Consider the following 72,089-nt stretch of genomic DNA (forward strand, 5'->3'; position numbering starts at 1 on the left):
CAGGACACCCGCAGAGATCTAGTGACGTCAGAGAGGGGGCGCTACCCAATATTAGGCAGGGGTTTTAATGTTATGGCTGATCTGTAGGATATAGTATGTAGATACGGACATGTCGGGATCTTCTTTATGTTTTGCATTTGCTGTATCTAGGCCACGGCCGCAGGATCCGTCCATCTGGGCTTAGCGCCTGTGACACATACATGGGTGAGGGGTGCCTGGGGGTCTTGTCATCCAGCACCGTGTGACATATCTATGTACATATGTCTAATGACATGAACACATGCTGTGCGGCACACAAGACGCGGATATCTGCAGCAGAAGTCGCCGAGGTCAACCGTCTATTCCTCTGGTGCTCTGAGCGGTGTCATAGTATTAACACCACTGAGTGCGGGGGAAGGGGGGGTGAAGACCCCATCAGGCGGGTCACAGGGTCTCCGAGTGCCTTGTACAGCTCACTCACATATCACAGACCCCCGCACAGATATCAGGTACTGAGGGACAATCACTAAGGGGTAGCATTCAGTCTTTGCATGCAAAGTTCTGCTACAGGTTTTCTCATGTCAGGTGTCACTGATATACTTGCATTATATTCATGAGCCAGTATGAATAGAGTTGTGTGTCAGTTCTAGACGCAGTAACATGGCAGGCGTTCTGTGTATATCCGGCCAGTCTTATGTCGGATCATCCGGGCAGATAACAAACATATATGTGCTTTAGGCTAAGATTAAATGGAGACGACCAAATGTCGCTGTGTGACTAATGTCAGTGTAAGGAGTCGCACCGAGACCGGAGGGGGCTGCAACTGTCACTGCTAGTCGCCAAAAACCAACAGTGCACAATGCTTGCGACTAGAAGTCACAGTTGCAGCCCCCTCAGGTCTCCTGCGAGTCCTTACACTTATATTAGTGGAGGGGTCTCAGGGCAACGTCTGTTGACCTTCTACTGCTCACAGCTGGGGATCTGTTACATTGTATTCTGTATGAACAATCCTCTGTAAGTGAAACACATCAGCAGCAACAATGTCTGTTGTCATGTCAAGTTGCTATAATGTATCAGTCTGGGCTGTTTAGCTCATAGAGGATTGTGTAGACTGGATACAACTGTAACAAACCCTCAGCTGTGAGAAGTATTAGGCCAGCCTCCATTAGGCCAGCCTCTGTTAGGTCAGCCTCCATTAGGCCAGCCTCTGTTAGGTCAATCTTTGTTAGATCAGCCTCCATTAGGTCAGTCTCTGTTAGGCCAGCCTTCGTTAGGTCAGCCTCTGTTGGGTCAGTCTCTGTTAGGCCAGCCTCCGTTAGGCCAGCCTCCATTAGGTCAGCCTTCATTAGGCCAACCTCCGTTAGGCCAGCCTCCGTTAGATCAGCCTCCATTAGGCCAGCCTCTGTTAGGTCAATATCTGTTAGATCAGCCTCCATTAGGTCAGCCTCCATTAGGTCAGTCTCTGTTAGGCCAGCCTCCGTTAGGTCAGCCTCCATTAGGCCAGCCTCCGTTAGGCCAGCTTCCGTTAGGTCAGTCTCCGTTAGATCAGCCTCCATTAGGCCAGCCTCTGTTAGGTCAATCTCTGTTAGATCAGCCTCCATTAGGTCAGTCTCTGTTAGGCCAGCCTCTGTTAGGTCAGCTTCCGTTAGATCAGCCTCCATTAGGTCAGCCTCCGTTAGGTCAGGCTCCATGAAGATGTTTTAGGGTGCTTCCTCTTTAAGTGTATTATGCGCGGGCCCCCAGCAGCAGCGGGCATGGCTACACCGCGGCAGTGGCATGGTTTGTATTCCGCTCTGTGACTCCCGGCACATTCCAGCTTCTTTCTTCCGCTCATAACCTTGGATTTCTCTCATTTCGCTATTTTTTTTGTTCCCACTTGATGTTTCGAGACCTTCGTCATAAAATACCACCGTTAACCCCTGCCGTGCCGGCGCGCTGCTACAAGTCCCAGCAGATTCCCGTAGAAAGCGATGGCTGACGTGTCATAAGGAATTGTAGAGTCGGCAGCGTCTCTGCCCCCGGCGATGTGGCCTGTGACATTAAGGTCACCCGGCTGATGATACCGCCGTAAATTGGAAGCAGATCGCCGGGCGCCATCCATTCCGTGTGGCAGCTGTGATAAAGAGAACCCCAAGTAGGGATAAATAATAACTTCATTACACAGTTTATCTGCGCCGCTGCTTTCCTGCGGGCACCGACGCCATTTAGTGGGAGACATCGGGCATGTTCCGGAGCGAAGGCGACTCTAAATCATCCGCAGTTTCTGAAGTTTATTTTATTGCTTGTGTTTTGTTGTTGGCGCAAGAGAAGCAGAACCTGTTGCCCGGTGCCAGGGGGGCACTTGTCTCTACCACGGCCCCTTCATTATCGCTAATGGGACAGCTCTACACAAAGTGTGGCCCTGGGCAAAATTAAAGGTGGGACCTCAAATATAGGGGGGGTACAGAGCACTGTGGTGCAGATCTCCAGTGCCCTGGCGGTCCCCGGGTCGTATGAGGTCAGGCGCACATGTCCCAAGACAAAACATATATCTGTATAGTTATATAAAAATATTGCTATCCGGGGCAAATATTACCGCCATACAGTGTATGCCCCCTATAAACTGCACCCAGTAATAGTGCTGGTCAGGCGCTTGTGTCCTGTGATGTCAGCAGTGATGTCATCTCACCCCCTGCCCCAGCGCAGTGATGTCAGAGCAGCTTCTTGGCTGCAAGATCAAACTGACCTAAAGAGGATGCAAATACAGTTTTAAGTGCTACACCCCTGAGGTCGGGGGCCCTAGACAACTGCCTAGTGACTTCCCCCCAGTGTGGCCCTGTCCAGGCTCCCTACGGTGCAATATACTCAAATAAAGGGTGCGGGGGTGACCCAAGGTGGCGCCTCCTTCTATACTTCCCATAGGTTGTCTGTATATATATCTATATATATAGTTTGCTACAATTGTATCCAGTTGTAATCTAAACACATCTGCGGCACAAATCTCTGCTGTACAGGTAGTTTGTTACAATGTATCAGTGCAGGTAATGGATCATTCTAGTGTCTGGGCCGTGTAGTCCACAGGGGACCTGTTATATCTCAGTAAATATCCCAATCAAACAGAAGTGCGGAGTTCCTCTCGGAGCAGACACGTCAGGCCGAAGCCTCAGAGATTTGGCGGGTTCTCTGCGGTTAACAACTCGATGTCCCAGAGAAGGAAATAATGCAAATTATTTATGGTTTCCAGAAGAGCTTCCAGTCATTCAGTGAATTATGCAGCGGTGGCGTCCGCGATCCGGCCGATGAGAGGCTCAAAACTATTATTATTTATAAAGCTGCAATACACCGCGCGGTGCCGTATAGCGAAAGCGTAATCCGCCTATAGCACACAGTATAGCCAGTGCAGGAGCCGTCATATAAACCCTATATAGACCGGTCTAATGTATCTGGACTATAGGGAGAGTTATCAGGAGCAAACAAGGCGCCGACATCCAGAGTGATCAACCCTATAGATACCATTAATCGTAATATGAAGGGGAGCTACACCCAGGAAATTATGTGACCCCCCCTCCCCAAATAGCTCCTGGACAAAATGGCTGAGCGGGAACAAGACTGAATACACATCCACTCCGAGCGACTGCTCCGCTCCATCACCATCACCCGGCATGTCACACTGGAGGCCGAACGCCGAGGAGAAAACCATCACTGTCACCTTAGAGGAGAGCGAAGCTTATCATAGACCCCGCGTGCGGCCATGTCTGAGCCTTAAAGGGATGATCCAGTCTTATCTCCAAACAGCTCAGAAACTGCATAGAAGGAGGTCTGAAAACGTTACAATACACTATAAAAACACACTATAGAAGAAATGTATCAGTATTAGGGGAGTTCACATGGAGTAACGTGCCGCGTGATGTGACATGTATACGGCGTGTGAGACTTTGAGCGCCGTATATGCTCCCATTGATTTCAAAGAGAGCCGGGATCGTATACGCGGCGCTATTCTGTGGCCGTGATTTTGCAGTAGTTATATACTTGTACTGAGGGGCAGTATTATATTAATTATATTCTTATACATAGGAGGTAGTATTATAGTAGTTATATTCTTGTACATAGGAGGTAGTATTATAGTAGTTATATTCTTGTACATAGGAGGTAGTATTATAGTAGTTATATTCTTGTACATAGGAGTAGTATTATAGTAGTTATATTCTTGTACATAGGAGGTAGTATTATAGTAGTTATATTCTTGTACATAGGAGCAGTATTATAGTAGTTATATTCTTGTACATAGGAGTAGTATTATAGTAGTTATATTCTTGTACATAGGAGCAGTATTATAGTAGTTATATTCTTGTATATAGGAGTAGTATTATAGTAGTTATATTCTTGTACATAGGAGTAGTATTATAGTAGTTATATTCTTGTACATAGGAGGTAGTATTATAGTAGTTATATTCTTGTACATAGGAGCAGTATTATAGTAGTTATATTCTTGTACATAGGAGTAGTATTATAGTAGTTATATTCTTGTACATAGGAGCAGTATTATAGTAGTTATATTCTTGTATATAGGAGGTAGTATTATAGTAGTTATATTCTTGTACATAGGAGTAGTATTATAGTAGTTATATTCTTGTACATAGAGGGTAGTATTATAGTAGTTATATTCTTGTACATAGGAGTAGTATTATAGTAGTTATATTCTTGTACATAGGGGCAGTATTATAGTAGTTATATTCTTGTACATAGGAGCAGTATTATAGTAGTTATATTCTTGTACATAGGAGGTAGTATTATAGTAGTTATATTCTTGTACATAGGAGGTAGTATTATAGTAGTTATATTCTTGTACATAGGAGTAGTATTATAGTAGTTATATTCTTGTACATAGGAGTAGTATTATAGTAGTTATATTCTTGTACATAGGAGCAGTATTATAGTAGTTATATTCTTGTACATAGGAGCAGTATTATAGTAGTTATATTCTTGTACATAGGAGCAGTATTATAGTAGTTATATTCTTGTACATAGGAGCAGTATTATAGTAGTTATATTCTTGTACATAGGAGGTAGTATTATAGTAGTTATATTCTTGTACATAGGAGTAGTATTATAGTAGTTATATTCTTGTACATAGGAGGTAGTATTATAGTAGTTATATTCTTGTACATAGGAGTAGTATTATAGTAGTTATATTCTTGTACATAGGGGTAGTATTATAGTACTTATATTCTTGTACATAGGGGTAGTATTATAGTAGTTATATTCTTGTACATAGGAGTAGTATTATAGTAGTTATATTCTTGTACATAGGAGCAGTATTATAGTAGTTATATTCTTGTACATAGGAGCAGTATTATAGTAGTTATATTCTTGTACATAGGAGTAGTATTATAGTAGTTATATTCTTGTACATAAGAGCAGTATTATAGTAGTTATATTCTTGTACATAGGAGGTAGTATTATAGTAGTTATATTCTTGTACATAGGAGTAGTATTATAGTAGTTATATTCTTGTACATAGGAGTAGTATTATAGTAGTTATATTCTTGTACATAGGAGTAGTATTATAGTAGTTATATTCTTGTACATAAGAGCAGTATTATAGTAGTTATATTCTTGTACATAGGAGTAGTATTATAGTAGTTATATTCTTGTACATAAGAGCAGTATTATAGTAGTTATATTCTTGTACATAGGAGTAGTATTATAGTAGTTACATTCTTGTACATAGGGGTAGTATTATAGTAGTTATATTCTTGTACATAGGAGTAGTATTATAGTAGTTATATTCTTGTACATAGGAGCAGTATTATAGTAGTTATATTCTTGTACATAGGAGGTAGTATTATAGTAGTTATATTCTTGTACATAGGAGTAGTATTATAGTAGTTATATTCTTGTACATAGGAGTAGTATTATAGTAGTTATATTCTTGTACATAAGAGCAGTATTATAGTAGTTATATTCTTGTACATAGGAGTAGTATTATAGTAGTTACATTCTTGTACATAGGGGTAGTATTATAGTAGTTATATTCTTGTACATAGGAGTAGTATTATAGTAGTTATATTCTTGTACATAGGAGCAGTATTATAGTAGTTATATTCTTGTATATAGGAGGTAGTATTATAGTAGTTATATTCTTGTACATAGGAGCAGTATTATAGTAGTTATATTCTTGTACATAGGGGTAGTATTATAGTACTTATATTCTTGTACATAGGAGTAGTATTATAGTAGTTATATTCTTGTACATAGGGGTAGTATTATAGTACTTATATTCTTGTACATAGGAGGTAGTATTATAGTAGTTATATTCTTGTACATAGGAGTAGTATTATAGTAGTTATATTCTTGTACATAGGAGGTAGTATTATAGTAGTTATATTCTTGTACATAGGAGTAGTATTATAGTAGTTATATTCTTGTACATAGGAGTAGTATTATAGTAGTTATATTCTTGTACATAGGAGTAGTATTATAGTAGTTATATTCTTGTACATAGGAGTAGTATTATAGTAGTTATATTCTTGTACATAGGAGTAGTATTATAGTAGTTATATTCTTGTATATAGGAGGTAGTATTATAGTAGTTATATTCTTGTACATAGGAGTAGTATTATAGTAGTTATATTCTTGTACATAGGGGTAGTATTATAGTACTTATATTCTTGTACATAGGGGTAGTATTATAGTAGTTATATTCTTGTACATAGGAGCAGTATTATAGTAGTTATATTCTTGTATATAGGAGGTAGTATTATAGTAGTTATATTCTTGTACATAGGAGCAGTATTATAGTAGTTATATTCTTGTACATAGGGGTAGTATTATAGTACTTATATTCTTGTACATAGGGGTAGTATTATAGTAGTTATATTCTTGTACATAGGAGTAGTATTATAGTAGTTATATTCTTGTACATAGGAGTAGTATTATAGTAGTTATATTCTTGTACATAGGAGCAGTATTATAGTAGTTATATTCTTGTACATAGGAGCAGTATTATAGTAGTTATATTCTTGTACATAGGAGGTAGTATTATAGTAGTTATATACTTGTAGTGAGGGGCAGTATTATATTAGTTATATACTTGTACTGAGGGGCGGTATTATATAGATATATATATCCCAGTAATATATATATATGATCTTGTCCCTCTTTTCTCACGTCTTCTATTGGATTACTTCTGGAACCTTACGGGTTCTTGTAATATAATAGACTGAGATTTCGCTTCTTGCTCAGATTGAATTTCCGGCATTACTGGAGTTTCTCAGAAAACAAAGCTTTTATTTGGAAGGTGACAATCCCCTAAATCATAGAGATTTCTATGGAAACATTTGACAGTTTCTTTCGCTTGCAGCGACACATGGAGCAGGACAGTGATGGATCCTCGTGTGTGCGCGCGTTGCGTTTCCATGATATAACGCTGAGCTGTAGCAGAACATATCAGGAAATTCTAATGATCCAAACCCATGAGATATATCCTGGGATCATTGCTGGGGCTTTGTGGTCTCCTCTGCCCCCGAGTTACGAGAAGTGTCACGTAGATCATCTTGCCTTTGTCTTGCAGACATATTACGTTATTGGTTTGACCATCTATGTAGCGGTGAAGGCGAACATGAGCAGCTGTGATAGGGAACCATTGCTCTGCGCGGTGTAAATCAATGTGAACTCATCCCCGCCGGCCCCCTGGGACCCCAAGGGTTAGAAGAAGACGTGTGATGGAGCCATGTGACTTGTACAGGAGATTGTCCTCTAGACCTGCAGATTGTAAGATGGAACTTGGAATATCTTGAAGTCATTAACCTCTTCTCTCCTGGATCATCGCTGCTATATCCTGCACTTTATCTATATACTGAGCCTTGTCTATTACCCTCGGTAACTGGACACTGAAAATTTGGGATTGTACTAATATTAATGTAAAACAGTAAGCGAAAATTTGCCCTAATAATAGACTCTAAGCATTACTATTGCATTGATGGAAGGTCATGAGCTATAAGTAAAACCGCCATATAGTGCACAAGATCTGCCTATTATACTTAATATTACAATGTAATAACTATATCATACTGTGCCTAAATAATACCTCCATAATGTGCCCAAATATTATAGAAAACTCAACTAATACTTCCATACTGTGCCAACATAATACTGCCAAACAAGCCCAAGTAATAGTTCACCGTGTGGATCAAGCAACACCTATGCAGTGCCCAAAAAATTTTACTATGCCCAAATAGTATCAATAGTATGTCACACAATGCAGTGCCCAAATAATTCCACCGCACAGTGCCCAAAAAGTACTTATAGTACATAACACCATACAATACTTAAATTAGACCACTACATGGTGCACAGTCACACAATACAACCAATAGTACCATGCTCTGGCTACATGTTGTAGGATTACCGTAAAGAATAAACCCTCCAAATATGACATTGAGTTATACATAGAATTGTACCATACAGTATCCAAACAACACCGCCATACAGTGCCCAAGTGACAGCAAATACACAAGCCATACCTGAATAATGTGGACATAGAAGTGTATGGAGAAGGGAAGGAGCGGAGGGGAAGAGTGACTGCTGCATCTAGTAGTAAGTTTTCTATCTGATTGCATGTGCTTTATTCACATGAGTACAGGGCAGTATTCCTCTGTAATGGGTATATGGCGATACATGTGAGGGTGTGAGTGATAGTTATGGGGCAGAATCTCCTGGCCCCGGTCAGTTTTATAAATCCCTCCACGCCCCCATATTGGTGTCATCCTTACGATTCCAGCATGGCTGAGCGCAACGTACCGCCGCGTCTGCAGCCATTCACCGCTAATGTTATTCCATAATACATACAGAACGAGGAAAACCGCCACCCGCTGCTGAGGTTGTAATATCCGCAGTCACAGGTCAGACCGTCCTCAGATCTCATCACTAACCCAGAGGAGCCCGGCACAGATTAACCCCGTCACTGCTGGAGGCCATATAGGCACAAAACTCCAATGAGAGGGAATGTAATTGTGAATCTATTAGTTGTTTTGTAATCCAAATATCCTAAGCGACGTTTCGGCCGCATTCAGGGCCTTCATCAGGATGATTGTAATAGCTGTGGCCCGGACACTTCACCCTCTGCCGCTCCTTGGGCGTATTCCTTCGACTTCTCATCTCCGTTGTTTAGAATACAATATATTACAGTAAATATAGAAGATTTTGGAGATGATGTACCCCCCTTATCTCTGCTTATTAACCCGTTCACCGCTGGATTCCCTTTGGTACAATCTCTCGATAAAGCCTGAGATTTCTGCCATTGCTCATCCTGTATAGAGCGGCGCAGTGCTTACAGACCCCGCTCAGCCCATTATCTCCATGTGCCACAGATTGTAGTGAATTACAGAGCAGGATTATTAATGCCGCCATACGGCGGGGTGACATTTGTGCGCTGTATCGAGCGCTGCTATTAAATGCAGGGTTCCACCTCAGACATGAATCTGCCAAAGACATTACAAGTCCTTAAAGGGGAAGAAACTCCACGAATGCCCTAAGAAGGAATGAATCATATTGTTACAAGGAGCTTCTGTTACAATGTATCAGTTCTCTATTGTAACACACTGTGTGGTTCTATGAGAAGGACGTGACCAGTAGGGGGCAGCAGGCTGTGGCAGTAATATTATTACCCCCTGACTGCAAGCAGAGATAGTGATGAAGGTGAGAAACGGAACCCTAAAGTATATTAGAAAGTGTCCACCTGAATCATCATACATGGCTTAAAGGGGATCTTCAAGATTAAAGGCGGTCTTCAGAATCCCTTAAAATAGGTCATCAGTATCAGATTGGTGAGGTCTGACAACCGGCACCCCCACTGATGAGCTGTTTGAAGGGGCTGCAATTTTGGACAAGCACAGCGCCATACACTGTATAGTGGCTGTGGTTGGTATTGCAACCCACTCCCATTAATTTGAATGGGACTGATCTGCAGCAGAGCCATATGATCAAATTCTATGGCCTCTTCAAACAGCTGAGCAGCAGGATCCCAGGTGTCAGACCGACACTGTCTTTTATTACACTATCTATCCCATGATAGGTTGTACATTTTATAATCCCAGAAAACCCCTTAACAAAAATATCTGCTTTCTTCCAGAAACAGCGCCACCCTTTTCCACAGGTAGTTTGTGGTATTGCAGCGCATACCCATTTGCCTCAATAGAGTGTAACTGCAATACCATAAACAACCTCAAAGACAGATGGGGCGCTATTGCAAAATTGATCATGATTAAAATGGCTAATAAACATGTCTGCCTTTTTTCCCTAAACAGTGCCACACTTGTCCACAGGTGGTTTGTGGTATTGCAGCTCGACCACATTCGGTTGAGCTGAGATGCAATACCAGGCACAACCTTAGGACCAGGTGAGGCGCTGTCTAATGCTGGCTATACACAGGTGAAGGGTTCTCAGAATTGGAGCACATTGGGCTCTGCTGCATCTCTTTGCTGCACACCAACTAATGAACACAGATAAATTAATGAGCGCTCGCGCCGTCTCCACAGCGTTGCAGCTCCCTCCCCCCTCCCATGGATTCCTGTGGCGACCACAAGACTAAACGCGTGATGCAAGTGGCTTTTATTAGAAGCATTTATGAGATCATTATTCATTGGCAACCGAGAGCGCGCGCCGCCAGCAGTTATCACACTCCATTTATTGCTACTGTCCCTACGTGGATTGCAGGCCCCATAATCACCAGGACGATCGTATAACGCCTGGACAGGGCCGGAATAACTTGGCGGTTTTACGGGACGGTGTGTGCGCCTCTCTCTGCGCCGACGCTTTTCATTTGTGGTTGTTACATTGTTGCGGTTTTATGTCTGCATTAATAGGAGACATTTTACTGTCGCTGTGTAGCAGCGTTTCCGGATAATGTGCGAGCCGTACGATGGCGAGCGCTCCCTGCGCGGCCAAGGCTTATCTGTCCTCTCTCCAAGAACTGTTTGCATCTCGAAGATGAAGAATTACCAAGAAGTATTGTCAGGAGTGGCCAAGTGTCTGAAGGCGACCATGCGTGGAGGCTCGCGGGCTAATGTCCTGTCTACTCCTTTAAGATGATTTCCTTGGTATTGGCTGCACATAATGTGAATAATATGTGATGCTATGGGGGAATTAAAGGGGTGGTCTCATAAAAGGGATAGAGATGTAGTAAAACACCATGTGAGACTACACGTCTGGTAACATCAGCTTTGGGCAAGGGGCTACAGAAGCCAAATCCAAGGTGATCGGCAGACCCCAAACCTGTCCATTAAAAGAGACAAGGTAAGACCCTTTAATAGGCCGTGTCTGTCGCCATCTCCCCGGGTCACCCTGTTGTCATCGCTCCCTGGCAAGATCTCTACAGCTAAGAACTGCAGCTCATATAGTCATGCCAAGACACTGGAAAGCTGGTGAAGCCTCCATCTAGGACAGCGGAGTGCCCCTTAAGCCCCTGCCCCCTCCCCTTCTGACTATGGCACTTTTCCTTCCTTCTGCACTTTTCTCTTCTTCCCTTTCAAGTCCTCGCTTTCTCTATGCCAGTTTCTTCACACTCTTTGGGGTCCCTGGACCCTTTCTTAGAGCTCTCTTCCCTTGTTTTGATGTTATTATTCGTAGATCGCTCTTCGATCTATTTTTCCATTTTGCTACAATGTATTTACTACTGTTTCCGCGCGGTTACATTGTCTACATATGAAAAATCAATAATCTGGGTTTGTGTAGAGGACAGCGGCTCCTTGTAAACACAGTACAAACAACATCAGAGACCCTGCACCAATCCTTGTCTATTTCACTTGCAGAATTACAATATGCTAATATTCTACCGAACATGTCCAGGTCACTTCCTATGTGAGTGACCACAATCTATGTCCACGTAACTAAAACAAAGTTTTTATCTACTAACCTGCAGACAGCGCAGCACGAGTAACTATAGAGGTCAGAAATTGGAAATCCATACAAAGCGTGCACAGCATCTGCCGCGGAACTGGATGCAAATTCACACCAGATATATTTGTTGTGGATTATTTCGTTTTCCATTGATATAAATGGGTGCGGATTTTTTGCAAATGGTGACATGGGCTTTAAATTCGCTGCGCTCTTTTCAGGCGGTTCTCAAATAGATTTAGGGGTGGAATCAATAGTGTGAAAATCACCTGTGTGAACACATGGCAAGGGTTGCAGAACTGTGAGTGGGATATTTGCAATGTATTACAGTGACAGCAGAGTGGATGAGATTCTTCAATGTGTCATGTGTGCACTGCGCTGCAATTATGTTGTAAATTTTCACGACTTGGGTGAAATTTTAATCAAATCTGCAAAAAAATAAATAAAAAAATAACATGACAAATATGCAGACGTATGCTAGGTTCCCTCCTGAATCTGGGTTTTTGTTTTTTGGGTCTGTTTGGGGATGCAAAGAACGGAAACCTAATCTGCTTAAAAAGCAGTTACCCGTTTTTTAAGGCTGGGGGTCCACGGGATGGCAATGCTGCAATTTGCAGAAAATCGCAGCGTTATACAGTACAGGCAAAGTGGATGGGATTCAAGTGAACCACGATGTGTTCTCGCTGCAGTTTTTCCCGCACTGCTTTGTTGCTGTGGACGTCCCGTGGGGCCTCAGCCTAAGACTATAACGGGGTCTGCTGGGTTTCCGCTCGGTTTGTGCCTGAAAAATGCAATTGTATTCGGGGACAGAAACCCTGAACGTGAAGCAGGTGCAGGTGTGAACTTATCCATAGCTGCAAATTTTGTTGCAAATGACACCCCCATAGCATAGGAAGTGGAGTAACAGATGACTGCAGCCAGGGGTGAAACTTCCTTTTTCGCCGCCCGAGGCGGACGACAGAAAGCCACACACCCCCCGGGAGGAGGGGGCGTGGCGGAGCAAAGGGGCATGGTGGAGTGAAGGGGGCGTGGCTTAGTGGCGTTCGCAGGCAGGGAGAGGACCTGCTCTCTGCCTGAGCATGAGGGGAGGCCACTGGAGCAGCGCTACGTCCACAGGGCCTCCCCAATCCACCACTCAGTGCTAAGCCAGTCCAGGACAGCTTGTCCTGAACTGGCTTGGGTAAGCAAAAATGCCGCCCTCCCTGGGGCCCTGGCATAGCGCCGCCTGAAGCGGTCGCTTCAGGTCGCCTCATGGGAGGTGCGGCGCTGACTGCAGCATCAGACTGCACAGGGCTTGCATGGAGACCCATAGCTCTGCATGGGAGCTGCATACACAAAACATCTGAAGATTTCCAATCCACTGTGCAGCGTTTTTGTTGCCTGAGTATAAATATCATCAAAAAATAAATCAGATAGTTTTGCAAAAAGTTTCAAAAAGTAGCAATAAACGTATCTGTGCGAGTCCCTGGCTTCCTCCCTTGATCCCCCTTAGTACTTGCTCTTTACAGTTTGTATAATTGAGCGCCGCCGCCTTTTATCGTGTGTTTTCTCTATTCCGTTTATGTTCTTTTTTTAGGCTTTTTCTTTAAAGGACCCTGAACCGCGGGCGACCACAGATGAATAAACCTTGTTTACAAGAAGCGTCGGCTTTATTCCTTCACCTGGTGACGTCTTTCACTTCAGTTCTTCTGCTGTTTGTTCTGAGCATATTATGTCTTTGCAGCGAGATGAAATGTCCACACGCCGCCTAAGCCGGCCTCTCGCCGCGGACTCCTCCACTCTGCGCCGTCCATAAATTATTTATTGGGAATTACCGAGGGGGAAAAAAAAACACTCTGAAATAAAATAACTTCTGGACGCGGGCGTAATAATTCTCCGGGATGCAGAAAGTGTTTACGAGAAGCAAAAAAAAAAAAAAGCTCAAAAACAGCTGAAAATGGCCCAGAAATTCAGAAAGAGAGAGAATTTTTTTTATTTTTTTTTTTCGATACAAAGTTTGTTCGGGGAGGGTTGCCATGGAAACTTGCAAGGAAACTGTTTCAGGGTTGAAGAAATCTTTTGTATAAGTGCTCGCTAATATGCGCCTTGTTTATCTGCGGGTCCTGGGAGTAATTTCGTTACGGCTTGTAATAATATTGACATTGCCTTCCAATATCAAAGCTCCGGAGCAATCAGCGCCGCGATGACATAATTAAGGAGAGGATGGCGGCTAATGGTGCAATCCTGCACTAATGAAAGCCTTGGCTGCCTGCGCCTTGTAATAATCCTGGGAGGGTTGTGGATGTGATGCACAGAGGAGGACGAGGACGCAGGGGGCCATTTAGACTCTCCGTCTAGTGGATGGATGACCATGGTTGGCCTAAGGGGCAAGCGGATGAAAGGCTGATGAGATACGCGGCGGGTGATACGTCTTTACCGGCCCGGGGTGAAACATTGCATGGGAAACGCAAAACACTAAGTAGCTGAGAAAGTTAGAGCAGTGATAGTATAGGGCAAATCAAGGCTCCATACTGTACTACCCTATAGCGTGCCCAAATATAAGCCCCATAGACTAACCAAGTGCCCGAATGACAGTGGCATATATTACCCATATGTTACCTCCTGTATCCAAATAGCAGTCATGGCGAACATATGGCACGGGTGCTAGAGGTGGCACTCAGAGCCCTCTCTGTGGGCACACAACTGTGGCACAGATCATACTGTGTGGAGGCCACTGTGGAGCAGATTGTACTGTGTGGGGATCACTGTACTGTGACATCACTGTGTGTATTATCCTGTACTGTGACATCACTGTGTGTATTATCCTGTACTGTGACATCACTGTGTGTATTATCCTGTACTGTGACATCACTGTGTGTATTATCCTGTACTGTGACATCACTGTGTGTATTATCTCTGTACTGTGACATCACTGTGTGTATTATCCTGTACTGTGACATCACTGTGTGTATTATCCTGTACTGTGACATCACTGTGTGTATTATCTCTGTACTGTGACATCACTGTGTGTATTATCCTGTACTGTGACATCACTGTGTGTATTACCCTGTACTGTGACGTCACTGTGTGTATTATCCTGTACTGTGACATCACTGTGTGTATTATCCTGTACTGTGACATCACTGTGTGTATTATCCTGTACTGTGACATCACTGTGTGTATTATCCTGTACTGTGACATCACTGTGTGTATTATCCTGTACTGTGACATCACTGTGTGTATTATCTCTGTACTGTGACATCACTGTGTGTATTATCCTGTACTGTGACATCACTGTGTGTATTACCCTGTACTGTGACGTCACTGTGTGTATTATCCTGTACTGTGACATCACTGTGTGTATTATCCTGTACTGTGACATCACTGTGTGTATTATCCTGTACTGTGACATCACTGTGTGTATTATCCTGTACTGTGACATCACTGTGTGTATTATCCAGTACTGTGACATCACTGTGTGTATTATCCTGTACTGTGACATCACTGTGTGTATTATCCCTGTACTGTGACATCACTGTGTGTATTATCCCTGTACTGTGACATCACTGTGTGTATTATCCTGTACTGTGACATCACTGTGTGTATTATCCTGTACTGTGACATCACTGTGTGTATTATCCAGTACTGTGACATCACTGTGTGTATTATCCTGTACTGTGACATCACTGTGTGTATTATCCTGTACTGTGACATCACTGTGTGTATTATCCCTGTACTGTGACATCACTGTGTGTATTATTCTGTACTGTGACATCACTGTGTGTATTATCTCTGTACTGTGACATCACTGTGTGTATTATCTCTGTACTGTGACATCACTGTGTGTATTATCCTGTACTGTGACATCACTGTGTGTATTATCCCTGTACTGTGACATCACTGTGTGTATTATCCTGTACTGTGACATCACTGTGTGTATTATCTCTGTACTGTGACATCACTGTGTGTATTATCTCTGTACTGTGACATCACTGTGTGTATTATCCCTGTACTGTGACATCACTGTGTGTATTATCTCTGTACTGTGACATCACTGTGTGTATTATCCTGTACTGTGACATCACTGTGTGTATTATCCTGTACTGTGACATCACTGTGTGTATTATCCCTGTACTGTGACATCACTGTGTGTATTATCTCTGTACTGTGACATCACTGTGTGTATTATCCTGTACTGTGACATCACTGTGTGTATTATCCCTGTACTGTGACATCACTGTGTGTATTATCTCTATACTGTGACATCACTGTGTGTATTATCCAGTACTGTGACATCACTGTGTGTATTATCCTGTACTGTGACATCACTGTGTGTATTATCCTGTACTGTGACATCACTGTGTGTATTATCCCTGTACTGTGACATCACTGTGTGTATTATCCCTGTACTGTGACATCACTGTGTGTATTATCTCTGTACTGTGACATCACTGTGTGTATTATCCTGTACTGTGACATCACTGTGTGTATTATCCTGTACTGTGACATCACTGTGTGTATTATCCTGTACTGTGACATCACTGTGTGTATTATCCTGTACTGTGACATCACTGTGTGTATTATCCTGTACTGTGACATCACTGTGTGTATTATCCTGTACTGTGACATCACTGTGTGTATTATCTCTGTACTGTGACATCACTGTGTGTATTATCCTGTACTGTGACATCACTGTGTGTATTATCTCTGTACTGTGACATCACTGTGTGTATTATCTCTGTACTGTGACATCACTGTGTGTATTATCCTGTACTGTGACATCACTGTGTGTATTATCCTGTACTGTGACATCACTGTGTGTATTATCCTTGTACTGTGACATCACTGTGTGTATTATCTCTGTACTGTGACATCACTGTGTGTATTATCTCTGTACTGTGACATCACTGTGTGTATTATCCTGTGTTTTGGCCGTGTTGCACATATCCCCTACATACATGTTAGTCCATATAGATTCGGGCACCGGACATGTTACTCTCTGTGTTACTCTCTGTGGGGAGCAGACCGTTCCTTCTGTGTCTTTCTCATGGATGTGACATTTCGGGGGGTTATATATGGTTCTCTTGTAATATCTCCCATGTTATTTGCTATAATGTGACTATAATGGGTCGGTGGTCTCTCGGCCCCTTGATGTCACTCATGAGCTTCACACCTAAATCCTTGACTCTCGGTCATGAGACAAGAACACCCTGACCTTATATTGCAGATTCTGTCACGCTGCCCATTATTAGTCCTATTATTCCTCTTCACCTTCCCGGGACCTTCTCATCTTCTCCGGTGACAGCGGGCTGACTACATCTGATGCCCACCGGCCACATGACTGATGACAAGGACACATCAGCAGGACCATCATTAGTGCTGAAGAGTAGGACTGGCTGTCACCGGTGCGAGGACGCTACAGGTGTGGAGGCGCTATATCGGTCCTGGCTGGTTATTACTCTCTATTCTGCTGAGATTTGACCTATTTTTAAAGTTTTCTGTTTAAATTACTTTTTAACATTTTTTTTATTTTTTTATCTATTTTTCAAAAAGTATTACATCCTGCAATTTTCATTCTGATCACTAAGCCTAACAATAGACTGACACTTGCCAATACTGTAGAGGTTCGCTTTGCAGCAGTTACCTCATTTACATCACAGATAGGATTGTAATGGGAAGATAACACCTCTATACATAACACCACTGATTTATCATGACATCACTGCTGACAATAGATGATGTCACAGCTTAGGAGCTCCTCCTGCTGCATAACTCCCTCATAGACCTCAATGAGTCGCTCTTGTCTATTGCTGCCTATGGTCATGACTCTGCTGTAAAGCAGATCACTAAATGCTGTTAACAGAACAGAAGCTCAGGCAAGATGGCCGCCCCCATAATCATGTTCCTTGTGCCTTCGGCCTAATAAATTCTTGTAAGGGATTTGTCACATATGATAGAAGACTCACATCTGTCCTAAAATGAGCGACATTATTTGTGTCCTTTTTGGGAGAAGATTCAGGAACAGACAGACTTATTACTAAAGACAAAATGTTGCAAATTGTAGCAAAAATCTCAAGATCATCTCCAGAATTTGTATCATAAAACCCCATTGTAGCAGCAACATCCTATAGGGAACAGTCTGGTAAATCTGGGACACTGATTCCCCAGCAGGTCCTTATAGATGGGAGATTTATTGCCCCGATATTCTGATATGTTTGTGGTTAGAATGTTCTTATACAAACTGTCCCGAATTTGCTGAAATAATCTTAAATTTTGAGCATCAGCCCCAAGGAATTCAGGCAGCGCTTACAAATCTCCAAGTAGGCAGTGTACCCTGTATAGGGGTGTAGAAGGTCCCGGGGTGGGAATCTGGGAGGTCAAAGTTGGTAAAAAACACCTTACACTCAGTAGGAGATAAATCCGGTCGTCACTGCGGTTCCGAGTAGGACCTACATGCGGTCTAACGTCCCCTGACCACACGAGTATATATGTGATACAGTATAAAAGATACAACATTGCAACAATGTATCAAACAAACAAACAAACAGTCTTTGCCTCCTGCCAGGCTCTTTGGTGACCTGAAGATCTCGTTTTCACTCGGAAGAAGTGAATTTCCTCTACTAATCTCCTGAGGAGTTCCCCTTTAAACATTACAATCTTCTTCTTTTCAGTTCTCCTGAATCTTTGAAGATTTTTCTTATCAGATATTGGGTTTTAAAGCAACACCCAGGATGGGAGCGGTCGGCAGAGCGACGACGATGAAGATGGCGGCTCCAGAGATACGAAACTTCCCAGGTTTGTAAATTCAACTTGGGTCACTGTCATTACAAAATCCATCATCTAAACCGAGAGCGAGCGCGCCCGCAGAGTGCCGGCCGACTTCTAAACTTTCTTTCTGGCACAAGGGAGTGAAATCTGCATTCTGACACATAAGCAAAACCTTGGGAAGAGGAAAGGAAATGTCAGCACATCCAGCCAGAGAAAGAAGATCAAAGGCAAGAAAAAAGTCAGTACAAATCATAGGGAACAGCTCGGCGCCCGATACCATCTCCAGGGGTAACAACAAAAAAAAAAATCTGAATTTTTAGCTGTTTTTAAGTGAACGCGGCTGTCATCATCTATCGGCAGGAAGAGGAAGAATAAGCGCAATAACCTTGTCTTAAAGTGACTGTACTAGAGATTAAGTGTCACCTCATCCTTACTTAGTGCCCCCTTGTGGCAGGGAGATGGAGGAACAGCTCTAACAGCATCGAGGGTGGAGTCACTGATGGTAAATGAGCAGAGCTGCAGTGTAAAGCATGGACAGGAGACGCTGAGAGTCACTGATCACAGCTAATGTATAGTCCAGAGGTGGTGACTGACCTATGCAGGTATAAAGGATCTGTTTGGGTGGGGGGCACCAGACCCCTCGATCATATACATCTGACTAAGAACATCTCAGCAGATACTTTACAGGAACATGCAGTGCGCAAATAAGATTCCCCCTTGTCACTGCGCCGCACCGTTCCATACCGCCACCGCCGCTTCTGTGTTTAGGCTTTAATTGACATTAATTTGGAAAATAATAAAATCATTGATTTATCCCCCCCTAGACAGCGGCGTCTCACTTCGTGTCCTTCATCTTCCACTAGACACTTGTGTTGGGTTCACATTCTTACATTTGCCCGCACATGGCGGGTTGGATTTAGAGATTTGACAAATCACAAAGGGGGAAATGTTATTTTATATCCCGTCATCTCCATGTATGAGGAATGTATCGAGGTGAGGAACAGGAAGTGACCAGGAGAGACAATGTATCAAATCACAGGGGAGGGGCTTATACAATGCAAATAGTAAGAACAGGGTACCAGCAGTACAGAGGATTTCAGGAGAGGAGTGTGCTGATCTTATAGAGGAGGTCACAGGGTGATAATAAGGAGTAGGGCCCCCAGTCTGACCTCTATAGGATACAGTACACACTATACCGTCCATGGAGACCTTGGTGTGTCTTCTAGCTAGTAATATACACAGCGACCTCCTGACCTGATCTGATGAGAGACGTCTCTGATGTTCCTTCAGTTTTCCCATCCTGACCTTAATGCACTGGATAAGGACGTTACAAGACACCTATCTGAGGTCTCCTTTCCAATCTGCGTCATATTAAGGAGGCCGCAGCCCGGGTCGGCTCAGATCAAATTGATTTTCCTCAGCTGTCAGTAGATCAGAATCTTATATATCTGCAGGAGGAACAAGAGTGAGAGCAAAGAGACGAAGGCGACAAAGTATCTCATCTGTCCCATCAGCGGAAGAAAATGTGAACTGCCAAGAAAGTGCCTCAGCGAAGAATGGAGACCGTGCAAGTAGTAATGAAGAGTAAGGAGCCGAAACACTCTATCTGTATACTGTATTATATACAGGACACACCCAGGTTATACCAGCTGTACCTATATATTATATACAGTATATACCCAGGTTATACCGGCTGTACATATATAATTATATACAGTATATACCCAGGTTATACCGGCTGTACATATATAATTATATACAGGAGATACCCAGGTTATACCGGCTGTACATATATAATTATATACAGTATATACCCAGGTTATACCGGCTGTACATATATAATTATATACAGGAGATACCCAGGTTATACCAGCTGTACATATATAATTATATACAGTGTATACCCAGGTTATACCGGCTGTACATATATAATTATATACAGTATATACCCAGGTTATACCGGCTGTACATATATAATTATATATAGTATATACCCAGGTTATACCAGCTGTACCTATATATTATATACAGTATATACCCAGGTTATACCAGCTGTACCTATATATTATATACAGTATATACCCAGGTTATACCGGCTGTACATATATAATTATATACAGTGTATACCCAGGTTATACCGGCTGTACATATAGAATTATATATAGTATATACCCAGGTTATACCGGCTGTACATATATAATTATATACAGTATATACCCAGGTTATACCGGCTGTACATATAGAATTATATACAGGAGATACCCAGGTTATACCGGCTGTACATATATAATTATATACAGTATATACCCAGGTTATACCGGCTGTACATATATAATTATATATAGTATATACCCAGGTTATACCAGCTGTACATATATAATTATATACAGGAGATACCCAGGTTATACCGGCTGTACATATATAATTATATACAGTATATACCCAGGATATACCAGCTGTACATATATAATTATATACAGTATATACCCAGGTTATACCGGCTGTACATATAGAATTATATACAGTATATACCCAGGATATACCAGCTGTACATATATAATTATATACAGTATATACCCAGGTTATACCGGCTGTACATATATAATTATATACAGTATATACCCAGGTTATACCGGCTGTACATATAGAATTATATACAGTATATACCCAGGTTATACCGGCATGCTCCATGTCTATCATATACATTACTCTGTGACTCTCCCCCTCCTCAGTACTGGGGTCCCCTTGTTACGTATACATGGCGCTATCATAGGGGGGTATTCGATGACTGACACTCTGACTCCCGTCTCCTCCTTATTCGCACTTTCTCTCCTTCTCCTTTGTCAGTTCTGCTCTTGTCAATGAAGTGTCTGATGTAAATCTTTCCGCTTAATCCATTACTTAAGTGCTTGACTACTATGAGAGCAGATCCGGCACCTTCTCCTCGGTGGGGATTGCAGATTTGCTGTCAGCCTGGAATGGAACCAGTAAAAACAGAGAACATGGAATCATTAAACACTGAATGTTCACAATCCATTGGCAGAGTGATAGATGGCGACATGTCAGGAGAGCCGCGCCGAGCCGGGAGAGGCATCACCGCCATTCATTTATTGTTGTCAGCCACAAAATGTAATACTAGAAGAAAGAAATCCCCAGACTGAATATCATCGTGTTCTCATAGCGGCGAGGGCGGCCGGCATATAATGGGGTGATACCGTAATAAGACCTTAGAGCGATCGCAGCTTTGATGCCAATTGTCTTGTGGTGGGGTGACATATTGCATTCCTTGTATTATGCATGACAAGAAGTGATCAACATTGAGTGTCTTTCCGTAGAGAGTATCCCCGAGACAGGTGACATTTCTCAAGACTGCAAGAAGAAAGCAAAGTCTATTGATAGAGGTCTTCACGTAGGGGGATTACATAATTTGGGGCAGAAGATTCACTTTTTGGTGTCTTTTGCTTTATATAAGTTATTTATTGGATTTAAGGTCTAGAATATTCTTTAACAATGTACAAAAGAGATCTGAGGGTTGTGAACTGTGGAACAAGGTCTAGAAGATGCTTCAACAATGTTACAAAGTCTTCTGAGGGTTGTGAACTATGGAAAAAGGTTTATAAGATTGACTTTGAACTGTTTGGTGTCTCTCGTTTTACGTGAAAGTTATTTATTGGATTTAAGGTCTAGAAGATGCTTCAACAATGTTACAAAGTCGTCTGAGGGTTGTGAACTAGGGAAAGAGGTTTACAAGTTTCTTCCAAAATGTTGCAAAGTTGTCGGAGGGTTGAGAATTTAGAAATGTGATCTGCAAGGTTCTTCAACAAACTTACAATGTCATCTCTGGGTTGTGAACTGTGGAACAAGATATAGAAGATCCTTCAACAATGTTACAAAGTTGTCTGACGGTTGTGAACTATGGAAAGAGGTCTATAAGATTCTTCAACAATCTTACAATGTCATCTGAGGGTTGACTTTGCACTGTTTGGTGTTTCTCATTTTACGTGAAAGTTATTTATTGGATTTAAGGTCTAGAAGATTCTTCAACAATGATACAAAGTCGTCTGATGGCGGGGCTCACCCTCCCGATTCCAACCCTCACCAGCGCCAACACAGTCCCACTGACAATCTTTGTACACTCGGCTTTCACAAAGATTTGTCGACAGAACTTGTGACCACTGGAGTCAATCATCGGATAGCAGCACTGACAGCTATTTTTGAGGAGTCACCCTTTGGAGGAGTCCTGGCAGTGATGATCCGGCCCCCATAGATATAGCCCTGATTGCAACATCGTCCAGTCTGTCTTGGATGACATGAAGAGACAGACAGATTGGAGTAAGCAAAATCCACTGAAGATCTGTGCTTAGTTCTCCAAGATGGCGGCGGGAACAACCTTTCTGCCAAAGTGATGAAAAGCAAAGGGCAAAGGTCACACCAAATATTGATGAGATTCATTCACAAAATAAATGATTAACCCTTCCATTTCTGACAGCATTCTTACTGCGTAGCATTACAGCCACACCTGCCTAAAACATTTGCACATTGTTGTATTAGAAAGGCGAAAGAAAAAAAAATGGAGGTCACTAGAAATGATCAAATTCTATAAATGTATTTCGGGTCTGATTTGATCCATTCGGCCTTTAGATTCTGAATCAAAACTTCAAGACCTCAATAGGAAATTAAATGATTGTATAGTCAGAAGCTGTTAGGTCTGAACACGGGGTAAGAAGGAACAGACGTCAATAGCAGCTGCTTGACTGACACCGTGTTACGCTTAAATACTCTGCACAACCTCCATAATGGACACTTTGGTAAAGAGCCAGGAAGGAGCGAGCGGCTGCCGGATGGCGGTGATGCCTTCTCTATACATTACTATTTTGTGTTACACTCCTGACGCCCCTTCCCATTGTCGTCTCCTAAAGTACACAGCAGTGAATGAGCCCCCGGTGGCGCGGCGCTCCGCTCAGATGAGATAATGATACCTTGTGCCATATAACGATAATTTGAGAAGAAAGCGCTGACCCCCAGCTGAGCCGCTATTTGCACACCAGCGGAATCATATAGGGAACATAAAACTGGAGATTAGAAGACATAATTCCCACCAAGGGAGAGGAAAACAAGAAATACTTCCAGCTCCTGTCAAGTGGATCCCGAAACCTGCGCAACGCGGGGAAGAGTCCGGAAGAGACGCCATAAAGTAATCCGGAGAAAGAGACGAAAATATAAAGCGGAATATAGAGAATTATCAATGCGTTACCGAATATCAGAGGTGGATAGTATTATCATAACTCGGGGTACAGGATAATGACAGGCTGATACTTGGGGTACAGGGTAATGACAGGCTGATACTCGGGGTACAGGATAATGACAGGCTGATACTTGGGGTACAGGATAATGACAGGCTGATACTTGGGGTACAGGATAATGACAGGCTGATACTTGGGGTACAGGATAATGACAGGCTGATACTCGGGGTACAGGATAATGACAGGCTGATACTTGGGGTACAGGGTAATGACAGGCTGATACTCGGGGTACAGGATAATGACAGGCTGATACTTGGGGTACAGGATAATGACAGGCTGATACTTGAGGTACAGGATAATGACAGGCTGATACTCGGGGTACAGGGTAATGACAGGCTGATACTTGGGGTACAGGATAATGACAGGCTGATACTTGGGGTACAGGATAATGACAGGCTGATACTTGGGGTACAGGATAATGACAGGCTAATACTTGGGGTACAGGATAATGATGGGCTGATACTTGGGGTACAGGATAATGACAGGCTGATACTTGGGGTACAGGATAATGACAGGCTGATACTTGGGGTACAGGATAATGACAGGCTGATACTCGGGTACAGGATAATGACAGGCTAATACTTGGGGTACAGGATAATGACAGGCTGATACTTGGGGTACAGGATAATGACAGGCTGATACTTGGGGTACAGGATAGTGAGAGGCTGATACTTGGGGTACAGGATAATGACAGGCTGATACTCGGGGTACAGGATAATGACAGGCTGACACTTGGGGTACAGGATAATGACAGGCTGATACTTGGGGTACAGGATAGTGAGAGGCTGATACTTGGGGTACAGGATAATGACAGGCTGATACTTGGGGTACAGGGTAATGACAGGCTGATACTTGGGGTACAGGATAATGACAGGCTGATACTTGGGGTACAGGATAATGACAGGCTGATACTTGGGGTACAGGATAATGACAGGCTGATACTTGGGGTACAGGATAGTGAGAGGCTGATACTTGGGGTACAGGATAGTGACAGGCTGATACTCGGGGTACAGGGTAATGACAGGCTGATACTTGGGGTACAGGATAATGAGAGGCTGATACTTGGGGTACAGGATAATGACAGGCTGATACTTGGGGTACAGGGTAATGACAGGCTGATACTTGGGGTACAGGAGAATGACAGGCTGATACTTGGGGTACAGGATAATGACAGGCTGATACTTGGGTTACAGGATAATGAGAGGCTGATACTTGGGGTACAGGATAATGACAGGCTGATACTTGGGGTACAGGATAATGACAGGCTGATACTTGGGGTACAGGATAGTGAGAAGCTGATACTTGGGGTACAGGATAATGACAGGCTGATACTTGGGGTACAGGATAATGACAGGCTGATACTCGGGGTACAGGGTAATGACAGGCTGATACTTGGGGTACAGGATAATGACAGGCTGATACTTGGGGTACAGGATAATGACAGGCTGATACTTGGGGTACAGGATAGTGACAGGCTGATACTTGGGGTACAGGATAATGACAGGCTGATACTTGGGGTACAGGATAATGACAGGCTGATACTTGGGGTACAGGATAATGACAAGCTGATACTTGGGGTACAGGATAATGACAGGCTGATATTTGGGGTACAGGATAATGACAGGCTGATACTTGGGGTACAGGATAATGACAGGCTGATACTTGGGGTACAGGATAATGACAGGCTGATACTTGGGGTACAGGATAATGACAGGCTGATACTTGGGGTACAGGAGAATGACAGGCTGATACTTGGGGTACAGGATAATGACAGGCTGATACTTGGGGTACAGGGTAATGACAGGCTGACACTTGGGGTACAGGGTAATGACAGGCTGACACTTGGGGTACAGGATAATGACAGGCTGATACTTGGGGTACAGGATAATGACAGGCTGATACTTGGGGTACAGGATAATGACAGGCTGATACTTGGGGTACAGGATAATGACAGGCTGATACTTGGGGTACAGGGTAATGACAGGCTGATACTTGGGGTACAGGATAATGACAGGCTGATACTTGGGGTACAGGGTAATGACAGGCTGATACTCGGGGTACAGGATAGTGACAGGCTGATATTTGGGGTACAGGATAATGACAGGCTGATACTTGGGGTACAGGATAATGACAGGCTGATACTTGGGGTACAGGATAATGACAGGCTGATACTTGGGGTACAGGATAATGACAGGCTGATACTCGGGGTACAGGATAATGACAGGCTGATACTTGGGGTACAGGATAATGACAGGCTGATACTTGGGGTACAGGATAATGACAGGCTGATACTCGGGGTACAGGATAATGACAGGCTGATACTTGGGGTACAGGATAATGACAGGCTGATACTTGGGGTACAGGATAATGACAGGCTGATACTTGGGGTACAGGATAATGACAAGCTGACATAGGCCTCACTTTTTATACCGTCAGGTCTTATCAGATACCTCAGACTATAATAACACTTCTGGTTTGTGCTATACAAGTATGACCCCAGTGACTCGATGGCCGAACCTCATGAATATTTGGCTAAACTCATCTCACGAGGTTCTCACATCTCCGGTGACAACATGTGGACAATTTGAGTTTCGGGGTAACTGTGATGTCATTCTGTAATATCTAATCTCCTGGTTATTCTAGGTGAGATACTTTGTGATTCTTCCTCGTCTTCTCGCTGTTTTGGCAGGGCGCCATTGTTGGGGTGACTCACTGCCATCGCTCTGTACCTGGAATTAGCTTCTCTTTAACAGTCGGGTGAATCAGGAAATAAACTTCAGACACTCGCCTTCCCTGCTAAGAACTCAATTTCTTGTTCTGACTATTTTCAGTGGCCAATAAGGAAAACTCACAGCGACGCTATTACATGTGCGGCCGCAGATGTTCTACTGAGATGTTATAAGAGGCTTCGGTCACAGGTTACATAAGACGCTGCTCACAGTGCAAGAAACATGACACAGAACAACCTGCAAACCAAGAAGAAATAAAGAGCAGCCCTATAACTTGTAGTTAAAGGGGTTGTGTGGGACAACAAGGGAACAAAGCTGTAATACCAGACACAGCCATGACTAACGGTGCTAAACTGTGCCTGTTACACAACACGGCTAATAGGAAGGAACTGGAGTCACTGAATACATACATTACTTATCCTGTATTATACTCCAGAGCTGCGCTCACTATTCTGCTGGTGCAGTCACTGTGTACATACATTACATTACTTATCCTGTATTATACTCCAGAGCTGCGCTCACTATTCTGCTGGTGCAGTCACTGTGTACATACATTACATTACTTATCCTGTATTATACTCCAGAGCTGCGCTCACTATTCTGCTGGTACAGTCACTGTGTACATACATTACATTACTTATCCTGTATTATACTCCAGAGCTGCGCTCACTATTCTGCTGGTGCAGTCACTGTGTACATACATTACATTACTTATCCTGTATTATACTCCAGAGCTGTGCTCACTATTCTGCCGGTGCAGTCACTGTGTACATACATTACATTACTTATCCTGTATTATACTCCAGAGCTGCGCTCACTATTCTGCTGGTACAGTCACTGTGTACATACATTACATTACTTCTCCTGTATTATACTCCAGAGCTGCGCTCACTATTCTGCTGGTACAGTCACTGTGTACATACATTACATTACTTATCCTGTACTATACCCCAGAGCTGTGCTCACTATTCTGCTGGTGCAGTCACTGTGTACATACATTACATTACTTATCCTGTATTATACTCCAGAGCTGCGCTCACTATTCTGCTGGTGCAGTCACTGTGTACATACATTACATTACTTATCCTGTATTATACTCCAGAGCTGCGCTCACTATTCTGCTGGTACAGTCACTGTGTACATACATTACATTACTTATCCTGTATTATACTCCAGAGCTGCGCTCACTATTCTGCTGGTGCAGTCACTGTGTACATACATTACATTACTTATCCTGTATTATACTCCAGAGCTGCGCTCTCTCCACCATTGCTGCCCCCAGTAGCAGGTCTTGCCCTTGTGTTGCTCCCTCTCTCCCCGGTGCACTGTATTGTATAGTTGAGGCGTCTTTGTGCAGTTACATGCGGTTTCTCCAATGAGGGTAATGTCTGGCGCGCTAACTGCAGGTAATTACACGGTTACCACTCAGTAATTCTCCACTTATGACACTCAAACATAAAAGTGACAAGTGAAAGGAAATATCGGCGGCGTTGGAAAAGAGTAGATTAAAGTAAAAGGATAACCAGGCAGAACGTGAGCGCCGGCTGAGAATGTTATTACATGACGGCTAAAAAAAAAATCCTATCAGAAATCAGCGGCGGTTACTTCGGCTGCCATCGCCGATCATATTCACAGACGCTTTGAACCGGCAACATTCGGGGGAATATAAATGACCTCAGAATTGAGTTGTAATTTATATTTATGAAGCTTCGGTGAATTATTTACCGGTGGTCTCACATGTGAGAGACATACGACAGAGCGGCGCCAATGTGTTTCCCCAGCAGCTTCTATACTCTGCGCCGACTGCGTCCAAGAACAATCTGACTCCAATCTATATAGTCAATGTGACCAACATCAAACCAAATCTCCCCAGAAACACCCCTCTATAGGCACATTGGCGGCAGACCTACCTCTGTGTGGTCCCAGGTGTAATACAGACCAACCAGGATATATTCGGCCAAGTTCATGTCAACTCTCCAGAAGCCAACGCCAAACCCGACCTGTCTAACATCTTCTCGCCATATTGTTTCTAGAGCAGTTCCTGACTAAAGTCACCCTTGGGAATTTCATAGACTCCAAACCCCGGGCATTTCTAGACCATTGAATACTGGACTAATGGAGTTACTGCAGATCTCTCCAAGGACGCCGACCTTGCAGTGCTGGTTACAAGGCGCTACCTGTTCTTTACCCTGATAAGTTTGGAGAATCTCATTTGGATTTATCAGAGTGGTCAAAATTAGGGGCATAGTCCTGAAATAAGTGAAGTGTAGTCAAGAATGGAGCCAAGTGTCATCACAAAGAACATGGTCAGGCAGAGGATAAGACAGAGGAAAGGTGACAAATCCAAGCTGCAAGACCAATGGAATCCAGTACTGAATGCAAGGTCACAGTCAGCGCCGGGAACAAGAGCCACAAAACTGACGTATCTGATGCTACTGGTCACAAGGACAATCCAACATGGTCAGTGCAGATGGAAGAAGAAAGCCATGACTGCAGAACATGGTATACAATATCTCTGGTTAGAAAGAAGCCACTGCCATTAGGGGGCACCACTGAGAAGTATTAAGTCTGTAGCACGATTTCATGGATGGTACATGTCCCACTCACATGATGCCAGGCTATAAGGTTTCCAGTAGATCATTGCCTAGAGCAGGGGTCCTCAAACTTTTTAAACAGTGGGCCAGAGGCAGAGCAGGTCGCACTGACATCGGAAGCGGTGCCCTCCAATAGGTAAAGTGAAGTGCGCTCCATGGCCTGGCCCGAGCTCCACAGGAGCTTCATTATAAATGCACGCCTGCCGGCGTTGTTGGCGGGGCCAGACAGAAGTGCTTGGCGAGCCGCATGTGGCCCTCGGGCCACAGTTTGAGGACCCCTGGCCTAGAGCATCGCACTGTCTCCACCAACACCTCCTTCCCATAGTGGATCCTGGTGCCATCTCCACTGCAGGGAAGTGACACGCACACCCAGCCGTCCACATAACATAGGAGTCATCGGACCAGGAGCCTTCTTTCATTGCTCTATGATCCAGTTCTGATCCTCACGTGACCATTGTTGGCACATTTGTCAATGGACAGGGGCAGCTTTGGCACCCTGACCTTCTGTGACTACATCTTTCCATAAGCTGCAATGTCCTGCCGCCTTCCAACCAAACCCAGCAAGAAGTTTTTCAGCAGTTTTCTCTCTATTCGCTGTTGTGTGCAATCAGATCAGATCAGTCCACATACACATCAACAGTGTCAGACTGGCCCATCAGTGTCTCAGAGGATCCTCTCGTGGGCCGAGGCTCTAACACAATAATGGTCCAGCAAGGCTCCCAAATTTGATGGGTATTATTGTCAATTCCCTATGGAGTGTTGGAGGGTGAGCCCATAATCCTTTTAGGTAGCCGGCTAAAGGAACCTCAGTCTGACACTGCACATCAATAAGCCTGGAGCGCCCACAATCCTGTCGGTAGGTCACCAGTTGTCATTTTTTGGAGTTTTTGAGATTCTGTAAACCAAGTGCTTAGATCCTTACACTTGCCATTTGTTTCAGCTTCCAGCGCATCATCTATTATATATCGAACAATTCACCATTGACCCTTGTCACTTCCCCTACATAGTGACGCCCCCTCTATACTCTCCATGGACTCCCCATGGGCCCTATGGTATAGACAACCCGCTACAAGAAAGGGAATGAAGTGACATAATCTACACCCGACGTGCTCTGCATCTCCACATTCTCGATGTCACCGAGCCGTCTCACAGAGTGTTTTTCCACCGCTCAAGCAGATGTCTCCTTCATGACTCCTGCCTATGATTCCATGAAGTGGAAACCCGGGCCCAGCCATGAAATTGCCAAATGTATACAACATAGTTAAAAACCATCAAAGCTCAATTCCCAGAATGAGTCTGGGAATTGCTTTTGCTCTGCCTGTTAGATTGGCTGCGTTATGACTTGTAGCAATAAATATATATATATATATATATATATATATATATATATATATATACGCTGGGAGCCACAAGCGGGGGGTGGAGGAGGCCGCAACTGACGCCTCAGCAACCTGCATGGTCACCTGCTATTAACTCAGACCCTGGGGTCTCCCGAAGTGAATCTAACTCATTGAATTTCCGTCCTGGCCATATTGAAGATTTCACTGTTTGGCTGTGATACGACCCGGAAGCTTCTTATCGATGACGGCCATGGTGTTCATTGGATTCTCATCAGATTCACCATCTTTATCATCCTCAGCATAGATAGTAATCTGACTGTCTAGGCCATGTTGAAAATTTCACCCTCCATCTACTTCATGACCATATATCTTGGTCACGGTTTTCTTTGGAAACTCATGAGATCAACCACGGCCGTCATCCACACCAGAGATGGTCATGCTGAAGATACCACTGTCCATTGGTGACATGACCATATATCCTCTTATTGATGTGGACCATACTTTTCGTTGAGCTCCACCACCACCATCATCCTCACCGAACATGCTTTTCTGACCATCTTGGCCATATGGAAGATTTCACTGTCCATCTGCGACACAACCACATGTCCTCTTCTTGACGTTGGCCATGGTTTTCTTCAGATGCTCATCAAATCCACCACCATAATCCAAACCATGGATGCTTTTCTGACCATCTTGGTCATGATGAAGAATTCACTATCCATCCGTAAGACAATCGTATCTCCTCCTATCAATATCGGTCATTGGAAGCCCTTGAGATCCACCATCCTAAACACAGACGCTGCTTTGATCTCTCCACCCAATGGCGCCATGCACACACAGTAATGAACTCTTTTCTTGACCTTTTCTTCTGGTTTGCCGGGGGCACATAGGACAAGTCTCAAGTAATTGACTCCTTCTCATTACCCGTTCTCTGTGACACTGATCTAATTCTTAGCCCTACAATTTATTCCTTTCGTTCCGGGGCCCCTCGAGACGTTGGGCAGTGAAGTCCAATACCGTTGGCAAATTAATTGTAGGGGCAGAGCTACGTGTGCCGAGATCCTTCATCTATCTCACCTCCCAAGAGTCCGCAAGGAAATGAGCAACATGAAAATATCGTCCTCCGCTTGGCCCAAATTAAAAGCATCCCCAAGAATGATCAATCCTAATAAGTCAATAACGGAGGTGTATGGGAGCGAGTCAGCTACAACTGGTGACAACCACTAATGGCCCCCATTACAGAGCCCCTAGGGATTGTCAGTGAGATGTAAATCTGCGCTGTGATACAGTGTTACACACCATGCTTCCTCCCATCTCGGTGTCAGTGTTTACTGTAGTTCTGGAGTTCTATTCATGAAGCAGAAGATGAGCAGTTCTTTAGATTCTGCCCAGATAGTAGCGGTCTAGCACATGTCTCTCTGCATCAGTAAGACTTGGATCTGTAACCGGAGGCGTTCTGCCAGAATCCTGGAGGGACATTTCATTTTAGAGCTCCTTCTTTGCAATTTAGATGTAAGTATCAGCAGTCTACTGGCGCTTTATATGTCTATCTCCCCTGCTGCTACTACGGGCCGCCGAAAACAGAAAGATGTGGGGATATAATTTTTAATCAGCCTTCATAAATGTTGTCTCAGCACATTGCTGTATAAAATCCCGCCATTAACTTGGAGGTTCTTCTCTCTGTTCATTGCTTAAAGGGGTCAGAAAACCCATTTCTATGTAAAGTATTAGAGGAGGGGTCCCGAGGCAGGACTCTCATCTATTAGAGCCTCTCTCACCCTGGAGGACCTGCTGCGGCTATACTTGCTCAGACAGTCCATGAGAACTGTAATGCATCATTTCCCCACTGGTGGCGCTGCGGTGAAATAAGACACCTCCTTACAGCTGATCTCTGTGATCGACGGCACTATGATCAGTGTGAAAATCATTCTGAATAAGCAGAGCGGCAGTGTAAAGCATGGGGGGGAGAAAGAGCAGCAGGCTGGATCCAGACTCCAATACATAATGGAGGAATGGAGAGGAAGGCGGTGTCTGGGGTCCAACTCTCAACTGTGGATTTTTGGGTGCTATATTTTTTTTTGTCTTGAGGTACGGACAGACAGGATTTCGAGTACCCATTGTTCGCTCCTATAGTTAGATGTGATTGACTGTATACTTTATACTGGAATTCTAAAGTAAAGGGCAGAGGTGTAGCTATAGGGGTGCAGAGGTGTAGCTATAGGGGTTCAGAGGTGTAGCTATAGGGGTGCAGAGGTATAGCTATAGGGGTGCAGAGGTGTAGCTATAGGGGTTCAGAGGTGTAGCTATAGGGGTGCAGAGGTGTAGCTATAGGGGTGCAGAGGTGAAGATATAGGGGTGCAGAGGTGTAGCTATAGGGGTGCAGAGGTATAGCTATAGGGGTGCAGAGGTGTAGCTATAGGGGTGCAGAGGTATAGCAATAGGGTGCAGAGGTATAGCTATAGGGGTGCAGAGGTGTAGCTATAGAGGTGCAGAGGTGTAGCTATAGAAGTACAGAGGTGTAGCTATAGGGGTGCAGAGGTGTAGCTATACGGGTGCAGAGGTGTAGCTATAGGGGTGCAGAGGTGTAGCTATAGGGGTGCAGAGGTGTAGCTATAGGGTTGCAGAGGTGTAGCTATACGGGTGCAGAGGTGTAGCTATAGGGGTGCAGAGGTGTAGCTATACGGGTGCAGAGGTGTAGCTATAGGGGTGCAGAGGTGTAGCTATAGGGGTGCAGAGGTGTAGCTATAGGGGTGCAGAGGTATAGCTATAGGGGTGCAGAGGTGTAGCTATAGGGGTGCAGAGGTGTAGCTATAGGGGTGCAGAGGTGAAGATATAGGGGTGCAGAGGTGTAGCTATATGGGTGCAGAGGTGTAGCTATAGGGGTGCAGAGGTGTAGCTATAGGAGTACAGAGGTGTAGCTATAGGAGTGCAGAGGTGTAGCTATATGGGTGCAGAGGTGTAGCTATAGGGGTGCAGAGGTGTAGCTATAGGGGTGCAGAGGTGTAGCTATAGGGGTGCAGAGGTGTAGCTATATGGGTGCAGAGGTGTAGCTATAGGGGTGCAGAGGTGTAGCTATAGGGGTGCAGAGGTGTAGCTATAGGGGTGCAGAGGTGTAGCTATAGGGGTGCAGAGGTGTAGCTATAGCGGTGCAGAGGTGTAGCTATAGGGTTGCAGAGGTGTAGCTATAGGGGTGCAGAGGTGTAGCTATAGGGGTGCAGAGGTGTAGCTATAGGAGTACAGAGGTGTAGCTATAGGAGTGCAGAGGTGTAGCTATAGGGGTGCAGAGGTGTAGCTATAGGGGTTCAGAGGTGTAGCTATAGGGGTGCAGAGGTGAAGATATAGGGGTGCAGAGGTGTAGCTATAGGGGTGCAGAGGTGTAGCTATAGGGGTGCAGAGGTATAGCTATAGGAGTACAGAGGTGTAGCTATAGGGGTGCAGAGGTGTAGCTATAGGGGTGCAGAGGTATAGCTATAAGGTTGCAGAGGTGTAGCTATAGGGGTGCAGAGGTATAGCAATAGGGGTGCAGAGGTGTAGCTATAGAGGTGCAGAGGTGTAGCTATAGGGGTGCAGAGGTGTAGCTATAGGGGTGCAGAGGTGTAGCTATAGGGGTACAGAGGTGTAGCTATAGGGGTGCAGAGGTGTAGCTATACGGGTGCAGAGGTATAGCTATAGGGGTGCAGAGGTGTAGCTATAGAGGTGCAGAGGTGTAGCTATAGGGGTGCAGAGGTGTAGCTATAGGGGTGCAGAGGTGTAGCTATAGGGGTGCAGAGGTGTAGCTATAAGGGTGCAGAGGTATAGCAATAGGGTGCAGAGGTATAGCTATAGGGGTTCAGAGGTGTAGCTATAGGGGTGCAGAGGTGTAGCTATAGGGGTTCAGAGGTGTAGCTATAGGGGTGCAGAGGTGTAGCTATAGGGGTGCAGAGGTGTAGCTATACGGGTGCAGAGGTGTAGCTATAGGGGTGCAGAGGTGTAGCTATAAGGGTGCAGAGGTATAGCAATAGGGTGAAGAGGTATAGCTATAGGGGTTCAGAGGTGTAGCTATAGAAGTTCAGAGGTGTAGCTATAGGGGTGCAGAGGTGTAGCTATAGGGGTGCAGAGGTGTAGCTATAGAAGTACAGAGGTGTAGCTATAGGGGTGCAGAGGTGTAGCTATAGGGGTGCAGAGGTGTAGCTATAGAGGTGCAGAGGTGTAGCTATAGGGGTGCAGAGGTGTAGCTATAGGGGTGCAGAGGTGTAGCTATAGGGGTGCAGAGGTGTAGCTATAAGGGTGCAGAGGTATAGCAATAGGGTGAAGAGGTATAGCTATAGGGGTTCAGAGGTGTAGCCATAGGGGTGCAGAGGTGTAGCTATAGGGGTGCAGAGGTGTAGCTATAGGGGTGCAGAGGTATAGCAATAGGGTGCAGAGGTATAGCTATAGGGGTGCAGAGGTGTAGCTATAGGGGTGCAGAGGTGTAGCTATAAGGGTGCAGAGGTATAGCAATAGGGTGCAGAGGTATAGCTATAGGGGTGCAGAGGTATAGCTATAGGGGTTCAGAGGTGTAGCTATAGGGATGCAGAGGTGTAGCTATAGGGGTGCAGAGGTGTAGCTATAGGGGTTCAGAGGTATAGCTATAGGGATGCAGAGGTGTAGCTATAGGGGTGCAGAGGTGTAGCTATAGGGGTTCAGAGGTGTAGCTATAGGGGTGCAGAGGTGTAGCTATAGGGGTGCAGAGGTGTAGCTATAGGGGTTCAGAGGTGTAGCTATAGGGATGCAGAGGTGTAGCTATAGGGGTGCAGAGGTGTAGCTATAGGGGTGCAGAGGTATAGCTATAGGGGTTCAGAGGTGTAGCTATAGGGGTGAAGAGGTGTAGCTATAGGGGTGCAGAGGTGTAGCTATAGGGGTGCAGAGGTGTAGCTATAAAGGTGCAGAGGTATAGCTATAGGGGTTCAGAGGTGTAGCTATAGGGGTTCAGAGGTGTAGCTATAGGGGTTCAGAGGTATAGCTATAGGGGTTCAGAGGTGTAGCTATAGGGGTGCAGAGGTATAGCTATAGGGGTGCAGAGGTGTAGCTATAGGGGTGCAGAGGTATAGCTATAGGGGTGCAGAGGTGTAGCTATAGGGGTTCAGAGGTGTAGCTATAGGGGTTCAGAGGTATAGCTATAGGGGTTCAGAGGTGTAGCTATAGGGGTGCAGAGGTGTAGCTATAGGGATGCAGAGGTGTAGCTATAGGGGTGCAGAGGTGTAGCTATAGGGGTGCAGAGGTGTAGCTATAGGGATGCAGAGGTGTAGCTATAGGGGTGCAGAGGTGTAGCTATAGGGGTTCAGAGGTGTAGCTATAGGGTTGCAGAGGTGTAGCTATAGGGGTGCAGAGGTGTAGCTATAGGGGTGCAGAGGTGTAGCTATAGGGGTTCAGAGGTGTAGCTATAGGGATGCAGAGGTGAAGCTATAGGGGTGCAGAGGTGTAGCTATAGGGTTGCAGAGGTGTAGCTATAGGGGTGCAGAGGTGTAGCTATAGGGGTGCAGAGGTGTAGCTATAGGGGTTCAGAGGTGTAGCTATAGGGGTGCAGAGGTGTAGCTATAGGGTTGCAGAGGTGTAGCTATAGGGGTGCAGAGGTGTAGCTATAGGGGTGCAGAGGTGTAGCTATAGGGGTTCAGAGGTGTAGCTATATGGATGCAGAGGTGTAGCTATAGGGGTGCAGAGGTGTAGCTATAGGGGTGCAGAGGTGTAGCTATAGGGGTTCAGAGGTGTAGCTATAGGGGTTCAGAGGTATAGCTATAGGGGTTCAGAGGTGTAGCTATAGGGGTGCAGAGGTGTAGCTATAGGGGTGCAGAGGTGTAGCTATAGGGGTGCAGAGGTGTAGCTATAGGGGTGCAGAGGTATAGCTATAGGGGTGCAGATGTGTAGCAATAGGGGTTCAGAGGTGTAGCTATAAGGTTGCAGAGGTGTAGCTATAGGGGTGCAGAGGTGTAGCTATAGGGGTGCAGAGGTGTAGCTATAAGGTTGCAGAGGTGTAGCTATAGGGGTGCAGAGGTGTAGCTATAAGGGTGCAGAGGTATAGCAATAGGGTGCAGAGGTATAGCTATAGGGGTTCAGAGGTGTAGCTATAGGGGTTCATAGGTATAGCTATAGGGGTTCAGAGGTGTAGCTATAAGGGTGCAGAGGTATAGCAATAGGGTGCAGAGGTGTAGCTATAGGGATGCAGAGGTGTAGCTATAGGGGTGCAGAGGTGTAGCTATAGGGGTTCAGAGGTGTAGCTATAGGGGTTCAGAGGTATAGCTATAGGGGTTCAGAGGTGTAGCTATAGGGGTGCAGAGGTGTAGCTATAGGGGTGCAGAGGTGTAGCTATAGGGGTGCAGAGGTGTAGCTATAGGGGTGCAGAGGTATAGCTATAGGGGTGCAGAGGTGTAGCTATAGGGGTTCAGAGGTGTAGCTATAAGGTTGCAGAGGTGTAGCTATAGGGGTGCAGAGGTGTAGCTATAGGGGTGCAGAGGTGTAGCTATAAGGTTGCAGAGGTGTAGCTATAGGGGTGCAGAGGTGTAGCTATAAGGGTGCAGAGGTATAGCAATAGGGTGCAGAGGTATAGCTATAGGGGTTCAGAGGTGTAGCTATAGGGGTGCAGAGGTGTAGCTATAGGGGTGAAGAGGTGTAGCTATAAGGGTGCAGAGGTATAGCAATAGGGTGCAGAGGTATAGCTATAGGGGTTCAGAGGTGTAGCTATAGGGGTGCAGAGGTGTAGCTATAGGGGTGCAGAGGTGTAGCTATAAGGGTGCAGAGGTATAGCAATAGGGTGCAGAGGTATAGCTATAGGGGTGCAGAGGTATAGCTATAGGGGTTCAGAGGTGTAGCTATAGGGGTGCAGAGGTGTAGCTATAGGGGTTCAGAGGTATAGCTATAGGGATGCAGAGGTATAGCTATAGGGGTTCAGAGGTGTAGCTATAGGGGTGCAGAGGTGTAGCTATAAGGGTGCAAAGGTATAGCAATAGGGTGCAGAGGTGTAGTTATAAGGGTGCAGAGGTATAGCAATAGGGTGCAGAGGTATAGCTATAGGGGTTCAGAGGTGTAGCTATAGGGGTGCAGAGGTGTAGCTATATGGGTGCAGAGGTGTAGCTATAAGGTTGCAGAGGTATAGCAATAGGGGTGCAGAGGTGTAGCTATAGGGGTGCAGAGGTATAGCAATAGGGGTGCAGAGGTGTAGCTATAGGGGTGCAGAGGTATAGCAATAGGGGTGCAGAGGTATAAGATAAGATAATCTTTTAATAGTCCCCCAATGGGGAAATTTCAGCTAGGATAGCTATATATATAGCTCTAGGAGTACAGAGGTATAGCTATAGGGGTACAGAGGTGTAGCTATAGGGGTGCAGAGGTGTAGCTATAGGGGTGCAGAGGTGTAGCTATAGGGGTGCAGAGGTGTAGCTATAGGGGTGCAGAGTTAACAGTCACTAGAGGAGTCCTGCAGGTGCTCGCTGTAAGGCCTCTCTACAACATAAGAAGGCAGTAGTAATATAGGTAGCTTATGGTATGTGGGGCTCTCGTTACATATTTAGGATAGGGACCCAAGATCCTCAAGTTACGTCTCCAGCAAAGGCGTACATTTCATACCTTCCAATGTGCGCCCCCTCTGTCAGCACCCAAAGATGGCGCCAAGAAGGAGAGCGCGTGAGAGTGATTATCCGGTTTTATTGCGGCACTAATGCGCAGAGTTCGGTTTAGTGGTTTCGCTGAACTGGCAGATACTTGCAGCGTTTTATGATAATTACAAACTTTCTCCGCCAATTTAACCTTCTAATTGACTTCTGTCTCTTTGGAAGAAATTGACAGCGTTGGGAATCGTGAACTTTACGACAAAGATTGACGGGCGGATCTGAAGGTCTGCGGCTCCTCAGCTGAATCCTGAAGATGTCTCCTCTACCGAGAACTGCCGGGCTACTAATGGAACCAAATGTGGATTTGTGTGATACTGTATACTGAGCGGTGTATCTAATCCTATCCTGTGTGATACTGTATACTGAGCTGTGTATCTAATCCTATCCTGTGTGATACTGTATACTGAGCTGTGTATGTAATCCTATCCTGTGTGATACTGTATACTGAGCTGTGTATCTAATCCTATCCTGTGTGATACTGTATACTGAGCTGTGTATCTAATCCTATCCTGTGTGATACTGTATACTGAGCTGTATCTAATCCTATCCTGTGTGATACTGTATACTGAGCTGTGTATCTAATCCTATCCTGTGTGATACTGTATACTGAGCTGTGTATCTAATCCTATCCTGTGTGATACTGTATACTGAGCCGTGTATCTAATCCTATCCTGTGTGATACTGTATACTGAGCTGTGTATCTAATCCTATCCTGTGTGATACTGTATACTGAGCTGTGTATCTAATCTTATCCTGTGTGATACTGTATACTGAGCTGTGTATCTAATCCTATCCTGTGTGATACTGTATACTGAGCTGTGTATCTAATCTTATCCTGTGTGATACCGTATACTGAGCTGTGTATCTAATCCTATCCTGTGTGATACTGTATACTGAGCTGTGTATCTAATCCTATCCTGTGTGACACTGTATACTGAGCTGTGTATCTAATCCTATCCTGTGTGATACTGTATACTGAGCTGTGTATCTAATCCTATCCTGTGTGATACTGTATACTGAGCTGTGTATCTAATCCTATCCCATGTGATACTGTATACTGAGCTGTGTATCTAATCCTATCCTGTGTGATACTGTATACTGAGCTGTGTATCTAATCCTATCCTGTGTGATACTGTATACTGAGCAGTGTATCTAATCCTATCCTGTGTGATACTGTATACTGAGCTGTGTATCTAATCCTATCCTGTGTGATACTGTATACTGAGCTGTGTATCTATTCCTATCCTGTGTGATACTCTATACTGAGCTGTGTATCTAATCCTATCCTGTGTGATACTGTATACTGAGCTGTATCTAATCCTATCCCGTGTGATACTGTATACTGAGCTGTGTATCTAATCCTATCCTGTGTGATATTGTATACTGAGCTGTGTATCTAATCCTATCCTGTGTGATACTGTATACTGAGCTGTGTATCTAATCCTATCCTGTGTGATACTGTATACTGAGCTTTGTATCTAATCCTATCCTGTGTGATACTGTATACTGAGCCGTGTATCTAATCCTATCCTGTGTGATACTGTATACTGAGCTGTGTATCTAATCCTATCCTGTGTGATGCTGTATAATGAGCTGTGTATCTAATCCTATCCTGTGTGATACTGTATACTGAGCTGTGTATCTAATCCTATCCTGTGTGATACTGTATACTGAGCTGTGTATCTAATCCTATCCTGTGTGATACTATATACTGAGCTGTGTATCTAATCCTATCCTGTGTGATACTGTATACTGAGCTGTGTATCTAATCCTATCCTGTGTGATACTGTATACTGAGCTGTGTATCTAATCCTATCCTGTGTGATACTGTATACTGAGCTGTGTATCTAATCCTATCATGTGTGATACTGTATACTGAGCTGTGTATCTAATCCTATTCTGTGTGATACTGTATACTGAGCTGTGTATCTAATCTTATCCTGTGTGATACTGTATACTGAGCTGTGTATCTAATCCTATCCTGTGTGATACTGTATACTGAGCTGTAGCTTATCCTATCCCGTGTGATACTGTATACTGAGCTGTGTATCTAATCCTATCCTGTGTGATACTGTATACTGAGCTGTGTATCTAATCCTATCCTGTGTGATACTGTATACTGAGCTGTGTATCTAATCCTATCCTGTGTGATACTGTATACTGAGCTGTGTATCTAATCCTATCCTGTGTGATACTCTATACTGAGCTGTGTATCTAATCCTATCCTGTGTGATACTGTATACTGAGCTGTGTATCTAATCCTATCCTGTGTGATACTGTATACTGAGCTGTGTATCTAATCCTATCCTGTGTGATACTGTATACTGAGCTGTGTATCTAATCCTATCCTGTGTGATACTCTATACTGAGCTGTGTATCTAATCCTATCCTGTGTGATACTGTATACTGAGCTGTGTATCTAATCCTATCCTGTGTGATACTGTATACTGAGCTGTGTATCTAATCCTATCCTGTGTGATACTGTATACTGAGCTGTGTCTCTAATCCTATCCTGTGTGATACTGTATACTGAGCTGTGTATCTAATCCTATCCTGTGTGATACTGTATACTGAGCTGTATCTAATCCTATCCTGTGTGATACTGTATACTGAGCTGTGTATCTAATCCTACCCTGTGTGATACTGTATACAGCGCTGTGTATCTAATCCTATCCTGTGTGATACTGTATACTGAGCTGTGTATCTAATCCTATCCTGTGTGATACTGTATACTAAGCTGTGTATCTAATCCTATCCTGTGTGATACTGTATACTGAGCTGTGTATCTAATCCTATCCTGTGTGATACTGTATACTGAGCTGTATCTAATCCTATCCTGTGTGATACTGTATACTGAGCTGTATCTAATCCTATCCCATGTGATACTGTATACTGCGCTGTGTATCTAATCCTATCCTGTGTGATACTGTATACTGAGCTGTGTATCTAATCCTATCCTGTGTGATCCTGTATACTGAGCTGTGTATCTAATCCTATCCTGTGTGATCCTGTATACTGAGATGTGTATCTAATCCTATCCTATGTGATCCTGTATACTGAGCTGTGTATCTAATCCTATCCTGTGTGATACTGTATACTGAGCCGTGTATCTAATCCTATCCTGTGTGATCCTGTATACTGAGATGTGTATCTAATCCTATCCTGTGTGATCCTGTATACTGAGCTGTGTATCTAATCCTATCCTGTGTGATACTGTATACTGAGCCGTGTATCTAATCCTATCCTGTGTGATACCGTATACTGAGCCGTGTATCTAATCTTATCCTGTGTGATACCGTATACTGAGCTGTGTATCTAATCCTATCCTGTGTGATACTGTATACTGAGCTGTGTATCTAATCCTATCCTGTGTGATACTGTATACTGAGCTGTGTATCTAATCCTATCCTGTGTGATACTGTATACTGAGCTGTGTATCTAATCCTATCCTGTGTGATACTGTATACTGAGCCGTGTATCTAATCCTATCCTGTGTGATACTGTATACTGAGCTGTGTATCTAATCCTATCCTGTGTGATACTGTATACTGAGCTGTGTATCTAATCCTATCCCGTGTGATACTGTATACTGAGCTGTGTATCTAATCTTATCCCGTGTGATACTGTATACTGAGCCGTGTATCTAATCCTATCCCGTGTGATACTGTATACTGAGCAGTGTATCTAATCCTATCCTGTGTGATACTGTATACTGAGCTGTGTATCTAATCCTATCCTGTGTGATACTGTATACTGAGCTGTGTATCTAATCCTATCCTGTGTGATACTGTATACTGAGCAGTGTATCTAATCCTATCCTGTGTGATACTGTATACTGAGCTGTGTATCTAATCCTATCCTGTGTGATACTGTATACTGAGCTGTGTATCTAATCCTATCCTGTGTGATACTGTATACTGAGCTGTGTATCTAATCCTATCCTGTGTGATACTGTATACTGAGCCGTGTATCTAATCCTATCCTGTGTGATACTGTATACTGAGCCGTGTATCTAATCCTATCCTGTGTGATACTGTATACTGAGCCGTGTATCTAATCCTATCCTGTGTGATACTGTATACTGAGCCGTGTATCTAATCCTATCCTGTGTGATACTGTATACTGAGCCGTGTATCTAATCCTATCCTGTGTGATACTGTATACTGAGCCGTGTATCTAATCCTATCCTGTATGATACTGTATACTGAGCTGTGTATCTAATCCTATCCTGTGTGATACTGTATACTGAGCTGTGTATCTAATCCTATCCTGTGTGATACTGTATACTGAGCTGTATCTAATCTTATCATGTGTGATACTGTATACTGAGCTGTGTATCTAATCCTATCCTGTGTGATACTGTATACTGAGCTGTATCTAATCTTATCATGTGTGATACTGTATACTGAGCTGTGTATCTAATCCTATCCTGTGTGATACTGTATACTGAGCTGTATATCTAATCCTATCCTGTGTCATACTGTATACTGAGCTGTATCTAATCCTATCCTGTGTGATACTGTATACTGAGCTGTGTATCTAATCCTATCCTGTGTGATACTGTATACTGAGCTGTATATCTAATCCTATCCTGTGTGATACTGTATACTGAGCTGTGTATCTAATCCTATCCTGTGTGATACTGTATACTGAGCCGTGTATCTAATCTTATCCTGTGTGATATTGTATACTGAGCTGTGTATCTAATCCTATCCTGTGTGATACTGTATACTGAGCTGTGTATCTAATCCTATCCTGTGTGATACTGTATACTGAGCCGTGTATCTAATCCTATCCTGTGTGATACTGTATACTGAGCCGTGTATCTAATCCTATCCTGTGTGATACTGTATACTGAGCCATGTATCTAATCCTATCCTGTGTGATACTGTATACTGAGCCGTGTATCTAATCCTATCCTGTGTGATACTGTATACTGAGCCGTGTATCTAATCCTATCCTGTGTGATACTGTATACTGAGCCGTGTATCTAATCCTATCCTGTGTGATACTGTATACTGAGCCGTGTATCTAATCCTATCCTGTGTGATACTGTATACTGAGCCGTGTATCTAATCCTATCCTGTGTGATACTGTATACTGAGCTGTGTATCTAATCCTATCCTGTGTGATACTTTATACTGAGCTGTGTATCTAATCCTATCCTGTGTGATACTGTATACTGAGCCGTGTATCTAATCCTATCCTGTGTGATACTGTATACTGAGCCGTGTATCTAATCCTATCCTGTGTGATACTGTATACTGAGCTGTATCTAATCCTATCCTGTGTGATACTGTATACTGAGCTGTGTATCTAATCCTATCCTGTGTGATACTGTATACTGAGCTGTATCTAATCCTTTCCTGTGTGATACTGTATACTGAGCTGTATCTAATCCTTTCCTGTGTGATACTGTATACTGAGCCGTGTATCTAATCCTATCCTGTGTGATACTGTATACTGAGCTGTATCTAATCCTTTCCTGTGTGATACTGTATACTGGGCTGTGTATCTAATCCTATCCTGTGTGATACTGTATACTGAGCCGTGTATCTAATCCTATCCTGTGTGATACTTTATACTGAGCTGTGTATCTAATCCTATCCTGTGTGATACTGTATACTGAGCCGTGTATCTAATCCTATCCTGTGTGATACTGTATACTGAGCTGTGTATCTAATCCTATCCTGTGTGATACTGTATACTGAGCTGTATCTAATCCTTTCCTGTGCGATACAGTCTCAGAGAATCCTCTCTGCATCTCTGCGTATGTTTCATCTCTCCCGCAGCAGCACGTGTATCTAATCCCGTCCATACATTGTATCTCATCCTCTGGAGCTTTCTAGTCTTTTGATACAATTTTCGCTTCTTCCCGTCTATTTCCTGCGAGTTTTCTCTTTGTCTCTCGGAGAGTAATCCATGCGGAAAAAAGTGATATCTGCTGACGGCGGATTGGACGGCGAGCTGAATAATAGGCTGTTCTGCAGCAAATGTTTAATACCAGCCATTACTCTTATCTGTCAATTAAGGGTTAATTGAGATCTCCCACGAACGCCCGCCGCCGGTCAATACGATATAAATATCCCGGGAGACGCCAGGAGTCATTTGCTGGTGCCAGCCTCCCAGGTGCGGGCTCGGGCCCTGTGCAGACCATCTCCGGCTCTCCTGGGCATTGCACAACCGTACTTTCCATCGCACCGGCCTCTCTTTTGCAGTTGCCATGGCGACTGTCTCCAGCACCGGCTTCTGGGTACCATTCGTTTCAATCCTGAACAATACACCCACCATAATGATACAAAGTGCGATGTGAAAGCCGTGCGTGGGATTAAAACACAGCAACAAACATGGGATATTTATGTGACTTCTCCGCCAGGCGGGGGGAGGGGCTCCGATAATTTGCGCTATAACTCAGTTAAGAGTAGGAAATGATAACATGGTAATTAACCCCATCCCTGCTGGGAATCCTGTTGCGAAAATCACCCTGAAAAACGTCAAGAATAGCAACGCATTCCTCCGAAGCCCGCGAGACGGTGAACAAAGTAGCGCATGGCGAAAGCACGTTTGCTTCTGAAGGTTTTCCGTCTTCTATGGTGAGGGATGATCATGGGGGGTACAGAAGACTTCGAAAGCGGTGCCCTTATGTACCTGCTGTGAGTGACGGAAAGGAAGTGGTGGATTGCAAGCTCTGAGGGACAGCCTCTCCTTCTCCGACCGGTGAGGAGCAGATTCCGCCACATGGCATCGAACAAACAGCGCGGCACGAAACACCATTGTTATCAACGTAAATGAAAAAAATCCTGATGGATCGCAACATATAACGCTATAAGCCAGCATGCTCCGTCATGTGACCTCTGCGGCGCCGTATTGTGCAGAAACCGCAAACCAGATGTTGCTCTAGCTCTCATGTATGTAGGTTTGCTACAGTTTTTGCATCCTCAGCTCTGCTACATCGATAGCCACATATTAAACAGCGGAGTGATGTCTCTTTTAGACCTGACCGTTACAACACCTGACTCGGTATCGCGGCCAACCTCGTTCTCATTCCTCTTCATCACATTGGATTTTATTTGCTGTCCGTCTCCCGGGCGCCAGGGGCACTTTGGAGGGAGGAAGGAGGGGAAACGGTCACCTCTCTGCTCTGACTTTACAGCTTAGCTGGCAGCACAAATCAATGGTTTCCATTACAGTGGGTGTGCATTTGGCCTGGGGGGGTTCAGCACCTTCCAAACAACATCTTATAGAATTATCTGACACAAAACATCAGCCATGTGGCAGAAAAAGCTGAGTGAAGACTCCTCCATGGCCAAGAAATCACCGGCAGAGGCGATAAAAGAAACCGCTGGTCATAGTCCACTTGGTTGTAGTTTGTAGAATCTTAAAGGGATCTCGTCACCGCCATGACATCAGATGGGGATGTTAGGCTAACCACGCACTGTACAAAGCTGCTGGCTGAATACTCATTCAACTGACAATTATTCCTCTGAACAAGCCAAATACATGCATGCTCAGCTCAGCCAGGAATGGTATGAGACCCTTCCCACCTCAGTTCCCTGCAGATCCCGCCATCCCCTCAAAACTTCTCATTCCCCACTACACACCTCTCTGGAATCCTCTGTTCCTTAAAGACAACTCTGATCCTTCAAACTCCTCTATCCCATTCCATTCTATCCCTCTCCGCTATATTCAGATTCTTCTGTCACCACCAAACCGCTCTGCCCTCTTCCGACCCCTCTGTCTCTTCCAGACTTCTCTGCCCCTTCCAGACCCCCATCTTTTCTAGACTTCTCTGTTCCCTCCACATCCCTCTCTCTCTTCCGAACCTCTCTGTCCCCACCTGTCCTATCCAGACCCCTTGGTTCTTTTCCAGACCCCTCTGTCTCCTCCAGACCACTCTATCCTGTCCTGACCCATCTATCTCCTCCAGATCCCTCTGTTTCCTCCAGATCCCTCTGTTTCCTCCAGACTCCTCTATCTCCTCCAGACCCCTCTATCCCCTCCAGATCCCTCTGTTTCCTCCAGACCCCTGCATCCCCTCCAGATCCCTCTGTCTCCTCTAGACACCTCTGTCCCTTCCAGAACCCTCTATCTCCTCTAGATCTCTCCCAGACCCCTCTGTCTCCTCCCAACCACTCTATCCTGTCCAGACCCGTCTATCCCCTCCAGATCCCTCTTGCAGACACCTCTGTTTCCTCCAGACTCCTCTGTCTCTTCCAGACCCGTCTATCTCCTCCAGACCCCTGTATCCCGTACAGATCCCTCTGTCCCCTCTATCCCCTCCAGATCTCTCCGTCTCATCCAGACTCCTCTGTTTCCTCCAGACTCCTCTGGCATCAGTATATCTATCCTGATTTGGAACGTTCCCATACACATTAGATCAATGGTTTAGGACAACATTAATCTTCTGTGATGGCCAGAATGAACACATCATCTTGTGAGGGTCTTAGGTCCGGGTTAGGGAGCTCCATTTACAATATGGCATCCTATGCGGTATATAGCACACTGGGATTGATGTGTGCACCAGAACCTTCTCCAGGGGCCCATGATCTGATGTGATAATGGGGCCAACTACACCAATTCAGGAGTGTCCCCCTTAGCCTGTATGACCCTTATAATCACTGTTAATGGCAATGATGTGCACATTGAATACTCACTGGATACTGCGGCAGCAGCTGCTTCCCAAAGGGATCCAATACTTCTGGACGTCCGAGGTAAGCAATGAGTAAGGAATATATATAAATATATTTTTGCTTCTGCAAGAAAAGAGCAAAAAAAAAAAAAAAAAAAATCAATAAGAGGTTTATAAATACTGCAAATAAATAATCCCTGAGAGAACGGCGCGTAAATGAGGTAACGTAACGCCGCGAATGGTTCACAGATATGGATTTATCCTCTATGCGGTGTGTTGGGGAGGCCATGACCCCTTCCCATGAGACCGCACCTATTTTAGGGCTATTTCATGCCCCATTTGTGTGTGCTCCATAACTCCCTAAAAGCCAGGGCGTGAAGCCGTTTCAGATCCTTGTAAAGGGCACCTCCGCTTACAATACTTAATGTCATACTCGGTGATTCAGTTACCAAGGCGTCATAGCAATTGTATGGCGGCCAGATAGTGACATTTATCTTCTGGCGTACCCGTGAGACCTTCGGAAAGTGACCAGGCCTTCTGGATTCTCAGGAGAGTGCGCAGATCTTCTGGGTGTCGCAGTAACTCCTGGAGGACACGACTTCATGACAGTTTCTTGCACATTCAAATGCACATTCATGCAAATGGAAGCTGCCGATATAGGGAGTGTGGTCTCTGGAGAGGGGGTGAGTGTACCCCCCCCCCCCCCAAAAAAAAAAAAAAAAAAAAAAAGGGCATTACTATCAGGTCCTAAACCCTGAGGGGGCACCAAAGATCCTACCGGGCCGCTATTTTGTTCCTGTGTTCATGACTTGACCTAATCACTTCCTGTAACAGATCGGGCATAAAGACTACAACTCCCTGCAGGCCTTGCGGCGATAGCGGCCTAGGGCGAGAAGTGGGCGGGGCGAGTGCAGGGGAATGGAGCACAGGGCGGCCATGTTAGGTGAGGGCGGAAGGGGCAGTCAGTCCCAGCTTGTGGGGTATTTGGGTGTTGTGCGGAGCCGCCGGTGCCGGGAGCAGGAGCAGGAGGGCGGTGAGACGCCGTGAGGCCGCAGTGTGAGTACTCCTCTCCCCGGGGACCTCTTTTATCCCGGTCTGCAGCTCCCTCAGCTTCAGGACACGGGACCTGCCGGAAAGTTTCACTTAGGCCCTGTTCACATCAGAGTCTGGGCCTTAGGGAACTGAAACTTGGCAACTGTTGTGGAACTACAACTCCCAGCATGGTCAAGGCCTGATGAGACTTGTAGTGCCCCAGCAGCCGGAGACACAGAAGTTGCAGACAAGTTTTAATAAAGTTTTAGAGGTTTGTATTTTTCCATAGATCATTCTCCTTAAAGGGAAAGTCACAGAAACTGAGTGTACGTGAAACCCGTCATGTCGGCGCTGGTCCTTACCCTCCAAATGTCCAGAATAGAAGCGTAACCGTCCGCAGCCGCAGATCTGCTACCATTGTACCCGGCCTAGATCTATTCGGCCTGTGCCACATCTGCCCTCTGTGGTGGTCACATGACCTACGGCCCTAGCAAGATGGACAACTCCTTAAAGGGATTTTTCATGTTTTTTCCCAATAATCTGGTCATGGATAAGCCATCATCATCCTCAGCCCTATTAGCAGTTTATCAGATGTTATTAGATGATGTCCTCTCCCCCTGCACCCCTGCAGATCAGCTGCCCTTGGCACCTCTTCCCCATTCATTGGTCACACGGCCCGTTCACAGCTCAGTCATGTCAGTGGGATGGAGCGGTGATCAATACGGGGCTCATGTGTCTGACCCCCACGATCTTCGACTACTAGATGAGTTGTCTGGCTGGCTACCCCTTTTAATGGTTGGTCATGTCCGCTGCCACTTTACATTCTGATATATGAGACCGCTGGAGCTGGCAGAAGGATGAGCATGACTTCTGTATGAGAGCCCTGTAGAGATGGAGAGAGCCGCAGTGCGCATGCGCGGCCACTCACAATGGGGATTCGGGTTCTCGTGATTGGTGTCAGTCCCAGTATTATGGAGTAGGTCACACTGTACCCTAAGTTATCCCTCCTTGTGGCTGGGGGTTGTCCAAAGCTATCAACTCCATTAGTGCCCTGACACTTAACCCTATGTGGTCCTTCCCATTGATGCCCTGACGCTTAACCCTATGTGGTCCTTCCCATTGATGCCCTGACGCTTAACCCTATGTGGTCCTTCCCATTGATGCCCTGACGCTTAACCCTATGTGGTCCTTCCCATTGATGCCCTGACACTTAACCCTATGTGGTACTTCTCTTCTCTAATCAGTCACATTTATCAACTTCTTATATTCCACAGAACTCTCTAGAAGATGGATTTGTTGTCGGCCATTTACCAACGAATGAACCTTTTGCAGTCGGTGGATTTCATTGACCTCAAGAAGCCTGTGCCGCCTGCGGATGTGGCGATCTTGAGAAAGCAACTAAAGGTGCTGACGACGGCCAAAGTCATCATGGAGTACAAGGACTCGAAGCCCTCGCCTCTGGCGGCCAAGCAGCCTATTAACAAGCAGGTACGATTCTGCCTCGACTACCAGCATTTCAATCAGCGCACGGTGCCAGAGATGTACAGCGACCAAAACATCGAGAAGGGAATCAACTGCTTGGTCGGTCACCAGTTTTACTCCGTGTTGGGGCTAGTCAGTGGGATCTGCCAATTGTACAACTACCCAGGGGAACGAGAGCGCCCCTATTCTGTGCGCCCTCTCGGCTTCTACGAGTATGAACGGATGCAGCCGAGATATTGTGATAGCCTCGCTGTTTACCAGAAGATGATGGAGGACCACTTCAAGGACATGAACATGGTGGAAGTCTTGGCACACCAGGACTATCTCATCATCTTTGGAAAGACTTTTGATGAACAGAAGGCTCGTAGTGATAAGGTTTTCGAAAGACTCGAAGCTTTGGATCTCGCCGTCGGTTTACAGCACTCCTCCTTCTTCTTTCCGATGGTCTTCTTCGCCGGACACTGCATCTTTGAGTCAGGATTCTCCATTGACGATCGTAAAAAGTACGTGTTGTCCAAATGGCCCACGCCAAGAACCGTGTCGGAGCTTCAATGTTACGTTGACTTCTGTACTTATTATCGCCAGTTTGTCAGAGGTTTCCAGGACTTTGTAAAGCCGTTAACTCAGTTGCTGCAGGAGGCCGAAGACCACAAAGCGAAGAATCCAAAAGGGCCGTGGTGGGCCACAGAGTCCATAGAAGAGCGATGGACCAAGGAGTGCGATGAGGCGTTCCACCGACTTAAAAACTACCTTGTGCAAGAGACAACGTATCTGCCGCGAGCGAATATGACACAACCTGAGTAGACGAAGGGACGGCCATACTGATGAGGCTGAAATTCACCACCCCTGATACACAAAGTGGTCATGATCATGGAAGGTCCAACCAAAAATCAAGACGCTTTGGGGGAGTTTATACTAAAATTTCTTCCATATTTAGAGCAACGATGGAGCAAATACCACAGATCTAAAGACAAGGATGAGTGAGATTGTGTGCACAGCCATAGATGGACCCGCAGCCATTGTGGGAGATTGGCCCAGTGGCTCCTACACTCTGAGCTCGGTGACTTCTCAGGTTGTCCGGCCCAAACTATCAACTTCTGCAGCTTTTATGACTTTTTTCTAAACGTTTCTCTCCAAGATCTTCTTTTACATTCCACCTACAATAGGACCTTTAAGACCAGCGAACCCAAACACTGACCCCTGTGCCAAAGAATCCCGGATGGTGCGGGAATCTCCAGATTGGGATAGCTGTATACAGCGGAGGTGTCTGTACACAAGCAGGTGGAATTGTGAGCGCAGCTCCGGAGTATAATGCTGGAATTAGTAATGTCATTGTAGTGACCAATGTACAAACCTCAGAGAGCCCATAAATGGCCGGATGATGTCATAGCTCTCACCGCTCCTGCCCCGCCCCCACTGTACTATATCATTTATATCATTCTTTACCTTTTTAATTTTTTTTTTTTTACAATTTTATAGTTTTTATACACCAGATCTAATGTGCCGGTGATGTCATGGCGGGCGACGTCCCATCTATGTACACAGTCCGGTATCCTTGTATAATGGCTTTGTGTAATAAACCGACTGATTATATACAAGAGGATCATGTGTGTCTATTAGAAGTGAGCCATCAGAGGGTTAATGGTGTATCTAATCCTATCCTGTGTGATACTGTATACTGAGCTGTGTATCTAATCCTATCCTGTGTGATACTGTATACTGAGCTGTGTATCTAATCCTATCCTGTGTGATACTGTATACTGAGCTGTGTATCTAATCCTATCCCGTGTGATACTGTATACTGAGCTGTGTATCTAATCCTATCCCGTGTGATACTGTATACTGAGCTGTGTATCTAATCCTATCCCGTGTGATACTGTATACTGAGCTGTGTATCTAATCCTATCCCGTGTGATACTGTATACTGAGCTGTGTATCTAATCCTATCCCGTGTGATACTGTATACTGAGCTGTGTATCTAATCCTATCCCGTGTGATACCGTATACTGAGCCGTGTATCTAATCCTATCCCGTGTGATACCGTATACTGAGCCGTGTATCTAATCCTATCCCGTGCGATACCGTATACTGAGCCGTGTATCTAATCCTATCCCGTGCGATACCGTATACTGAGCCGTGTATCTAATCCTATCCCGTGCGATACCGTATACTGAGCCGTGTATCTAATCCTATCCCGTGCGATACCGTATACTGAGCCGTGTATCTAATCCTATCCCGTGCGATACCGTATACTGAGCCGTGTATCTAATCCTATCCCGTGCGATACCGTATACTGAGCCGTGTATCTAATCCTATCCCGTGCGATACCGTATACTGAGCCGTGTATCTGATCCTATCCCGTGCGATACCGTATACTGAGCCGTGTATCTGATCCTATCCCGTGCGATACCGTATACTGAGCCGTGTATCTGATCCTATCCCGTGCGATACCGTATACTGAGCCGTGTATCTGATCCTATCCCGTGCGATACCGTATACTGAGCCGTGTATCTGATCCTATTCCGTGCGATACCGTATACTGAGCCGTGTATCTGATCCTATCCCGTGCGATACCGTATACTGAGCCGTGTATCTGATCCTATCCCGTGCGATACCGTATACTGAGCCGTGTATCTGATCCTATCCCGTGCGATACCGTATACTGAGCCGTGTATCTGATCCTATCCCGTGCGATACCGTATACTGAGCCGTGTATCTAATCCTATCCTGTGTGATACCGTATACTGAGCCGTGTATCTAATCCTATCCTGTGTGATACTGTGTTTTGTGCGCCTATATCTCTCTATTATGTGCTCCTGTCTTCTCAGCTGCTGTATCTAAGCCTGTATACATTGGTGTTACGCACCCTCATCCTCTGTATCCTTGAAGGTGTGATACGTTACGCTATTTGGATGCTGAGTGTCGGCGGCTCGGTGCACTGTAATACCGCGCCTCTTCTCTCCTCGCCGACCTGATTTCGCTTTCTTCTAGCCGTAAGCCATAATTCGCACTTTGCTCATTTCACGCCGGCAGGGCGAGCTCACCAGGTAGACGCTGCGATGAGCGCGTCCCTTTAATTCATCCCCTCCATATTGACAAGAGCGAGCGACTCCAGGCAGTTAAATAGGGCAGAAGCGTTGTCAGGCAGCGCAGTGATCTATAAATAATCAATGCCGCCGAATTCTCGCCATTGTGCTGTTACCGTGCGTTGTAAATCCTGCCAGCGATTCGCCGTAACGGAGACTTCGAGGACGAGACACCACATTAGCGAGGTTGTCAGCGAGCGACAACAGCCAGAATGTGCACATAGTGTCGGCAATTGAAGGGAACCTCCGTAACAAGTCAGAGGAGAGACGCCCGAACTACAGTGAAAACTGACACCGGCCAACCAGAGGATTGTAACTATACAACTCTCTGCATTGTAAGTGGGTGAGACCCAACCCCTCTGACCACGGAGACAGCAACATGGGCAGAATTATCTACTTTGTCCTATTATAGCCGCAGTAACAAATCCTACACAGAGCCGCTCGTGGTGACCTCGTAACAAGACGACCTACAGTACGGGGCGACCTGCTGCCACCTTCATACACACCCATCAGTCATAGCATTGATTATCTGGTGACAATGGCGCCTCCCAGTGGTGGGATTAACCAGCCTCGATGTGAATAGTCAGTTCTAGAAGGTGATAGAAGCAAAACATGAGCGAGTGTGACAACGGGCAAATGGTGCAGTAGATAAAACCGAACAAAACTGGTGTCTGGTGAGAGGGGCATGGCTACCCAAGGCTCATCGGTGTGGAGTGAAGGCAAAGCCATGTGGTCCGATCCCACTATAGAGCTATTGTAGAGGGAATTGCAAAAGCACAGCTTTTGTATACAGTGTTGGCCAAAAGTATCGCCCCCTGCAGTCCTGTCAGATAATCCTCGCTGTCCCCAGATAATGATTACACAGCACAGACTCTTATATAGTATATAAGTGACACAGGGTATATACAGTATAAGTATCGCCCCCCTGCAGTCCTGTCAGATAATCCTCGCTGTCCCCCAGATAATGATTACACAGCACAGACTCTTATATAGTATATAAGTGACACAGGGTATATACAGTATAAGTATCGCCCCCCTGCAGTCCTGTCAGATAATCCCCGGTGTCCCCCAGATAATGATTACACAGCACAGACTCTTATATAGTATATAAGTGACACAGGGTATATACAGTATAAGTATCGCCCCCTGCAGTCCTGTCAGATAATCCTCGCTGTCCCCCAGATAATGATTACACAGCACAGACTCTTATATAGTATATAAGTGACACAGGGTATATACAGTATAAGTATCGCCCCCTGCAGTCCTGTCAGATAATCCCCGGTGTCCCCCAGATAATGATTACACAGCACAGACTCTTATATAGTATATAAGTGACACAGGGTATATACAGTATAAGTATCGCCCCCTGCAGTTCTGTCAGATAATCCTCGCTGTCCCCCAGATAATGATTACACAGCACAGACTCTTATATAGTATATAAGTGACACAGGGTATATACAGTATAAGTATCGCCCCCTGCAGTCCTGTCAGATAATCCTCGGTGTCCCCCAGATAATGATTACACAGCACAGACTCTGATATAGTATATAAGTGACACAGGGTATATACAGTATAAGTATCGCCCCCTGCAGTCCTGTCAGATAATCCTCGCTGTCCCCCAGATAATGATTACACAGCACAGACTCTTATATAGTATATAAGTGACACAGGGTATATACAGTATAAGTATCGCCCCCTGCAGTCCTGTCAGATAATCCTCGCTGTCCCCCAGATAATGATTACACAGCACAGACTCTTATATAGTATATAAGTGACACAGGGTATATACAGTATAAGTATCGCCCCCTGCAGTCCTGTCAGATAATCCTCGGTGTCCCCAGATAATGATTACATAGCACACACTCTTATATAGTATATAAGTGACACAGGGTATATACAGTATAAGTATCGCCCCCTGCAGTCCTGTCAGATAATCCTCGCTGTCCCCCAGATAATGATTACACAGCACAGACTCTTATATAGTATATAAGTGACACAGGGTATATACAGTATAAGTATCGCCTCCTGCAGTCCTGTCAGATAATCCTCGCTGTCCCCAGATAATGATCACAAGCACAAACTCTTTGGTAATATCTTCAGTTATTTTGTTTGCAATGAAAAAACACAAAAGAGAATGAAAAAAAAGTCACATCATTGATCATTTTACAGAAAACTCCATAACTGGTGCGGACAGAAGTATTGGCGCCCTCAGCCTAATACTTGGTAGCACAACCTTTAGACACAATAACTGCGCACAACCGCTTCTGCTAACCAGCAATGAGTTTCTTACAAGGCTCTGCTGGAATCTTAGACCCTTCTTCTTTGGCTCCTGCTCGCGGTCCCCCCTGAGATGTGAAGGGGGCCTTCTCCAAACTGCCACCAAGAGATCTCTCCCCCTCCCCCACAGGTGTTCTATGGGATTCAGGGCTGGACTCATTGCTGCCACTTTACAAGTCTCCAGGGCTTTCTCTCACCACCATTTTCTAGTGCTGACCTGAAGTGTGTTTTGGGTCCTTGTCCTGCTGGAAGAGCCCTGACCTCTGAGGGAGACCCGGCTTTCTCACACTGGGCCCTACATGATGCTGCACAATGTGTTGGTCGTCTTCAGACTTCATAATGCCATGCACACGGTCAAGCAGTCCAGTGCCAGAGGCAGCAAAGCAACCCCAAAACATCAGGGACCTCCGCCATGTCTGACTGTAGGGGGCGTCTTCTTCTCTTTGAAGGCCTCTTTTTTTCCTGTAATCTCTATGTTGAGGCCTTTTCCTACTTTTGTCTCCTCTGACCAGAGAACATTCTTCCAGAACGGTTTTGGCTTTCTCAGGTAAGTTTTGGCAAACTCCAGCCTGGCTTCTGTCTGTGGGTAAGAAGTGGGGTCTTCCTGGGTCTCCTACCATACAGTCCCTTCTCATTCAGACGCTGACGTTGGATAGTACGGGGTGACACTGTTGTACCCTCAGACTGCAGGGCAGCTTGGACTTGTTTGGATGTTAGTCGCGGTTCTTTATCCGCCATCCGCACAATCCTGCGGTGAAATCTCTGGTCAATGTTTCTTTTCCGTCCACATCTAGGGAGGTTAGCCACAGTGCCACGGGCTTTACACTTCTTGATGACACTGCGCACGGTAGACACAGGAACATTCAGGGCTTTGGAGATGGACTTGTAGCCTTGAGATTGCTCAGGCTTCCTCACAATTTTGCTTCTCAAGTCCTCAGACAGTTCTTTGGTCTTCTTTCTTTTCTCCATGCTCAATGTGGTCACACAAGGACACAGGACAGAGGTGGAGTCAACTTTAATCCATTTCCACTGGCTGCAAGTGTGATTCAGTTATTGCCACCACCTGTTAGGTGCCTCAGGTAAGTAACAGGTGCTGTTAATTACACAAATTACAGAAGCATCACATGATTTTTCAAACGGTGCCAATACTTTTGTCCACCCCCTTTTTATGTTTGCTGTGGAATTATATCCAATTTGGCTTTTTGACAATTCTTTTTGTGGTTTTCCATTGAAGACAAATTAAATGAAGATAATATCAAAGAATTTGTGATTGCAATCATTATCTGGAAGAACACGAGGATTATCTGACAGAACTGCAGGGGGGCCAATACTTTTGGCCAACACTGTATGGAGTAGTCACTGACTGGTCACAGCGCCCATGCTGACCCCTGACTATGATATAAGGGTCAGTATACACAGGACATCACAGTTTGCTGCATTGATATAAACCCAACCCTAAACATGTATGATCTATACAATCCTTTCTGAGCTACAGCGTGGACTCTGGCCTGATACATGTCACCTACACTGATACATTGTAACAGATTTGTGCTGCGGATGTGTTTAGCTCACAGAGGATTGTCTACATTAGATATATTGTAGCAGATCCACAATTGTGAAACTCTAAAATAATAAAGTTCCCTTCACTGACAGGAAGCAGAGATTGTGAACATGCAGCAAATAGAAACACAAAGTGTATTAGAAAGTTGCAGAACGTTTATACCCTTCCTCTGTCAGTCTATTATAGTGTACTGGCCCTTTAACAGCCACGTAGCATTGACTCCGGTGCACATAGAGCGTCTCGCCTCCTGTTTCCGTGTTTGCGCTGCGTTATTCTCAGTATAAAGGATTGAATTATTTCCGTCAGATCCGCGCTGACCCGATGTATTAGAATAATCGCATTGCCCCATGGGAATCTTCTCCTGTAATGTAGATGTGTAGTCGGCGCCTCGTCTGCGCTGTCAGGGAATGCCGATGCCAGTAATGGGATTTATTTACTGAAGTTCTGCAATCTCACCTTCATGCAGCAGAGTGGAGAGTGTTGTGCGCAGACATCACCGCGCACCCCATGTGCTGTACCTCCGCCAGTCACTTCATTACCTCCTCATGTCCTTCCTGTCACCGCCATCGATCCGCACGTTTATTTCATACAATTATCTGTTATTTACTTCATTTAGTGGAAACAAAAAGATATTGAACGAAAAATCACATCAAAGAGCAAAGCGAGTGACAGGGTGAAGGAGATGGCGGTATAATAATAGCAGAGTGATTGTCCATGTCATTACCATGTGTAGCTACACGGAACCAACATATATCTATACATAATACATACCGCTACATCTATCCTAACACCAGACCATCCAATAACTATTATCAGCCATAGGGCGCAGTGGTACCTTATATTACACATAGGGTGCAGTATTATAGTAGTTATATTCTTGTACATAGGAGGCAGTATTATAGTATTTATATTCTTGTACATAGGAGTAGTATTATAGTAGTTATATTCTTGTACATAGGGGTAGTATTATAGTAGTTATATTCTTGTACATAGGAGGTAGTATTATAGTAGTTATATTCTTGTACATAGGGGCAGTATTATAGTAGTTATATTCTTGTACATAGGATGTAGTATTATAGTAGTTATATTCTTCTACATAGGAGTAGTATTATAGTAGTTATATTCTTGTACATAGGAGGTAGTATTATAGTAGTTATATTCTTCTACATAGGAGTAGTATTATAGTAGTTATATTCTTGTACATAGGAGTAGTATTATAGTAGTTATATTCTTGTACATAGGAGTAGTATTATAGTAGTTATATTCTTTTACATAGGAGCACTATTATAGTAGTTATATTCTTGTACATAGGAGTAGTATTATAGTAGTTATATTCTTGTACATAGGAGGTAGTATTATAGTAGTTATATTCTTGTACATAGGAGGTAGTATTATAGTAGATATATTCTTGTACATAGGAGTAGTATTATAGTAGTTATATTCTTGTACATAGGAGCAGTATTATAGTAGTTATATTCTTGTACATAGGAGCAGTATTATAGTAGTTATATTCTTGTACATAGGAGTAGTATTATAGTAGTTATATTCTTGTACATAGGAGGTAGTATTATAGTAGATATATTCTTGTACATAGGAGTAGTATTATAGTAGTTATATTCTTGTACATAGGAGGTAGTATTATAGTAGTTATATTCTTGTACATAGGAGTAGTATTATAGTAGTTATATTCTTGTACATAGGAGTAGTATTATAGTAGTTATATTCTTGTACATAGGAGCAGTATTATAGTAGTTATATTCTTGTACATAGGAGTAGTATTATAGTAGCTATATTCTTGTACATAGGAGGTAGTATTATAGTAGTTATATTCTTGTACATAGGAGTAGTATTATAGTAGTTATATTCTTGTACATAGGAGTAGTATTATAGTAGTTATATTCTTGTACATAGGAGCAGTATTATAGTAGTTATATTCTTGTACATAGGAGTAGTATTATAGTAGTTATATTCTTGTACATAGGAGGTAGTATTATAGTAGTTATATTCTTGTACATAGGAGGTAGTATTATAGTAGTTCTATTCTTGTACATAGGAGCAGTATTATAGTAGTTATATTCTTGTACATAGGAGCAGTATTATAGTAGTTATATTCTTGTACATAGGAGTAGTATTATAGTAGTTCTATTCTTGTACATAGGAGGTAGTATTATAGTAGTTATATTCTTGTACATAGGAGTAGTATTATAGTAGTTATATTCTTGTACATAGGAGGTAGTATTATAGTAGTTATATTCTTGTACATAGGAGTAGTATTATAGTAGTTATATTCTTGTACATAGGAGCAGTATTATAGTAGTTATATTCTTGTACATAGGAGTAGTATTATAGTAGTTATATTCTTGTACATAGGAGTAGTATTATAGTAGTTATATTCTTGTACATAGGAGCAGTATTATAGTAGTTATATTCTTGTACATAGGAGGTAGTATTATAGTAGTTATATTCTTGTACATAGGAGTAGTATTATAGTAGATATATTCTTGTACATAGGAGTAGTATTATAGTAGTTATATTCTTGTACATAGGAGGTAGTATTATAGTAGTTATATTCTTGTACATAGGAGTAGTATTATAGTAGTTATATTCTTGTACATAGGAGCAGTATTATAGTAGTTATATTCTTGTACATAGGAGGTAGTATTATAGTAGTTATATTCTTGTACATAGGAGTAGTATTATAGTAGATATATTCTTGTACATAGGAGTAGTATTATAGTAGTTATATTCTTGTACATAGGAGCAGTATTATAGTTGTATTTATGATCTGGGGCCATTATCTAATAACCTCTCCGCTACTTGCTGACATATTAAATTGCACAGTTGATGATTTGCTCCTTAGTTCCTATAGTATAGATTATGAACATGAGATTTGTTCTGGTAGATGATGGGAGTGAAGTTCAGTATAATGGCAGTATTTTAGTATTTCCACTGTATAGGACATATCTTCTGCCTTCTGCTATGTCTAGTAGATGATATTATAGGTGTTGTATATTCTTCTCTCCCCCTCTTGTGCAGTTTACCTTCTGATACTGGTTCTGGCCTTCGGCTTCGGTGTCTTTGATACGAATAATCTCCAGTGTTGTATAATGTGATATATATATAATATACTGCAGATAATCCATTATTGATATGCGGATACACCTCCTGTAACATGGACGTCATTATATACACTGTTGCATTAGTGTCAGTTGTCAGACTCCATGATGTTTAGTGCAGCTCCTGCCGGGGGTCGGTTGGCCGGTAATTTGGGCAATAAGTGACACTGTTACTTTGTCACTCTATAGTATTATACCGTATTGTGCAATAGATTTAGGCAGGTGTGTGTAGTGCTGCACAGTAAGATTGCTTTCACAATTATAAGGATTAATAGTTTTCATATGAAATGAATGAAGAAAGAGAAATGTGAATTCCGGCGATATTTGTTGTGACCTTTGCCCTTTCTGCCGCCATCTTGGAGAACTAAGCGCAGATCTTCTGTGGATGTTGCTTTCTCCAATCCTTCATGTCATCCCAGACAGACTGGATGATGATGAGATCGGGGCTATATCTGGGAGGGGGGGGGGGATCATTATTGCCAGGCTCGTCCTCTAAAGGGTAAAGGTCACACCAAATATTGATAAGATTTACATCTCTGCTTTCCTCATTGATTCTGTCTCTGTCCTTGACCCACATCTGGGATTGACTTGGCTGCCCCAAAGAGTTCCCCTTTAACCCTCTTGCTGTTACCTGATGCTATGTGCAGCCGTTTCCATTGACTCCGCCATGTTATGGGATACTTGTCAGCTCATGATATCGCCCCATTTATTCCGTACCGCAGGGTCTCTCCCAGTCTCTTCTCGTAGCGTATACACAGACTCCGTCCTGAGGTTTTTACGTTACAATTTCCTCATTACGGGCAGATTATAAATAATGATGGGGAGTCATGGCGTCCAGATGAAGGCAGCGCCTCCAAGTCCATTAATCAGGCAGAATCCCCACCTGAGCGGGCGCTGGCAGGGAGCCGTGATCCAGCTGTCACTTCTAGTGCGGTGACAGCCGCGACGCTCATTGTGGCTTCTTTACAGCTTCATAATGATATTAATCATGTTGACGGACAAGATATTGGCCCCGGTGCAGATCGTTCCACCGTCCCCAATTCCTATGCAATGTGCAGTCCTGTCCTGACACCATGAATGAAGCACATTGGTGTATTGTACCGCCCCGCTGTGCTCCGGCCTCAGGCGCTCCCTCTATCATTATATAATCACTCAGGGGTGTGGAGTCTTTTGCAAATTATAATTTTATTGCTATAATGTATATAAAATAATCCCTCGGCCTCCATCATTATTTACTCACCATACACAAGGCCTCTGAACTATTAGTTGTGACAAGTGTTAAGTAGTGTACAACACTGTGATGGGTGTACTGTGTGGTAGTATTATATGGGCCCTGTGTGGTAATGTTGTTTGATCATGGTATGATAGTATGATATGGGTACAGTATGCTGATCCACTTTAAGGATAGGGCTGCTGTATATCTACTGAGCTGTGTATCTAATCCTATCCTGTGTGATACTGTATACTGAGCTGTATCTAATCCTATCCTGTGTGATACTGTATACTGAGCTGTGTATCTAATCCTATCCTGTGTGATACTGTATACTGAGCTGTGTATCTAATCCTATCCTGTGTGATACTGTATACTGAGCTGTATCTAATCCTATCCTGTGTGATACTGTATACTGAGCTGTGTATCTAATCCTATCCTGTGTGATACTGTATACTGAGCTGTGTATCTAATCCTATCCTGTGTGATACTGTATACTGAGCTGTATCTAATCCTATCCTGTGTGATACTGTATACTGAGCTGTGTATCTAATCCTATCCTGTGTGATACTGTATACTGAGCCGTGTATCTAATCCTATCCTGTGTGATACTGTATACTGAGCCATGTATCTAATCCTATCCTGTGTGATACTGTATACTGAGCCGTGTATCTAATCCTATTCTGTGTGATACTGTATACTGAGCTGTGTATCTAATCCTATCCTGTGTGATACTGTATACTGAGCCGTGTATCTAATCCTATCCTGTGTGATACTGTATACTGAGCCATGTATCTGATCCTATCCTGTGTGATACTGTATACTGAGCTGTGTATCTAATCCTACCCTGTGTGATACTGTATACTGAGCCATGTATCTAATCCTATCCTGTGTGATACTGTATACTGAGCCGTGTATCTAATCCTATCCTGTGTGATACTGTATACTGAGCTGTGTATCTAATCCTATCTTGTGTGATACTGTATACTGAGCTGTGTATCTAATCCTATCCTGTGTGATACTGTATACTGAGCCGTGTATCTGATCCTATCCTGTCTGATACTGTATACTGAGCTGTGTATCTAATCCTATCCTGTGTTATACAGTCTGCTGAGCTGTGTATCTAATCCTATGACATGTGATGCATTTGATGGGTGTTGGATGTGTTATCTAGGGGTATGGATTGGTTCAGTCTCCTCCTCATCCTTCTATATTATAACATTAACCCTTTCCCTCCTGACCACGGCGGTAACATTATACGATCGCCTTCTCTCTGTTACTGGCTGATGTTGCGATATTGGAACCGATTAGATACAAATTCTCTCCAAAAGGTGAAATCAATGAGTCAGCTCCTGCAGGGAGGGGGGTGAATTAAAGGTGTTTAGAACGTTCCTCTCCAGGCAAAAATCAATAGGGTGTTTTGTGAGAAAGCAGAAGAGATGGGACCATTACATTTCTCTTCCCCCGGGGAGCAGCAAATGATGGAGAGCTCCAATATGGCAGCTGCGTTATGTGTAACATCTTCCTGGAGTCGTCTGAAGTCATTAAGGGCTCAGCTAAGGAATACGAGATATTAGATGGCCGCGTCCAGCCGGGGACGAGAGATAAATATATAGACAAATAGAAATAGTCAGAGAATTGTCCACTATAAACCTATCGCCTATGGAATAAAGCTCCAGCGCTAGTTATTTACTTTCTAGAGTTACACCCAAAATTCTGGTCTTCTAACAAGGCAAAAGCCGACTGAACCCCAAAACTTTACACCCAATATTTAGTCTGATGTAACTTGTGCTGCTCTGGACTTTCTGATAGATAGATAGATAGATAGATAGATAGATAGATAGATAGATAGATAGATAGATAGGAGATAGAGAGAGAGATAGATAGATAGGAGATAGAGAGAGAGATATAGATAGATAGATAGATAGATAGATAGATAGATAGATAGATAGATAGATAGATAGATAGATAGATAGGAGATAGAGAGAGAGATAGATAGATAGGAGATAGAGAGAGAGATATAGATAGATAGATAGATAGATAGATAGATAGATAGATAGATAGATAGATAGATAGATAGATAAATAGATAGATACATGTTTGAAAGATAAGGTGACACAAAGATACATAAAAAGATTGATAAACCAAATAGATAAAGATTAGTCCTTACCTATACATTTATACAGCGGTCCCCACAGAACACATTGGTATGTTCCATAAATCCGGAACCATCAGCTGCTATAAAACCTGTGAAAATGAAACTGAATCCATCTGTGTTCCTCATGGGTGGGGCTTCTGCTCTTCATAAGGCCTGAAGGTCAGATATTACACATCTCTCTGATATTTGGCTTTAACATTCAGGCATTGGTCAGTCTTATGTCAGTATTGGTAGGGAGGGGGATAGCAGGGGTCTCATGTGTCAGCACCAGAAGGGCCTCATTGTTGTGTTTCCCTCTGTGTAGAGCACATAACTCTGATCTACCTCTCACTAGCTGCGGCTTAGCAGCTCCACTATGATCGCTCTCCGGTGCTTCACCTGTAGACTTGGGACAAATTCACATCTTATAGACAACCTGAAGAAGCACATTGACAGGCCGGGGGATTGGTGCTGACAGCGAGCAGAGGATTTCTGTAATTATGAATTAATGGGTCCTTAGCAAATGCTATTAGGATTCTTTAGTATTCCCTATGAATTATAAATGAATCAAATCATTTCTGTATCCCCACGAGTCGATTAAGAACCCATTCAGACTTTGCTGCTTCCATTATACTCTCTAATCTTCGGATTAAGGTAATAGCTGACGTGCTATGGGTTCTTATTGTACGTTCTCCGCAGCGCACCTTCTATAGGAGAGAACGAGGCGCAGCAATCAGGCCGTAAGACGGAGACAAGTGGTAATTCTGACCCAGACCTATTCACTGCTGATGAACCAGGATTGTCAAGTGTCTGCCATGGTCAAATGTGGCGGTGATAGAGTCCAAGAGGAGGAGGAGGAAGGCGGGTGTATAGTAATGAGGAAAGACACCAACATCACATTAGTGGTAGGAAACTAAAGATCTAGCACTGAAAGGGCCACATGAGCTAAATAATATAATACTATACCTATATAACTGCTACAGTACTGCCCAGATATAGAAGAAACTACTATAATACTGCTCCTATATATAAGAATATAACTGCTATAATACTACTCCTATGTACAAGAATATAACTACTATAATACTACTCCTATGTACAAGAATATAACTACTATAATACTACTCCTATGTACAAGAATATAACTACTATAATACTGCCTCCTATGTACAAGAATATAACTACTATAATACTACCTCCTATGTACAAGAATATAACTACTATAATACTACCTCCTATGTACAGGAATATAACTACTATAATACTACTCCTATGTACAAGAATATAACTACTATAATACTACTCCTATATACAAGAATATAACTACTATAATACTACTCCTATGTACAAGAATATAACTACTATAATACTACTCCTATGTACAAGAATATAACTACTATAATGCTGCTCCTATGTACAGGAATATAACTACTATAATACTACTCCTATATACAAGAATATAACTACTATAATACTACTCCTATGTACAAGAATATAACTACTATAATACTACCTCCTATGTACAAGAATATAACTACTATAATACTACTCCTATATACAAGAATATAACTACTATAATACTACTCCTATGTACAAGAATATAACTACTATAATACTACTCCTATGTACAAGAATATAACTACTATAATACTACTCCTATGTACAAGAATATAACTACTATAATGCTGCTCCTATGTACAGGAATATAACTACTATAATACTGCCTCCTATGTACAAGAATATAACTACTATAATACTACTCCTATGTACAAGAATATAACTACTATAATACTACTCCTATATACAAGAATATAACTACTATAATACTACTCCTATGTACAAGAATATAACTACTATAATACTACTCCTATGTACAAGAATATAACTACTATAATGCTGCTCCTATGTACAGGAATATAACTACTATAATACTACTCCTATATACAAGAATATAACTACTATAATACTACTCCTATGTACAAGAATATAACTACTATAATACTACCTCCTATGTACAAGAATATAACTACTATAATACTACTCCTATATACAAGAATATAACTACTATAATACTACTCCTATGTACAAGAATATAACTACTATAATACTACTCCTATGTACAAGAATATAACTACTATAATACTACTCCTATGTACAAGAATATAACTACTATAATGCTGCTCCTATGTACAGGAATATAACTACTATAATACTGCCTCCTATGTACAAGAATATAACTACTATAATACTACTCCTATGTACAAGAATATAACTACTATAATACTACTCCTATGTACAAGAATATAACTACTATAATACTACCTCCTATGTACAAGAATATAACTACTATAATACTACTCCTATGTACAAGAATATAACTACTATAATACTACTCCTATGTACAAGAATATAACTACTATAATACTACCTCCTATGTACAAGAATATAACTACTATAATACTACTCCTATGTACAAGAATATAACTACTATAATACTACCTCCTATGTACAAGAATATAACTACTATAATACTACTCCTATATACAAGAATATAACTACTATAATACTACTCCTATGTACAAGAATATAACTACTATAATACTACTCCTATGTACAAGAATATAACTACTATAATACTACTCCTATGTACAAGAATATAACTACTATAATGCTGCTCCTATGTACAGGAATATAACTACTATAATACTGCCTCCTATGTACAAGAATATAACTACTATAATACTACTCCTATGTACAAGAATATAACTACTATAATACTACTCCTATGTACAAGAATATAACTACTATAATACTACTCCTATGTACAAGAATATAACTACTATAATACTACCTCCTATGTACAAGAATATAACTACTATAATACTACTCCTATGTACAAGAATATAACTACTATAATACTACCTCCTATGTACAAGAATATAACTACTATAATACTACTCCTATGTACAAGAATATAACTACTATAATACTACTACTATGTACAAGAATATAACTACTATAATACTACTCCTATGTACAAGAATATAACTACTATAATACTACCTCCTATGTACAAGAATATAACTACTATAATACTACTCCTATGTACAAGAATATAACTACTATAATACTACCTCCTATGTACAAGAATATAAGTACTATAATACTACTCCTATGTACAAGAATATAACTACTATAATACTGCTCCTATATACAAGAATATAACTACTATAATACTACCTCCTATGTACAAGAATATAACTACTATAATACTGCTCCTATGTACAGGAATATAACTACTATAATACTACTCCTATATACAAGAATATAACTACTATAATACTACTCCTATGTACAAGAATATAGCTACTATAATACTACTCCTATGTACAAGAATATAGCTACTATAATACTACTCCTATGTACAAGAATATAACTACTATAATACTACTCCTATGTACAAGAATATAACTACTATAATACTGCCTCCTATGTACAAGAATATAACTACTATAAGGGTCCATTCACACGGAGTAACGTGCCGCGAGACCTGGCACGTATACGGCGCGTGTGATTTTGAGCGACCTAAAATCTCCCATTGATTTCAATGGGAGCCTGGATCGTATACGCCGCGTTATTTTGCGGCCCTAGTTATATTCTGTTGTATGGATATAGCGAGTGTGATATGAATGGTTTATCCTGATGCATGATGGGACTGTTGCTCTGTGTGATATATTATATAGATTCCATTCATCGTCTTTATACATGTTCGGGGTCTGTTTGCTGGGAGGGTTCGGTCTCTTGTTCTCATACAGACATATTGTTAGATTAGAATTACCATTCCCCGTATTATTGGATCGTGCTCGCTCCCTGATGTTCCTGTTATATATATACACGGTTCTCGCAGTCTGACGTCTCCCAGGACGCGGGGGGAGGGGCAGATAACATTTGCTTCCCATATATCTGGTATTAAGCACAGTCTCTCCTCCGGTCTCGGCGCTGGGCGTACATCTGCCTCTTCATTTACTGATCCTCAGAAGAATAAACGCTCTTATTACTTCTGAGATCGTTAAACAAATGAAACGACTTAACCGCATTCGCCCGAGAGTTTATCAAAGCGGAATTTGTAAGTGCGCAGCATATCACATAATGTCCATTTCATAGACAAGCCCAAGATTAACCCCTTCTTTCTATAGACCCTCTGGGATGGCAGCGGGTGATTTTGTTTCTTATTCTCGTCTTTCTTGCATTTTTCTTTTATCTTCTTCCCCAAATGACTTGCAGAAAGGTAAAACAGGAACAGGGGAGCAGCAGGGGGCGCTATACTAGTGACATCACTAAACCACACCTGCAGCTCACTGAAGCTATCAGCACCTGAGACAGGTGTGAATTGTGAGGGGTGGGGGGCATTTATTTTATTTCTTGTACAATTCAATGTTTGGACCACAAAAAGGCCGCATTATAGTGTGGTGGACTACAATGAGGGAGCATTATACTATGTGGGGGGGGGCTACAATGAGGGAGCATTATACTATGTGGAGGCTACAATGAGGGAGCATTAGAGATTGGGGGCTACAATGAAGGAGCATTATACTACTGTATGTGTGGGCTACAGTGAGGGAGCATTATACTATGTGGAGGCTACAATGAGGGAGCATTAGAGATTGGGGGCTACAATGAAGGAGCATTATACTACTGTATGTGTGGGCTACAATGAGGGAGCATTATACTATGTGGGGGCTACAATGAGGGAGCATTAGAGATTGGGGGCTACAATGAGGGAGCATTATACTATGTGGGGGCTACAATGAGGGAGCATTATAGATTGGGGGCTACAATGAAGGAGCATTATACTACTGTATGTGTGGGCTACAATGAGGGAGCATTATACTATGTGGGGGCTACAATGAGGGAGCATTATAGATTGGGGGCTACAATGAGGGAGCATTATACTATGTGGGGGCTACAATGAGGGAGTATTATAGGGTGGGGGCTACAATGAGGGAGCATTATACTATGTGGAGGCTACAATGAGGGAGCATTATAGATTGGGGGCTACAATGAGGGAGCATTATACTATGTGGGGGCTACAATGAGGGAGTATTATAGGGTGGGGGCTACAATGAGGGAGCATTATACTATGTGGGGGCTACAATGAGGGAGCATTATAAATTGGGGGCTACAATGAGGGAGCATTATACTATGTCGGGGCTACAATGAGGGAGCATTATACTATGTGGGGGGGCTATAATGAGGGAGCATTATACTATGTGGGGGCTACAATTAGGGAGCATTATACTATGTGATGCTACAATGAGGGAGCATTATACTATGTGGGGGCTACAATGAGGGAGCATTATACTATGTGGGGGGCTACAATGAGGGAGCATTATACTATGTGGGGGGCTACAATAAGGGAGCTTTATACTATGTGGGGGATACAATGAGAGAGCATTATAGTGTGGGAGCTACAATGAGGGAGCATTATACTATGTGGGGGCTATAATGAGGGAGCATTATACTATGTGGGGGGCTACAATAAGGGAGCTTTATACTATGTGGGGGATACAATGAGAGAGCATTATAGATTGGGGGCTACAATGAGGGAGCATTATACTATGTTGGGGGGGCTACAATGAGGGAGCATTATAGTGTGGGAGCTACAATGAGGGAGCATTATACTATGTGGGGGCTATAATGAGGGAGCATTATACTATGTGGGGGGCTACAATGAGGGAGCATTATAGTGTGGGGGCTACAATGAGGGAGCATTATACTATGTGGGGGGCTACAATAAGGGAGCATTATACTATATGTTGACTACAATGAGGGAGCATTATACTATGTGGGGCGCTACAATGAGGGAGCATTATACTATGTGGGGGCTACAATGAGGGAGTATTATACTATGTGGGGGGCTACAATGAGGGAGCATTATACTATGTGGGGGGGCTACAATGAGGGAGCATTATACTATGTGGGGGGGCTACAATGAGGGAGCATTATACTATTTTGGGGGCTGCAATGAGGGAGCATGATGCTATGTGGGGGGCTACAATGAGGGAGCATTATGCTATGTGGAGGGCTACAATGAGGGAGCTTTATACTATGTGGGGGCTACAATGAGGGAGCATTTTACTATGTGGGGGGCTACAATGAGGGAGCATTATACTATGTGGGGGGCTACAATGAGGAATCATTATACTATGGGGGGGGCTACAATGAGGGAGCATTATACTATGTGGGGGGCTACAATGAGGGAGCATTATACTATGTGGGGGCTACAATGAGGTAGCATTATACTATTTTGGGGGCTGCAATGAGGGAGCATGATACTATGTGGGGGCTACAATGAGGGAGCATTATGCTATGTGGAGGGCTACAATGAGAGAGCTTTATACTATGTGGGGGGCTACAATGAGGGAGCATTATACTATGTGGGGGGCTACAATGAGGGAGCATTATACTATGTGGGGGGCTACAATGAGGGAGCATTATACTATTTTGGGGGCTGCAATGAGGGAGCATGATACTATGTGGGGGCTACAATGAGGGAGCATTATGCTATGTGGAGGGCTACAATGAGGGAGCTTTATACTATGTGGGGGGCTACAATGAGGGAGCATTTTACTATGTGGGGGGCCACAATGAGGGAGCATTATACTATGTGGGGGGCTACAATGAGGGAGCATTATACTACGGGGTGTCACAGTGAGAGAGTATTATACTATGTGGGGCACTACAATGAGGGAGCATTATACTACAGGGTGTCACAGTGAGAGAGTATTATACTATGTGTGGCCCTACAATGAGGGAGCATTATACTATGTGGAGGCTACAATGAGGGAGCATTATAGATTGGGGGCACAATGAGGGAGCATTATACTATGTGGGGGCTACAATGAGAGAGTATTATACTATGTGTGGCCCTACAATGAGGGAGCATTATACTACGGGGTGTCACAGTGAGAGAGTATTATACTATGTGGGGATCACAATGAGTATGTGGAATCCATAATGAGGAAGTATTATATTGTGTAGGCATGAAACTTTGTGGGGTATGGGAGCACTTAGGGGGCTTTGTACTGTGTAGGTGCATGAAGGGAGTGGTTGTGATTGGACAGGGCCATTGAGGAGGTAGGGGGCGTGGCTTGCTATAGGTAAATTTGAGGTACTGCGCTCCAAATTTTGTAATTTGTTTGTTCCTTTAAAGTTGTGAGGTGTATAAGATGGAACGTGTATGTACTTATACATAGGCACTATATGGTGGTATATGGGCACTAACAGTAGTGTATAAGGCATCCTCGCGTATCAACAATATCGGGTCCATTTTATAGATTCTAGTCATGGGCCTCAGTATGGCGCCTTCCAGTTGGTGCAGATCTACACCCCCTCGCCTTACCCCCGAGGCACACCCACAGTTTGGAGACCACTGCCCAGATTTGACTTTATTAGCAGCCATTTATTTCAATGTTTTGTGTAGCTCGATGACCTTTTATTGGTCATGCAGTGACCCGTAGACATGTATACAGCGTATAGACACGGTGAGGTCTCTGGAGCTCCTCTCACATGTACAATAAATCTGTATCACATCTGTTCTGGCAGGAAGACACCAGTGAGCGCTCGGCAGGAGATGTTTCCATTCTCTATTACATGTGATACAATGTTATACAACACTTTACATAATCCTCTACATCACTGCAGTCCTGTTATATGAGCACAGACCCCCGGGACACTCCATGTATACAGTACACTATATATGTATATATAATATATATTAGATACTGTCGGTAAGCTATAGCTAGAGATAGTCAGAGCGGCCGGAGGACAAGGCTGAGGCTGGAGGTCCGCACACATGATGGTTCTGTACTATATGGCAGACTTACTATAACATGGAGTATTATATACTATACAGCTCTGATAAATGGACTGTAACAAACAGATTTACGGCCACTCCATGACCAGGATGAGTTTAGATCCCCTGGGGATACCCATAGACTAGCATAGGTGACACATTACAACCTATAGCCAGTATATGCTACTGTATACTCAGCCAGAAACCAAGATATACTGGAAATCACAATGTACACTACAAGTGCAATGTGAAGACTCCTATCTTCTAATATTTTGCACACATTCCCAAAGTGAAGGGCTTGCAGCTCTCTATAGATGGTGTGCACTGTTGTATATGAAGAATGTATGGATCCTTATACAGTGTTGCCCAGAAGTATTGGCCCCCCTGCAATTCTATCAGATAATACTCAGTTTCTTCCAGATAATGATTGCAATCACAAATTCTTTGGTATTTTCTTCATTTAATTTGTCTTCAATAGAAAACCACAAAAAGAATTGTCAAAAAGCCAAATTGGATATAATTCCACAGCAAACATAAAAAAGGGGGAGGACAAAAGTATTGGCACTGTTTGAAAAATCATGTGATGCTTCTGTAATTTGTGTAATTAACAGCACCTGTTACTTACCTGAGGCACCTAACAGGTGGTGGCAATAACTAAATCACACTTGCAGCCAGTTGAAATGGATTAAAGTTGACTCCACCTCTGTCCTGTGTCCTTGTGTGACCACATTGAGCATGGAGAAAAGAAAGAAGACCAAAGAACTGTCTGAGGACTTGAGAAGCAAAATTGTGAGGAAGCCTGAGCAATCTCAAGGCTACAAGTCCATCTCCAAAGACCTGAATGTTCCTGTGTCTACCGTGTGCAGTGTCATCCAGAAGTGTAAAGCCCATGGCCCTGTGGCTAACCTCCCTAGATGTGGACGCAAAAGAAACATTGACGAGAGATCTCACCGCAAGATTGTGCGGATGGCGGATAAAGAACCTCGACTAACATCCAAACAAGTCCAAGCTGCCCTGCAGTCCGAGGGTACAACAGCGGGGTCTAGAGTGGGACAGCGGGGTCTGGAAGGGAGAGAGGGGTCTGGAGGGGGACAGCGGGGTCTGGAAGGGAGAGAGGGGTCTGGAGGGGGACAGCGGGGTCTGGAAGGGAGAGAGGGGTCTGGAGGGGGACAGCGGGGTCTGGAAGGGAGAGAGGGGTCTGGAGGGGGACAGTGGAGAAAGAAGAGTTGAGGGTTCTGGAGGAATAGAAGTTGGCAGTTTGGAGGAATAGAGGTTGGTAGAATGAAGGAACATATTAGAGCACAGAGGGTGTTTGTAGTCTGTATCCATGAAGACACATAGGTCTGCATATAAGCTGCATACACAATATAGTTGGCGATTCTTCATCAAGGCGCTCTGCTCTTCTCCCCCCTTGAAATCTTTCTTATCTCATTTGAATATGCTAATGAAGCAGATGCCCGCTTTCTCCCACACCCTGACCTCATTCGCCTGACTGCCGCTGCCACAGCTTACTTTC

At 43.6% G+C, this 72,089-nt stretch overlaps 1 long non-coding RNA gene across 1 annotated transcript; it reads right to left on the minus strand.

Moving 5' to 3' along the window:
- Positions 1-18,286: 18,286 nt before the first annotated feature.
- LOC142218230 (uncharacterized) lies at positions 18,287-47,494 on the minus strand. The gene is made up of 3 exons (XR_012717451.1): positions 47,324-47,494; positions 46,843-46,941; positions 18,287-18,772 (listed from the first exon to the last, which is right to left on the minus strand). It is a non-coding gene; the product is annotated as an uncharacterized LOC142218230 (long non-coding RNA).
- Positions 47,495-72,089: the final 24,595 nt, after the last annotated feature.

The sequence above is a fragment of the Leptodactylus fuscus genome, chromosome 9 (genome assembly GCF_031893055.1).
Source record: "Leptodactylus fuscus isolate aLepFus1 chromosome 9, aLepFus1.hap2, whole genome shotgun sequence".
In the NCBI taxonomy this organism is placed as follows: domain Eukaryota; kingdom Metazoa; phylum Chordata; class Amphibia; order Anura; family Leptodactylidae; genus Leptodactylus; species Leptodactylus fuscus.